General features: G+C 46.4%; 2 protein-coding genes and 1 pseudogene across 2 annotated transcripts; 1 reads left to right on the top strand and 2 right to left on the bottom strand.

Annotated features, from left to right (window-relative positions):
• Nucleotides 1–13,060: 13,060 nt before the first annotated feature.
• Nucleotides 13,061–14,490, bottom strand: LOC125536047 (peroxidase 2). Its single transcript, XM_048699138.2, has 2 exons — nucleotides 14,121–14,490; nucleotides 13,061–14,015 (listed from the first exon to the last, which is right to left on the bottom strand). The coding sequence occupies exons 1-2, from the start codon at nucleotides 14,391–14,393 to the stop codon at nucleotides 13,260–13,262; spliced, it is 1,029 nt and encodes a 342-aa protein (XP_048555095.2). The 5' UTR covers nucleotides 14,394–14,490; the 3' UTR covers nucleotides 13,061–13,259.
• Nucleotides 14,491–26,680: 12,190 nt separating this feature from the next.
• Nucleotides 26,681–62,162, bottom strand: LOC125535243 (peroxidase 2-like; annotated as a pseudogene).
• LOC147984115 (protein FAR1-RELATED SEQUENCE 5-like) lies at nucleotides 28,513–31,400 on the top strand. The gene is made up of 5 exons (XM_087545655.1): nucleotides 28,513–28,656; nucleotides 28,731–28,796; nucleotides 28,889–29,014; nucleotides 29,099–30,729; nucleotides 31,370–31,400. Exons 1-5 carry the CDS (start codon nucleotides 28,513–28,515, stop codon nucleotides 31,398–31,400), a joined length of 1,998 nt encoding a protein of 665 aa, XP_087401781.1.
• Nucleotides 62,163–72,089: the final 9,927 nt, after the last annotated feature.

The following is a 72,089-nucleotide window of genomic DNA, read 5'->3' as shown; positions in this document are numbered from 1 at the left end:
TTTTGTGGGTGGGAAGTTCATAGTTTCTGTCGCTCATAGTTCAAAAAATCGCTTTTGAAAAAACAAAATACCTTGGGTGTCCAAGAAAAGCGAGTTGAACACATGAAAAAAATCAGTTGACAAGTGAACCGTGTGAATCCAGGGTTTTATAAAAAATGTTCCATTGTAAAACATTATCTAACTAAAGTGAACAGTAAAAAATATATGAGAAAAGGCAAAAATTGAACATCCGTTTCAAAAAATAGAAGTTCAAAATTAAAATAGCGGAGAAGTTCTTTGTTAATTATAAAACTGGGATTTTCACCTTTAATAAAAAAATAAACCAAGAAGTTCAAATAAAAAAATCAAATTGTTTCAAAAATTATACAAAAAATGACACTTTCCCCATTTCAAGAAAAAAAACTAGAGGTTCAATATTTATTACATTATCAAGAAGGTCAAATTGAAAAAACCGAGCAGTTCAAAAAGTTTATAAAAACATATTTTACTTATTTTAAAAATAAGACCTAGAAGGTCAACTTTAAATAATTCAGTAGTTCGATATTTATTACATAACTAGGAGTTTTCCTGTTACTAATGAATAAAAACAAGAAGTCCAAACTTAAAAAAATATGAAGTTGTTTAATGTTCATATAAACTCGGATTTTCCCAAATGTTAAAGATTAAAACCAAGAAGTTCAATTTCGAAAAATGAGGTAGTTCAATGTATATAAAAACCTCAGGTTTTCAAGTTACTAAAGAATAAACCAAGAAGTTCGATTGAAAAAAGTGGACTAGTTTGATATTGATTTGAAAAATCGGATTTTTCTAATTACTAAAGAATAAAACTAACAAGTTCAATTTGAAATAATGAAGAAGTTGGATATTTCTAAAAAAATCCTCCAATTTTCACATTTCTAAAAAAACACAATGAAGTGCAAATAAAAAAAGTAGAGCGGTTCAATGTCTATAAAAAACGTAGATATTTTCGCGTAACCAAGATAAGTTCGGATTGATAACTGCCAGAAGTTCATGTACTAAACGCATTTTGTATTAAAAATAATAATAAGAAGAAAAGGTAGAAGTTCAGGTGCTCGGCTCAAGAAAGTTCAAAAATTATTGTGAGAAGTTCACCTTGTATTACCATGTTTGATTTTTTCCGTATAAAAATCGCATACAATTCTTTACTCAAAATATAAAAAGGTGAAGTTTAAATTGAAATAACAGAGAAGTTCAGAGTTTATTAATACCTAGGATTTACCTGTTCAAAAAATAAAAAACACAATGCCATTTTTTGCACTTTTAAAAACAACTCATAATCGGAAAAAAAATGGTTTCTAGAAGTTCAAGTGCTCGGCGAGGAAAAGTTCAAAAAAATCTTGTGAGAGAGGTTCACCGTGTATTTAGATGTCCAAAATACATTTAAAAATATGTTGTTTTTTTGTGTTTTAACATAATTCTCTCAAACCAGAGAGAAGTTCAAAGTGATAACAATCGGAAGTTCACGTACTACATGGTGTGTATTTCATATAACAAAAATACAATAAAGTGAAACAGAGTGAAGCTCAAACATACATGTCCTGGAAGTTCAACTACTACATGCAATGCATGAAACAACACATCAAAAAACAACACGTTAAAAATAGAGTGAAGTTCAAATAGACATGTCCTAGAAGTTCAACTACTTCACGCAGTGCAAAAAACAGCACGTCAAAAAACAACACGTCAAAAAATAGTGTAAAGTTCAAACAGACATGCCCGAGAAGTGCAATTACTTCACGCAGTGCATTTCCATTCGCGATGAAGGCAGAAATCAAGAACTCGTCATTTTCTAATTTACTTCAAAACGGTAAAAATATGATTTGTGTAAGTTCAAACAAAAATTATTGTGAGAGACGTTTGTACAAAAGGAATATTATTTATGTGACACTAACGAATGGATGAGAAAATTCCAAACAAAAATATGTCACAGAAGTTCAACGTGAAAACAGCAGGAAGTTCAACTACTACGCTGAATAAATTTTGGATGAAAAACTTTTAAAACAGTCGCGAGTATGAAAAGATGATCAACACGGGAAACTTGCGTGTTTACAGCAGCTTTCCATTGGTATATCACCTGCTCAATTCCGGTGAATGGATGGAGAGCTACTTGCAGTGGATGGAGATCTACGAGAAAAAAAACACGTGAAAACAGAGTGAAGTTCAAGCACACATGCTGAGAAGTTCAAGTTCTTCACGTGGTGCATATTTGAAGAATCTGGTTCACGATAAAGGCAAAATACATGATCTCGCCGTTTTCGAAATTACCTGAAAACGGCCAAGATTCAGAGAAAACCATCAACATGAAAAAGTTTCGAATTTTCCGTAGCTTTTCAACGATATATTATTTGCCCCATTCCAATAAAGTTTGTATAAATTATGGCAAAAATATGTTTTTAACCATTTTCAAAACTGACATAAAACCGTAATGAATTAGGAGAAACAATATATACAAAAACGTTTCGCATTTCTTCAAGCTTTCCAACGCCATATCATTTGCTGCATTTGGACGTACGGTTAAGAAATTAGCTCAAAAATACGAACTCAGTGGAACTTGTATCGTTTTCTAAATTACTTTTAAACCGCTCAAAATTAGAAAAAACTTTTAACATGAAAAAGTAGCGCATTTTCATAAGCTTTCCAAGGCCATATTATTTCCCTAAATTGGATTAGCCGTTTAGAAATGGCATCGAAAATACAAACCCGGGTGTTCCGTTTGCGAAATTCTATGATTTCCCGAATTACTCTTTAACCGTAGGGAATTAAAGAAAACTTTCAACATATGGAAGGAGCGGTTTTGTAGCAGCTTTCCAACGCCATATTATTTGCCTCATTCCGATAAACGGTTTAAAAATGCGATCGAAAATACGATTCATGTTTTTTGTATAAAGAAAAAATGGTTTTCAAAACTGCTCTTAAACCGCTTACATTTTGCCAAAAATTTGACTTGGGTCATGATACTGATGTCAATAGCTATCCAACGGTATATCGCAAGCCCCATTTGGACACCTTTTAGCTGAAGTTCAACCTAGTACTCGGGGAAGGTCAGGCGCGTTACTCGGGAAGTTCATGTTGTGATGAGAATAGTGTTTATATATATATATATATATATAGGGTTGCGCTATTCGTCACCCTGGGTGAGGAATAGTTATTCTTCACCCCCCTCTATTTTACCATCAATGCACCGTAATTTTACGTTCCGTAAGTTTTGTCTTATTTCCGACGCAAAAAGAGACCGTAAGAAAATATATAATCGCCGTAAAAAATATTTTATGTTATGTAAAATTACAAACGTAAAAACACAGTCTAAAATACACATAAACTGCAAATTTTCTTGTCTTATGACCTATATTTTATTTTCTTATGTCAAATTTTACGTAGTGAATCAATAGAAATGTAACTATTTGAATTCCAAACGTAATTTAATTATGAAATGATCGTAAGATTACATCGGGTGAAGAATAACTTATTCTGCACCCTGAATGATGAATAGTAACACATTACTATTCATCATTCAGGGTGCAGAATAAGTTATTCTTATCCTAGGAAATCTTACGATCACTTCCCAAATAAATTACGTTTGGAATATAAATAGTTACATGCATATTGATTCAATATGTAAAATATGGTATAAAAAACAAAAATATAGATTATAAGACCATAAAAATCACATTTTATGTATATTTTACACTATGTTTTTACATTCGTAATTTTACGTAACATAAAATATTTTTTACGGTGAGTACATACTTTCTTACGTTCTCTTTTTATGTATGAAATAAGACAAAATTTACGAAACGTCAAAATATGGTGTATTTATGTCAAAATAGAGAGGGGTGATATATAGAGAAGCACTATTCTGATCCTGGGATCAGAATAGTTATTCGGATCACAGCTCGCCCTATAAGGAGGCGCGTAGATCTTTCTGAACTCCACGAACTACCCCACCAGTCCCGGCTAAAAAAAACCCATCCACAAGGCCACAACCACGACCCCCACCACCTCCCCCCGATCCCATCGCCGCCGATCTCGCCATGGATCCACTCGCCCCGGCCTGGACTCTCCATCGCCGGAGCCCCACTCGCCGCGGGCCCCGCCAACCGCGCGAGCCGCCCCCCTTAGCCCGGCCGTCACTCTCCGACGTCGACCCAGACGCATCTCCTGCCCCCTCGATCCATCCCCTTCCCCCTGACTCCCTCCCCTCCATAGCACCGCCGACCTCCCTCCACTGCGCCGCCAGGCTTCCTCCACTGTGCCACCGGCCTGCCTCCACCACGCCCCCAGCTTCCCCGAGCCAAACGCGGCACCCACCACCACCAGGCGACCCCGTCGCCGCTCCTCCCTCAGCCGGTGACACCGCCGCCGCCCATCCCCAAGCAGGCGCCTCCACGTCCGGCCCGGCCCTAGCCACAGACGCGCTGCAACCCCGACCCCAACCGGCGACACACCACACCCCGCCTCCAACAGATCGGGAGACCTCGCCGCACCACCTCCCGGAGCACGTCGGGGGTCATCGGATCTGGCAAGATCCTTCACCGCCCTTTACTCGCCGGTGACCACTTTCCATTTTTTGGAATTGAAGTTCAGGTACAACAGAGGAAGAAAACTTCAGATAGCTCTTGCATATAAATTCAGAAGAATGTTGTTCATACAGTGATTGACTTTCCATTATAAATGTACGTACATGTTTATGCCTACGCACCACCGCTGCCTGCAACCCTCCTGACACAGCCGCTCAAATTTCCCATCGCTGGCGGTCGCAGCGTCAATTGCGGCTGGATGGAGATGCAAAAATGGTCGTACGCACTAAAACAAATCCTCCTGACAGTCCGTCAGTAGCATAGGGTAATTCAGTTACTTGTTCTTGCAGATGCTAGAGTAATTTCCTTCAGTCCACACTGAGCAGAGGTCATGGCATCTATTTCTTATTTTTTCTGTATGAAAAATTATGAAAAGGAAGGAATGGTCTGGCTGGATGAGCAGTCCTAGTTGAGTTCTCCCTACGGATACTTAGAATTATATTTCCAAATATTAAGTTCCCTTTGATATTTGATTAGTACTCCACCTTACAAGCAAGGATGCTCTAAAAATCGAACACATGATGCTTGATACACCGCGACTCAAGTTCTTTGTTATTTCCTGTTGAAGGTCAGCAGCAGGGCACAAGGCACATCAGGACGGTTGCCCGGACCTGGCCTGTATCCATTCTGCCTCTGTCAGAACTGTGACGGCCATGCGTCCGTCGAGCGTCGACTTTGTCTCTCCGTGAGCACCTCTTCCACACAATCAACCGCAGATACACGGATACACATGTACTCGTATACTTGTACTTCATAGCTTCTGACCTCTCTGAATTTGTGTGCATGTTTTTGGTGCATGTCATTGCATAGCTCCACCACTGAATTTGGAATTTCAGTCAATGCTTAAACTTGATAAAAAAGAGCAAGAAACAATGACAAATGATGTGTGTTTTTCAGGGAAGTGAGCTGAGAATTTAGATGTTCCTTTCACAATATTGAGGGCATCGATCAAGCTAGTATATGGTCGTTAAAAACTAGTATGATTTTATGTATTTATGGTTGTAGGAAAGATGGTTTCTACGTCAAAAGTATGTGGTAGTTGTGTGTGTGTGTGCCCGCGCGCGTGTTTCTGTGTGTGGTTGTGTGATGGGTGTGTCCTTCTATTTTATTCATATGTAAAAAGGAAAAAAAGGTCTCATATATGAGATAAGCAATTAGTTAAAAAAAATTATCCATGAAAATTCTCATATTCTTAAAATAAAGACCAAGAAGTTCAACTAAAAAAAGAAGAATTTGATGTCTATTTAAAAATTGTGATTTTTCACGCGTCAAAAAGATTTTCAACCAAGAAGTTCAAAATATAATAATCAAGGAGTTCAATGTTTATAGAAAAATTGAACGACCTAGCTTCTTAAAAAGCAGGAACTTCAAATTAAAAATAGCAAAACAAGAAGTCCAAATTAACAAGATGGAGCTATTCAATGATTATAGGAAACTTGGATTTTTCTTGTTATTAAAGAATGGAAACAAGAAGTTCAAAAATTTAAATAACGTAGTAGTTTGATCTATAAAAAATAGAAAAATCCAAATCTGCTAACGGGAAGATCATAAGAAGTTCAAACAGAAAAATACAGAAGTTCAAAAGATAACAATGCACTTTGAAGTGAATATTTCACCGTTTCTAAAATAAAAAAAACAAGAAGTTCAAATTCTAAAAATAGAGCCGTTCAAAAATCATAAAAAGGATTTTCATCGTTTCTAAATAAAAAATGGCACTTCGTTATTTATGAACAAGCCCTCCCACCCCCGTTGTGGCCATGCTTGACCCACGGCTTCTGGCCATCATCGCGGTCAATCCTATGCCTTTAATATTTCTTCAAGACACGCATTTTGAAAAAATGGAACCTGAAGATACTGGTTCTTCCGTCGGCCGAGCGGTGGATGCAACACACTCCATCACTGTCAAAAAATGGGTGCTCCCAGATACATAAATTTTCTCTTGCGTACGTGTGTTTCTCTCGGGCAGAAAGAGAGAAGTTCATCCTAGCTACTGGGGGTCGTTCAATGTGTATACTAAAAGAAGGGGGGAACAACATGTGAGCATCAGTGTGTGGGTGTTGTTCTATTATGTCTCTCTCTGTGTGTGTGTGTGTGTGTGTAACTTTTGCACAAAAATAAACTCTAGAAGTTCACAAAACCCCGAAAAGCCTACAAGTTAAAAGACAAAACAATAGACAATTTTTTCCGTCTCTGAAACTAAACCAAGAAGTTCAAATTTAAGATACATAGCAGGGTCAATGTTTATAAGAAAATTAGAATTTTTTATATCTAAAGAAAAGCAATAAGTTCAAAATAACATAACACATGACTTTGATGCTTATGTTTTTTATAAAAAGAACATTGTTTTACGGTTTCAAAAAATGGAAAAATAAAGTATTTCAAATAAACCAAGAAGTTCAAATTATAAAAAACAAGTTCAATATTTATAAAAAACATAGGTTTCCTTTGTTAGTAAAGAATAAAATTAAAGAAGTTCAAATTAAAATAAAAAGAGTAGTTTGATGTTTACAGAAAACTCAAATTCTTTCCATTTCTAGGAAAAAAAGTATGAGGTTCAATTTAAAAAAAGTGTTTGATGTTTATTTGAAAACATATATTTTATAAGAATAAGATTAAGAAGTTCAATTCGAAATAACATAGAAGTTCGAAGAATATAAAAAACTCAGATTTGTTGCAAAAAGTTTACGTGCACCCCCGTGCATGGTTCATAATTTATATCGCGGCATGTCCGACCTCCAATTACATGTTTTAAAAATGACAAAAAATGACGTCGGACCTTCAATTGTTTGTAATTCGACGTACACACAAAAATGTGACAGAAGTTCGTAGTGAAAACAACGAGAAGTTCAAATACTGCAAGCAATGCATTTCAGGTGAGAATAGAAGTATTGAAAAATAAAGGCTTAAAATTTTTGTTGAAAGAAGTTCAAGTGCTCTGTCCGGGGAAGTTTAAAAATTCTTGCGAGAGAGGTTCACCATGTATTTCCATGCTTTAATCAAAATATAAAAAGGTGAAGTTCAAATTGAAATAACACAGAAGTTCGGAGTTTATTAAAACCTAGGATTTACCTGTTCAAAAAATAAAAAAACACAACGCCATTTTTTGCATTTTTAAAAACAACTCATAAACGAAAAAATGGTTGGTAGAAGTTCAAGTGCTCGGCGAAGAAAAGTTCAAAAAATTCTTGTGAGAGAGGTTCATCGTGTACTTAGATGTCCAAAATACGTAAAAAAATATGTTGTTTTTTGGGTTTTAAAATAATTCTCTCAAACTAGAGAAAAGTTCAAAATGATAATAACCAGAAGTTCACGTACTGCATGGTGTGTGTTTCATATAATAAAAATACAATAAAGTAAAACAGAGTGAAGTTCAAACAGACATGCCCCAGAAGTTCAACTACTTCACACAATGCAAAAAACAACACGTCAAAAACAGAGTGAGGTTCAAACAGACATGCCCGTGAAGTTCAACTACTTCACGCAGTGCATTTCGTTTGCGATGAACGCAGAAATCATGATCTCGCCATTTTCTAATTTACCTAAAAACTACAGGAATATCATTTGTATAAGTTTCAAGTCCTCGGTCGAAGAAAGTTAAAAAAATTATTGTGAGAGGGGTTTGTATAAAAGGAATATCATTTGTGTAACACTGACGATGGATGAGAAAATTACAAACGAAAATACGTCACAGAAGTTCAACTGAAAACAGCAGGAAGTTCAATTACTACAATGGATGAATTTCAGATAAAAAACTTTTAAAATTGTCGCGAATATGAAAAAACGATCAACACGGGAAAGTTAAGTGCTTACAGCAGCTTTCCACTGGTATATCACTTGCTCAATTTCGGTGAGTGGATCGAGAGTTACGAGCAGTGGATGGAGACCTACGAGCAAAAAAATCGCGTGAAAAACAGAATGAAGTTCAGGTACACGCGCCGAGAAGTTCAGGTTCTTCACGCGGTGCATTTTCGAAGAATCTGTTTCGCGATATAGGCAGAACACATGATCCCGCCGTTTTTGAAATTACTTGAAAACGGCTAGGAATCAGAGAAAACGATCAACATGAAAAAGTTTCACATTTTCCATAGCTTTTTAGCGGTATATTATTTGCCCCATTCCGATAAAGTTTGTAGAAATTACGGCGAAAATACGTTTTTCACCATTTTTGAAACGGACTTAAAACCGTAAAGAATTGGGTGAAACAATACATACCAAAAAGTTTTGCACTTGTTCATGCTTTCCAACGCCATATCATTTGCTGCATTCGGACAAACGGTTAAAAAATTAGCTCGAAAATACGAACTCGGTAGGACTTGGACCATTTTCTAAATTACTCTTAAACCATTCAAAATTAGAAAAAAAACTTTCAAGATGAAAAAGTAGCGCATTTTCATAAGCATTTTCATAAGATGAAAAAGTAGCGCATTTTCTAAATTACTCTTAAACCATTCAAAATTAGAAAAAAAAACTTTCAAGATGAAAAAGTAGTGTTTATGTATATATATATATATATATATATATATATATATATATACATATATAGGTAAATTATCTGGGGCACCTAGGTGCCTGGGCACCTAGACCCGTTATGGCAAGTCATATTTGTTCATTTATGTGTACAATCTACGATATAATGACTTTCCATGTTTTGTTTGCATGTATCCAATCATTAATCGTCGATGATTTACTGTTGGTTCCCTAAAAATTTACCTTTCCAAACTAAAACCGCATAGTATTTTTCTATAATAGTGCACTCTATTATACGTTCATTACAAATATTTTGCTCATACCTCCATTGACTTCTAGAAAAAAGATGGTGCGTATATGTATACCCATGACATTTCTGGTTATTCATGCATCCTTTATGTTTCTAACATTTTGACCATAGCTGCATTCCAAGATACCCAAGAGTATGTATATACCAAATGAAACAAAAGGGTATGTATATACCCTCTAATTTTTTAAGGTATTATGTATGGTAAAATAATACGATCTTGACATACCTAAACCCGTGCTCACTTTTTACTTTGTGATCTTAATACCTAAACAAAATAATACCCACTATATATATACCTAATGAAACAAAAGGGTATGTATCTTAATTATTTTTTACTTTGTGATGTGCATACCGCAGATGAATATATTATTTCATGATATTGTGAGACAATCGTGACATACCTAAACCTGTGCTCACTTTTTTCCATTAATTTATTAACCAGTGGCTATCATAGAAGGCAACGGGTATGAAAAATTAATTAATTGTTACTCTCTCACGAAAGACACAATTAATGGCATGCACCCGTTACTAGATTTGACCCTTTCCATAGCATCACGCATGCAGCAATGTTTGGAAGGTAAACAATTAACATGCATCGTTTTTTCCGAATCTCATCAGTGCATGTACGTGAGCATACAATGCATGGAAAGTCTTTTTGTTTCCATTAGAGGTGTGCATGCAATCATCACAACAGCAGATCAAGATATGATCCAACGGTATCTAGTCAAGGTGCCTGGGCACCTAGGTGTCCCAAATTGCTATATATGCATAACGTGTATAATCTGTAGTATCGTAAAATACCAGCAAACGAAAAGAAATTAAATAGAAAACACAAAATTAAATGAAAAAGAAATCATAAACCCCAAACCCCCAACCTTTTAATATCGGTTGGTGTCACCAACCGGTACTAAAGGGCTCCCTGCCCCGGAGCTGGCTCGTGCCACGTGGTTGCCCTTTAGCACCGGTTCGTGCTGAACCGGTACTAAGGGGGGGGGGGGGCTTTAGTGCCCACACTTTAGTGTCGGTTACCGAACCGGCACTAAAGGGCCTTACGAACCGGTGCTATTGCCCGGTTCTGCACTAGTGAAAATTCATGAAAAGTTCGACATACTTTATTAAACAAAAGCGTACATGATACATTTTAACTTAGCAAAAGTTCATATTTCAAATCTTCACCGACCGTGGAGGCATCCGTGTTCCACGTCCTTTTCTTCCCCATGTTCGGTTAGAACAAGACATGGGACATGGGACACGGACCTGCCCACGCCCGTCTCCAATGTCCAAGTCTTCCTCGCCAGAGTCCGCTACCTGGCTGTGGACATCACCGGTCGAGGTGAGGTCGACGATCAACGTGGATAGCCTAGCCTCATGGTCGTTACAGTTCGGAGCGAACCGCGCGAGCAATGCCGAGCTATTGACGTCGGCAACAACTTTCCTGTCTGTGACCGCCTGCGCCACCTCCGCGTTCGCCTTTGCCTTGATCTCCACCAGCAGGGCATCGTACTCTTCCTCCATGACTCGCCACCTCCATCACTTGTGGCGGCTGTCTGCGGGCGCTACACAAGGATTTGTACATCAACCGCTCATCACGAAGGTCGGATTCTCCATGGCCATGCCCATGATGGCATCCTCACTTGCCAGCTCGCAGCGGATCTATCCCTCTATGAGCCGGTGCTGCTCGAGGAGGCGCAGGTTTTACCTATGCTCCTCCTATAACATCCGAAACGCGGAAATTGACTGACAGCGCTGGTTGCGTCAGGTGCTCCTCCGCCATGATGACCTTGTAGTGCACTTGCGCCATGGTGAAGCCGGCAACCTGCGCGGGCGCGGGCTCATTGTAGGACGCCTACTCCATCGTCCAGCCGTCATCCTATGCGCTCTTCTCCGGCGAGCTCGCAGGCAGTTTGGCCTCTATCCATCGCGCACAATGGGCCTGCCAGCCGGCCGCAAGGCTAGTCAACTCGATCTTCTGCTCTGTCAAGAGCTTGTCCAACAATGCACTAGAGCTCGATGGCATTTCGTCGGAGGTGCATGGAGGAGGAAGGGAAGCAGAGGCGGTGAGGTGGATTGTGTCATGCGCTGCCACATTTAAATATCGGGCACCAACCAGGCTAAGCAGCAAGCTATTTCAAAGCGGGCGCCGATGTCGGTTTCTCGGCCGCTGCACATGTTTAATGTCGGCAGACAGACGCCCAATCGGGTATTTTAGTGATAGGTTCTATAGGAACTGGACGATCCGACGGGTAGCTGGCTTAAATGCGGTAGAAGTGGTCCTGTCTGGTCCCGCCGCTCCGACATTGAACAAGCATGGAGACCAAGCCGACGTGGCGCGTGAGGTGCTCTTGGCCAATGCACTGCTTCAATGCCGGCTCCAGCAACCGGCCCTGTCCGCTCTAGGCCGGCATGAATGCGGGTCGGGGAGTGGAGGTATGATCGCGTGGGAGATGGTGCAAGCATGGGAGATTCTTTTGAGTGGGACTGCATTGTTGGACATGTACATGGAGGCCATCCGGACGCTGCAAACCTTCCTCTGGGGTGCAAGAATTCGGACACACGGACGCGTCCGTGAACAAATACGGGTTCAATTGGATAGTAAACTATGTCCGAACAACTGTTGGTCCAAACGACCGCGGGCTATTTGTGTGTTCGTGTTAGAGATGCCCTAAAGAAGGGAGGACAATGGGTGAGGAGCACGACAAATGTTCTTCCGTGGAAGAATGTTTCTTTGCACTATCTTGGAGACTAAAGTCAAGCAAGAACATGCACAAAGGGCATAATCTTACAGCTCGAATAGGTTGACACTGCGTGCGCTTATTCCCTGTGTACGTTAATGTTGGTGTCGGGTGGAGTCCATAGTAGATAATGCTATCTAGCACGTGCCGAAAGTCATCATGGTGCATCATTGATATTTGGTATTTTATTACTTTATTAGTGCAAACAGTTTTTTTTTTTTGCCGCTGTCCGCCAGAAACATGCACAATAGCCTTACAAACTAGCTGACCATGCCTTCTCGAGAAATATATATATATATATATATATATATATATATATATATGTATATGTATATATATGTATATATATATATATATGTATATATATATATATATATATATATATATATATATATATATATGAAAACAAAACTTAATCTAGACTGTTCGTTCAAATGATATAAATGTTTAAAAGTCAGAAGCCAAAAAACAAAGTACTTGCGTGCCCCAAATTCCCTCCCGGATTGCTAATGGTGCATGGGGGAAAGGAAAATCAAGAGTCACCATCCAATCGTCCATGCATGATGGTCCTGCACCAGATGACTTATGAAAGTGTTATAGACGCCGATAAGACAACGTATGCACAAGGCAAGTATGTTTCAACACAAAACCTAAAGGAAGCGAGAATGTGAGATGTAGATGGCCGAAAAGGCCGTCAACATTTTTTTTTACGGGAAGGCAGTCAACATGTTTGTTATGTTATGATACACCCCCCTTTCTGTTGTACGCATTAACCTCCTGACTCATGCCGCGCCGCGTGTTCGTGCTCATCAGAGGTTCCCTGTAATTGCTCTTACTACTATTTCTATCTATCAATGCAATGATACATAAGTCTTTTGCGTATTCACGAAAAAAACGTATTTGTTATGGGTTCGTTTCTTCAGCAAACTAAATATACTTTGACAGTCACATCCCATAATAAAGTACACCAAATATTTTCGATACAGATCAGATATGAGGCAAAATTGGACCAATAATACAAATTTTGGTAGCAAATAAACAGCAACGGAAATTAAGCTAACACATAGTACGAACAAAAGCACGAGCTTATTTCGATCAGTCTCCGGCTTCAGGAGTCAAGATGAAGTAGGGTTTTGTCTCATCAACAGGTGGCTAATTGACGAACCGGCACTGCTTTCTGATCTCCCCGTTGGCCTTGGTCTTCACCTCGGTGTTGCCCATCTTAACCATTGCGTCCGTGAACTTTCGCTCCCACTTCCCGGGGTTCTTGGCGTTGTGTTCCACAGCCTTGAGTGTCTGCGGCGACAGCAGCGCCGCGTCCGATTTGAACAACACTTTACGGTCAAGTACGTTCTGATAGTACTGTTTGTCCAGGTCACGGGGGGTAACGTCGTCCTGCACCACCACGGGGTCACCGCCGCGGCTGCACTTCTGCTGTAGCGAGCTAGCCAACACGGGTTCCATGGACGTGGGGTCCGAGGGGTCGGCTGGGAGGCGGTCAGCGAAGGACGAGCAGTGAGAGATCCCGACGGTGTGCGCGCCTGAGAGGGTGACCATGTCGTCGAGGTCGAGCCCCTTGGCTTTGAACATTGCCTCCAGCACCGTGACGTTGGCGAAGGGAGGGGGCAGGTCGCGGAGGGTCTCGTTGGCGAAAGACACACGCCCGTCGTACCGGCCAGCCGGCATTTTGATGTCTACCACGCCGTTGCTGAGGAAGAAGCTGGCGTCGCGTCCAGCGAAAGCGACGATGTCAGCGCACGAGACAACCCCACCGCACTCCTTCTCAAGCTTCGCCTTTGCGGCGTCGATCACCTCGAAGCCGCGGAGGCTGGGGAAGTTTGGAATGCCAAGCTTCTCCGGCTCCGGGTTGGCCGTCGTCGCGTCTAGGAGAACCGAGGCATCGCAACCCTATAACAAAAAGGACCTCTCGCCCGTTAGGACCTCACAAACACATATATCTTATACTGCACACGTATGGGCGTAGCATGAATTTTACCATAAGCTGACACGTACCCTGACGAAACAGTCGTGGAAGAAGAGCCGGATGAGACCGGCACCGATGCCGCGATTGTTGTCTGTGGCGTTCTTTACGGCCTCCCTCACAATTGCCTCCGCATTAGGGCAGGAATAGCTGTAGTAGTTCAGGGTGAGCGCCGGTGCCGTAGGTGGTGTCGGGCTTGGGATGGGCGGCATTGGGTTGGGATACCCATAGCTCGCTTGGCATGTATGCGCCATACAACCGAGCAATGCTACCACAACCAAGGCAGCAAGCTTATCATTATCCATGGTTGCAATGAGCTCTACAGCTAGCTAGAGCCTAGAGGCCGGCTTATATCTGGAGAGAGGACGAAGATGGATGCATGGGTGAAGGAAACTTGGTGTTGTGCAGGTCTATTTATAGCTGGATAGCTTAATCAAAGCTGATGAGCCTGTGTCCTCGACGAGCCAACCACCATGAGATGGATATTATGCATGCATGGAATTTTGATTAATCCTTTGAGCATGCATGTTAAGCTGTGGCGTTTAAGTCAACAGGGAACATGCATGGCGAGCATAACCTCACAGGTCACAGCTCGCACAGTTGACATTCCGTGCCCATTTCCCCGTTGATGTGGGTGTCGGGTGGCATCAAGTAGTTACGATAGGTTTTGATAATTGTTTCGTGTGCCTCATCCAAGGGAAGGATGCAATTCTGTTCTTTTGCTGGGGACAGAGACCGAGGGTAATGTCCTGCTTCTCTTGCGTGGTTCAGGAAATTGGTTTTCTGGTCGTTGGGTTAAATTTTTTGCCCCCGAATATAGTTGACAGTTTTGTCTCTAGTCTCAACTAGTTTATACAAGAATCAGTGAAAATCAGAATTTCTTGCATGTGAAAAACTAGTCTATACAAGAATCATGAAAATCAGAATTTCTTGCGTGTGACAAGTTGAGCCAAATACACCACCTTACTCAAAATTCTGTAGCCAAGAGACGTAATTTCGTGGGAATTTTTTACAAGCCTCCAAAGAAGAGCAAACACGAAAAATTCAAAACCAATTCCAAGTGAAGACAAGGCACACGGGTATGATCCAGGTATGAGATTTCAAGCAGTGAAGGTTTTACCCAGGTCCCCCCCCCCCCCCCCCCCGCCCCCTTATTACACACGCCTCTCCCGCGTCTAGCTCGTCGGCGCTGCTGGGTCCGGCTCCACCCATCCCCGCGCTTCGCGCCAGACGGCCGGCTGCGCCGCCCCCGCCTCCTCCACGAACCTGGGTGCTCTACCCCCTTGCCGGCTCCCCGCTTCATGCACCACTCCACCTCGCGCACACGGCTCCGGCCTCTCCGGCACCCGGGCCCGCCCGGCTCTGCCCGCGCCGTGGCCTGCTCCGGCCTCCCCAGCATCCGCCTCGCTGGCTCCAGGCCCTCGCGCGCCTGCCGGGTCGCCGCCCCGCGCTGGCCGGCTCGCGCGCAGGGCCGGCCCGCCGCCTGTCCACCCCGCGCCGCCCAGCCGTCCGGCTCGCAACGTCCGCGTGTGCCGGCTCCGCGCTCGGGCCGGCTCCCCTGCGCCTGCCGGCTGCTGCCACTTCCCTTCTGTTCTGGAAAGAGGAAACAAGTAAAAGAAAGACCCGGCTGGTGGGAAAGAAGAAGAGGCCGGCTACTACGGCCGGCTGAAAAAAGAGAAAGCCGCGTCCGGCTGGAAGAAAAGAGATGCCGGGTGCTAGAAGAAAGAAAAAGAGGTGGGCCGGCTGCCCAAAGAAAAGTCAAGCCGGCTGCCCAAGAAGCAAAAGAAAAAATGAAGGGTCCGACTTCCCACGTGGAGCCCGACAAAAAGAGAAGAGAAGAAAAGGGCCGACCGCCCGATGCCAAAAAAAAAAAAGAAATGTGCGTCCGACTGCTAGATGTGCGTCCGACAGCTGGCTGCCTGGCCGGCTGCAAAGAGCCCGACTGCAGTCAGGGTCCGCCCGCCCAGCCGACTGAAGTAGAAAAAGGAGAAGACAAAGTAGTTGCCGGGAGACCCGGTCCGACTGCTCATCAGTCGGCCCGAATCTCGGGGGCTACACCCGGCGGGTGAGCTGACGCGCCCCCGCGAAGAAGAAGACAAAGTAGTTGCCGGGAGATCCGACCCGACTGCTCAGTAGTCGGCCCGAATCTCGGGGGCTACAGCCAGCGGGTGCGCTGACGCGCCCCCGCAAGGATTGCAGACAAGAGAATAGTTTTGTCCGGCTGTCAGCAGTCGGTGGAAGAGAAAAAGAAGAAAATGGGCGCTGCAAGACGCCTCGCCATCTGGCCGGTCGAGCCTGACCGGCCCGGACTCCCCTTTGAGCACCTGGAGGCTCGAAGGTTGCACCCAGCGGGTGCGCCGGCGCGCTCCGCGAGCGCCGAGCCGCGCCGGCTGTTTTCAGCAAACTCCGCCTCGGTTACACGAAAACCAATGTGAGCTCCTCACCCGCATATTTTTGCACCACGCAAGCATGGATAACCCCGAGCGATGCTCGTGGAACTATCTCCACATTTCATTACAGTTGCATCACTGTTCACCCCAGCGCCAGCCAGAGTTGGCCCGGGGGCTAGCCGCTTGGCCTGAGATGTTAGTTCTCGCAGACGGCTTAGTAACGTGCGCGGTACCAAAGGGCCACTCTTAGTCACAGACCGCAGAGCGGTTGTCCGGCTAGCAAGAGTAAACGCTGGAGGCCACCCACGCAAAAAACGTCCAGGAAGAAAAACGGTTCGGGCGACCCGGCCATTTGCTTTACAAGTATCTTCTCGGTCGAATCTGCTTCTAGACTCTGAGTACTGTACACTCCACTTCGCGGCCCACTCTCAGCCACAGACCGCAAAGCGGCTGTCCGTCAAGCGAGAGCACAAGCCAAAGAGCGGAGGGAACACGAAAAAGATTAAGGGGGCTCGGACGAAACCGAGTCGGCACCCTCCGCATAAAACTTGCAATGCTAAAAATATTCATTTGATATATCTGCGTGGACTAACTTTGTCTTTTGCATGATCATTTCCGCGAACACCCGCCAAAAAACCTCCACCCAACTTTGCCAAGTTGCTCGGAGGCTTGGGGGCTACTGCCGGAGTAATTGGCCATGGATACCCCGAAGACGGCGAGACAATAAATCAAGACATCAGCGCTAGCAAAGCCCCTCAGTCCGACTGCCCGACCGCTCCTGCCGGCTCCCCGTCCGACTGCTTTGCCCGGCCGGCTGCGAGCTGCCGACAGCGCCAACCAGCCGGCTGCCGACTTCAGCCTGACCCGACAGAGACAAGACACCGACACGATGGCCATACCGCGGACAAGACGACTGTACCCGAACACTGCTGAGCAATAGTGATACACTGTAGCAGGTGTAAGATGTCACATCGTTGTCTCCCAAATAGTGAAGTTGGTCACGTGGGCCATCCCTTGTCCCCTGGGCTCCCCTTTATAAGGAGCACCAGGGGAGGCTCACACACACGTATGGCCATAGGGCCTCACACATGCTAGGAAGCTAATTAGCTATCCATCCATCCATCCAGGATGAACACACTCCACGCATACATGCTAACTAGAAAGCTAGCTAGCGCGCGCACACACACACACCCATTCATCCATTCACCCACGGCCAAGCACACACTTGTGCTCATATGCATATACGAGGCCAGATGCCTATGGCACTGACCTCAGATACAGCTCCAGGAGCAACTCTGTACCGGATATACATACCACATATACTCAGACATGCAGGAGTAGAGGTATTATCTCTCCAGAGAGCCCCGAACCTGGGTAAACTAGCGCGTGCTACTCGCATAGCCGTCCCTGGATATTCCGGCAGCAGTCTTGCCCTCACACAAAGCCACCTTGTGGCATCTGTTGTCTTGCACCCCCTGTGAGAATACCACGACAACCCCCCTAGGAGCATGCGCGTAGTACTTTGTTTCCATAGCTAATAGACTTTTACAATAAGTATGTGAGTTCTTTATGACTAATGTTGAGTCCATGGATTATACGCACTCTCACCCTTTCACCATTGCTAGCCTCTCTAGTACCGTGCAACTTTCGCCGGTACCATAAACCCACCATATACCTTCCTCAAAACAGCCACCATACCTACCTATTATGACATTTCCATAGCCATTCCGAGATATATTTCCATGCAACTTTCCACCGTTTCATTTATTATGACACGCTTCATCATTGTCATATTGCTTTGCATGATCATGTAGTTGACATTGTATTTGTGGAAAAGCCACCGATCATAATTCTTTTATACATGTCATTCTTGATTCATTGCACATCCCGGTACACTGCCGGAGGCATTCATATAGAGTCATATTTTGTTCTAAGTATCGAGTTGTAATTCTTGAGTTGTAAGTAAATAAAAGTGTGATGATATTTATTATTAGAGCATTGTCCCATGTGAGGAAATAAAAAAGAGAAATGCCAAAAAAAGAGAAGGCTAAAAAAACAAAAAAATGAGAGAAAAAGAGAGAAGGGGCAATGCTACTATCCTTTTACCACACTTGTGCTTCAAAGTAGCACCATGATCTTCATGATAGAGAGTCTCCTATGTTGTCACTTTCATATACTAGTGGGATTTTTTCATTATAGAACTTGGCTTGTATATTCCAATGATGGGCTTCTCAAAGTGCCCTAGGTCTTCGTGAGCAAGCAAGTTGGATGCACACCCACTTAGTTTCCTTCTGAGCTTTCATACACTTATAGCTCTAGTGCATCCGTTGCATGGCAATCCCTACTCACTAACATTGATATCTATTGATGGGCATCTCCATAGCCCGTTGATATGCCTAGTTGATGTGAGACTATCTCCTTCTTTTTGTCTTCTCCACAACCACCTTCTATTCCACCTATAGTGCTATGTCCATGACTCACGCTCATGTATTGCGTGAAAGTTGAAAAGGTTTGAGAACATCAAAAGTGTGAAACAATTGCTTGGCTTGTCATCAGGGTTGTGCATGATCTGAATATTTTGTGTGATAAAGATGGAGGATAGCCAGACTATATGATTTTGTAGGGATGAACTTTCTTTGGCCATGTTATTTTGAGAAGACATGATTACTTTGTTAGTATGCTTGAAGTATTATTATTTTTATGTCAATATTAAACTTCTTGAATCTTTTGGATCTGAACATTCATGCCACAATAAAGAAAATTACATTGATAATTATGTTAGGTAGCATTCCACATCAAAAATTCTGTTTTTATCATTTACCTACTCGAGGACCAGCAGGAATTAAGCTTGGGGATGCTTGATACGTCTCCAACGTATCTATAATTTTTAATTTTTCCATCCTATTATATTATCCATCTAGGATGTTTTATATGCATTTATATGCTATTTTATATGATTTTTGGGACTAACCTATTAACCTAGAGCCCAGTGCCAGTTTCTGTTTTCCTAGTTTTTGAGTTTTACAAAAAAGGAATACCAAACGGAGTCCAGTTGACGTGCGAAGAAGCCCCCTGAGTAAAATAGTTGGGCCAGAAGAGTCCCGAGCCATCCACGAGGGTGGAGGGCACGCTCTACCCACCTTGGCGCGCCCCCTGCCTCATGGATGACTCAGAGGCCCCCCTGCGTGAGACCGACGCCAAAAATTCATATAAATACAGGAACCCCCGAAAAGAAACCTAGATCGGGAGTTCCGCCGCCGCAAGCCTCTGTAGCCACCAAAAACCAATCGGGACCCTGTTTCGGCACCCTGCTGGAGGGGGATCCATCACCGGTGGCCATCTTCATCATCCCGGCGCACTCCATGGCGAGGAGGGAGTAGTTCACCCTCGGTGCTAAGGGTATGTACCAGTAGCTATGTGTTTGATCTCTCTTTCTCTCTCGTGTTCTTGATATGGCACGATCTTGATGTATCGCGAGCTTTGCTATTATAGTTGGATCTTATGATGTTTCTCCTCCTCTATCTCCTTGTGATGAATTGAGTTTTTCCTTTGAAGTTATCTTATCAGAATGAGTCTTTAAGGATTTGAGAACACTTGATGTATGTCTTGCATGTGCTTATCTGTGGTGACAATGGGATATTCATGTGATCCACTTGATGTATGTTTTGGTGATCAACTTGCAAGTTCTGTGACCTTGTGAACTTATGCATAGGGGTTGGCACACGTTTTCATCTTGACTCTCCGGTAGAAACTTTGGGGCATCCTTTGAAGTTTTTTGTGTTGGTTGAATAGATGAATATGAGATTGTGTGATGCATATCGTATAATCATACCTGCGGATACTTGTGGTGACATTGGAGTATCTAGGTGACATTAGGGTTTTGGTTGATTTGTGCCTTAAGGTGTTATTTTACTACGAACTCTAGGGCTGTTTGTGACACTTATAGGAATAGCCCCATGGATTGAGTGGAAAGAATAACTTTGAGGTGGTTTCGTATCCTACAATAATCTCTTCGTTTGTTCTCCGATATTAGTGACTTTGGAGTGACTCGTTGTTGCATGTTGAGGGATTGTTATATGATCCAATTATGTTATTATTGTTGAGAGAACTTGCACTAGTGAAAGTATGAACCCTGGGCCTTGTTTCAATGCATTGCAATACCATTTTCACTCACTTTTATCATTAGTTACTTTGCTGTTTTTATATTTTCAGATTACAAAAACATATATCTACCGTCCATATTGCACTTGTATCACCATCTCCTCGCCGAACTAGTGCACCTATACAATTTACCATTGTATTGGGTGTGTTGGGGACACAATAGACTCTTTGTTATTTGGTTGTAGGATTGTTTGAGAGAGACCATCTTCATCCTACGCCTTCCATGGATTGATAAACCTTAGGTAATCCATTTGAGGGAATTTTGCTACTGTCCTACAAACCTATGCACTTGGAGGCCCAACAACATCTACAAGAAGAAGGTTGTGTAGTAGACATCACCCATGCTCGAACTTGTTAAACACATCTCGTGTTAGGAATGTGCAGCAGACATGGCAAGGCTGCACGAAGGCGGGCGATGGCGGTGCACGATATGGTGAGCTTGAGTGTGCGGGTAATCTGGACGGGGCTGAGCACATCGGGTTGGCGGTGGGGCATGGCAGGGTTTGGTGGGGGTGGGGATAAACATAAGAAGCGAGATCGATGTCGCCCATCTCGTTGAGCGTTTGTCAGAGCTCCTACAAGAGAGAATTTTGCGCCTACCTCCGCAACCTGATCTTCGAAGACCTACACCGCCTGCGCCGCTATCTCCTTGCCTTCTGCTGGTCGGCATCGACTCTAGGAGGGCGACAAGGAGCGAGTGGGGAGGATCGGGGCTCAAATCTGGGAGGGGAGGGATGGGGTGCGGGGCTATCAGCTTCGGGAGAGAAGGGGAAATCTTGGACTGGCGGCGTTTGTTCTGAGTGAGAGACTGGGAGGGGGTGGGGATCTAAATGCGCACGGCCACCTCTTTTCACTCCTCACCGGGCCTAGCCATGTGGGCCGACTCGACATGACATGGCACGACACAGACACAAAAGGCCTTGCGATGGCACAACCCGTTTTGGCCTTTTTATAAAAGCATCATACCGGCTCAAAGGCCTCAACTCAAGGATCGACCTGTAATGCGAGCGAAAGGCTGGCCCGCCCCGACACTGATCAGAGCCTGCCCAAGTTGTTTTTGGCCTTGTGGATGGTTTTGGCCTTATAGGCCTTTTGTTTTTAGGTTAACTAGCACATATGCCCGTGCGTTACAAGGGAGAATTGTTAGATGTCCCTCATTTCATATAATCTTCTTTTCGTGCCACTCCACATCACTATGACGAATGTAGCAGATAATGTTACCCTCATCCCTAGCGATAGTATGAAAGCAGTGCTCGCCTGAGTTTCACTAAAAGAAAAGAAATAAGAATGGATGCAAACTTTGTTAAACTTGCCAAACTTGTGCTATTTTTTTTCTTTGAGAAAGTTAATGTTACTTGTCTGCGGTATCCGAAAAACTACAACTCTTATGACAAGAAGATATAGAAAAAGATTGATTAGTATGAAGGAACCTCTATTAAACATGGAGAGCCGGTAATTATTTTACTTCCTTTCCACAACTTTACCTTACTCGATCAACTGGCATAAATATAGATAAATAGGACGTGTGTATGAAAATACAGAAAATGTTGAAGGTAAGATTTTGACAACCAACTAACAATATTAGAGATGTAACCAATAGGTTAACTGAAATTTGCGGGCCCAGCTATATTGTGAATTTTCAGCAAAATGTATAGTTTATTGCCTGAAAGCTACATTTTGTTGTGTTCGCATATGAATTTTCAACTGTCAAGATGCATAACAATTTTTTTGTGAGAATCAGCCAGTACTACGTACATGAAACTCTCACCTTGAACATAACTTGATGGCACTGTTGCATGCCATATCCTGAGTTCGGTAACAACAAACATAATGGAGACACATGGTTTCAAAATCTCACCTTTACAAAATCATTCGGAAAAAATAGAAGCTTATATCTGACAGTATGCTTGACACACCGGTTTTTGATATGGTTCAAGTAGATGGTAGCACCAGGACGTGCAAAGGCATTAATGTGAAACATGAAAAAGCATGATTATCTGTCCCCGTTCGTTTGTACTATTAATTTCTCACCTTTTCACCATTCTTCTAGTACAAAGCAACACACAGCTTGCTGACGCGTGTCCAAAAAAAACACTTTAAAATATGATTGTGTCCATGTTGTCATCTTTGGTTAGAACTTTATAAGATCCTTAGCATCAGGTCTAGCTTGCTGACAGTAAAAGGAATTATTTAACAACAGAAATGAAACATTGATGTTAGTGTTTGAGAATTCATATCCATGCCAATTTGACAAAATGATTTGAAGAAGTTCCTTTCATGTGAACAAAACCCTGAAGAATCTGAACATGAACAACCTGATACAGTACCATAAGTGAAGCGAGAACAAAAGGATTCACAAAAAGCATACTTTCCTGTATATACTCTTTTGCAGGTTACAAAAATCAGAATATACTTTGATGTTGTAGGATCAGGATCTTCAAACTATTACTACGTTTGTTTATGTGCAGTACTGCTACCCTTGCTTATCTACAGTACCGCTAGCCTTGCTTAGCTGCATTTCTAATAGCAAGATATATTGTCATTATTGATCAGTCAATCATATATGGACGTTATAACCAATTGAACAGTGTTAGTAAACTATACTGGATTCCTTTTAACTGCTAGTGCCATGCTTCCTCGAAGCGCCTACGGCCCCTCAAATATCAAATGATTGGTATGTGTTGCATGTTGGATGCAACAATCTGTGCGAAATCAACACTATCGGAGGTAAACACTCCATTAACATTTAAATCCAAATTAGGGAAAAATGAATCAGTAAACCAAAAGAGGGGTGAGTGCATCAAGAAGGGAGAAGAAGCAAATGGTCTCGGATCAATGGAGTCGGAGACAATGAAGCAAACTTTTTCCAAAATGGATTCATCACAAAATCTTTGTACCATCTGTGTACCTGGAATTCGCCAAAAATTCTCTGTACTTTTTTCTTTCAAATTTAGTTCATTACACAACACTTGCACTACATTTGTATCATGCTCGGGGTTACAGATAAGTATTTGCATCAAGTCAGTACATCTTTTTGGATGCTTATAGTACTGCTAATATGTAGCCCACACCCGAGAGGACCAGATCAAAGGATTAACTTGGTTTCAAACATATTGGACATCACCAAAGAACATTCAATCTGTAAGGGTTCATAACAAAAGTTCAAGTTGCATAATTACTTTCCCTCCTAATTAAATTATCTAGCAATACAGATGGAATTAACTTATTCAGTACCCAATGGAATGTGAACACAACCTTAAAAAATGAGAAATTGATTTCACCACAAAGAGATGTGGATGGAGAATTCCATCGATGGAAGTTGGACCAGATGAGTGGATCGAGTTCTTCATATGCATCGGTTAGCAAATCACCAGCACAGTACACATGTCCTGAACCTCCAAGGGAAAGCAACAGTCCGCACATGGCACTGCCAAAGACGATTAGGGCGAACAGCAACTGGGATCTCATCACGTGGTGGGGCATACTTGCAGCTGTAGACATGTAGTGCAGCAACACCCGCAGCACACACACATGCACACAGGTCAGGTCTGAAGATGGGGGAGCAGCTGGCCCCCCACACGCATGGAACTCTTCTCCTCGGCAAGCCCGTTCGTTGCTTGGAAGGCAGAGGGGTGGCGGCTGGGAAGGGATGCGTCGCGAGCAGAACGGCAAATGCGCAGGTGGGTGTCGAGGCGGTGCAATCGAGGTCGGCAGCATGCTGAGCACCACGGCGCCCACCACATCCGTCATCTCCCCATGATCCTCTCCAAACTCCCGAACCCCATTGTCCGGGCCACCGCCGGCGCCGCCGTCTCCACCTGATCCACTCCAAGTCCCAAACCTCACTATCCCAGTCATCGTGGTGCTAGTGTTCCTCCTAATCGTAGCAATCGGCAATGCCTGAAGGCGGCTTGAACTAATCCTTGCCGGTGGGTTTGTGGCGTCATGTAGACCTGCCTGTGTAATTTGTCTGCTCTATCGCCACTAATGTCGGCACAAGTGCAGAAACGCGACGCCGTCGATCACGTCCCTGAGATCCCAGTGCCCATGGAGCCGCCTAGGGCAAGACTGTGTTAGCCATAGCGACATGCGAGAGGTGAGGCGGCAGGGGCTTTGGGTCAGGTCTAGAAAAGGAGAGGGTGGCGGTCGGTGTGGTCGCCGGCATCGATTTGATTTCCATTGAAGGCGGGCGGAGCGACCGCACGGAGTTGAGCAGCCAGCGATTTTGGGGATCCTTTGTTTTTCTCTCGCTGAGATTATTACCCAGTGACATATTGTTCTCTTTTTTTGACAAATTGTTCTCATTCTTTTTGACGTGATGACGAATTGTTCTGTTTTCTAAGAGAAAAATTGGTCTGGGCAAGCGAGAGAACTACGACGGGCGAGTAAAAAAACCAATCGTTTTTGTTCTCACTTATGGATGGTATTGGTGGGTAATTTTCATCAACTCTAGACATAGTTTAAATCTCAACCGTCAATTTTTTAAAATTAACGGATATAAAGGTGATGGATGAAGAACTATGAAATCTTCCGTCCTTTAATATTAGGTAAAAAAATGTACAAAAAGCACTAAAATGCCCAGAATAATAACCCTAAAAATGCCAAAAGAGCGCTAAAAGACCAAAATAACTCTAAACAGCGCTAAAAGGGCCGACTTAGGTCACGTGCCATGGCGGCCTGTGAATAATGGGCCATGTCGGGCCGACCTTAAGGTTTGGCTTTGATGACCAACCTTCTTCCATGGGTGGCGAAGGTCGGCCTGGCCCTTTTATTTGCTTGTCGTGCCGGGCTAAAAACCTATGCCCGTGGGACGGCCTTAAAAGCGCGGCCCATATGGCCCGCTTTACTCCTCACTGCTGGTCCAATTCTGAAATATGGCGCAGGCCACCGAAATGTAGAGCACGCCGACAATCAAACATGCGTCGAGAGCATTTACTTGTGGTGTTCTCACAAGTGATGGTTCTTGGGCGGATGAGGATCTGTGGCATGCAGGTCTCACGGCACCTAGTCTCCCCGCGTGATTTATTTTTGGCTTCCAGTTTTCAAAAATTTATATCTTTCCAACGATAAGTCAAAATTAATTCTGTTTTTATATTCATGTTTCTCATGACGAGGCCTTTCAAATAAGATCCTGAATACATTTTGATGAATTTTCAAAATTAGTGTTAAATTTCAGCTCTTGAAACTTAGTAAGAGAGACCGATAAAATCATGATTTTATGCCTACAACTGTAATAAAAAATATATTAAAATTTTATCTCCAAAACTTGGTAAGAACAAGCAAGAGAATCACAAGTTTCTGATTCAAAATCGTAAGTTTCAACGACTGAAACTAAAAATGTATTATGCCCTTGTGCGGGGTTCAACTACTCCGCGAATCGCGAGGCAATCGAGCAGCCCGACAGGGCTTGGCAGGTGCGTGCTCCTGCAAATTTCCGGGTCTTGTGATCATTTCCTTCTTTTTTTCACATAAAATTTACCTTTCCTTGGATTGTTCCGTGCATGGCTTTTTTCCCCCTTGAGGAGATCATTGTACGTAAAGATCACGGCTTTAGGTAAAAGTCTTGATTTTAGTAGTGTAATAAAGTATACCAATAAGATTGTCAAAAAATAAATAAAATACGCCAATAATACCAATAAAAACGTTACAACAAGAATGAACGAAAATAAATTGGGTAAAGTAAGTGCCTATAAAACAAAAGACAATGTAATTATAATCTCTTTAATTAATCAAGTGCACAGAAAATGTCGGTACATGTAATGCAAAAATAGTCATAGTTATTTTTGCTAAAAATAACCGTATCTGAAATTAAACAGCAACGATAACTCGAAAATGGCACATACAGAAACCATTAGCATATTCTCATGAGTCTCCAGCGTGGAGAATCAAGATAAGATATGCCCATTAGCATATTCTCATGAGTCTCCAGCGTGGAGAATCAAGATAAGATATGCCCATTAGCATATTCTCATGAGTCTCCAGCGTGGAGAATCGAGATAAGATATGCGTCAATTCTTGTGATATTTTCAACCACCACTTAGCTAGTTCACAAACCGGCACTGCTTTCTGATCTCCCCGTTGGCCCTGGTCTTGACTTCGATACTGCCCATCCTCACCATGGCCGCCTTGAACTTTTGCTCCCACCGCCCAGGGATCCAGGCGTTGAGGAGCACTTATGCCCCAGTCTCCGACGAACGGAGTGCGGCGTCCGACTTGAACAATACTTTTTTATCGAGCACGTTCCTGTAATACTGGTTGTCTAGGTCCCCAGGGGTCCTCAAGTCCTGCACCACCACGGGGTCACCAGTGCGGTTGCATTTTACCTGCACAGATGCAGCGAGCGTGGCGTCCATGGCCGAGGGGTCCGAGAGGTTGGGCGGGAGGCGGTCCGAGAAGGACGAGCAGTGGGAGATCCCGACGCTGTGTGCGCCGGAGAGGGTGACCATCTCGTCGACGGTGAGCCCTTTGGAGGCGAACATGTCCTTGAGCATCTGGAGGGTGGCGAAGGGCGGAGGCAGGTTGGAGAGGGTCTCGCTGGCGAGGGACACGTTCCCGTCGTAGCGGCCGGCTGGCATGTCGAAGTACGCCTTCCCGTTGCTGAGGAAGAAAGTGGCGTCGCGGCCAGCGAAAGCGACGATGTCCGCACACGAGACGACTCCGGGGCAGGCCTCCTCGAGCGCCGCCTTTGCCGCGTCGATCACCTCGAAGCCGCGCAGGCTCGGGAAGTTGGGGATGCCGAGCTTCTCTGGCTGAGCGTTGGCCGGCGTCGGGTCGAGGAGGACCGATGCGTCGCACCCCTGCACAACAAAAGAACTATGCTCGTCACGTCCGGTGACATCACAATCACATAGTTATATGTATATAAGAGTGCGTACGTAGCGACAGTTTTGCATGTTTACATACCCTGACGAAGTACATTGTTATATGTATATAAGAGTGCGTACGTAGCGACAGTTTTGCATGTTTACATACCCTGACGAAGCAGTCGTGGAAGAAGAGGCGGATGAGCCCGGCGCCGATGCCACGGTTGGCGTACACCGCCTTCCTCACGAGCCCTGCTCCAGTGCTCCCCCCTAACCTAATTTTGAAGGGGTATTTTTGTCCCCGCGATTTTGTTTTTTTCCTGGCTCGCCGCAGCCTAAATTCAAGCCCTGTCTAGCCCTGTATAATCCAGACCGTATACGTACAATACCCTGGTCCGAAAAAAAACATCACACGACCTCACGTCCATGTAAGACCTGCCGAATCCAATCATTCACGCGAGCAGCTCCATCAATCTCGCGAGCATTGACGCAGCTCCATAAGTCACGTAGTAGATCTCCACCGGCGGCTATCTCGTCGCCGGCGATCTCGTCGGACAGCGGGCGCGACAACGTCGTGAATCTCCAACGATCGCGCACAGGTACCGCATCCCGCGCCCCCCCTCTAGTCTTGCTCGCGGCAACATCGAACGAACTGCCGCCGCGCCAATGGCAGTGGTTAACCTAGCGGAGCGGGTAACCTAGCTACCCGGCGGCGCATGCGATCGTGGATCTTGTTCCGGTAGTGCTGCTCCTCGTGATCTGGGTTCACGTAGCGTCGGTTGCCGTCGGCTGTGCGCACCACCAGTATCGTTATTTGATGTGGTGGCTAACCTAGGTATCCGGCGGCAGAGGTAATCACAGATCTAGCTAGGTTTTGAGATCGTGCAGTTCCTCGCGATTGAAAGTGATCACGACAGGTGCCGTGGCCATCTTCCTTGATAAGTTTGGCAGATCCGAACGACCTCGGTTGCGGTTGTTTACATAACATCCGTGATCGTGTGCTATGTGTTTTATATTTCATCATTGATAATGTTTGCACATGTGATGATACATAATATTGGTTGTAGGAAATGGCGGACGAGGAGTTAACTGATATCATGGTAGACATGGAGTTTGGAGAACTGATGGAAGACTGGATAGAAGATTGGTCAAATGATGAAAATTCAGATCGTGAAGATCGGTCAGAGAATGGGAACGAATGGGACGATCTTAATGTGAGTGGCATTGTCATGTTGTAATTTTTTGGTGGCATCCGACAACATTAAATCTTTGTGTTGAAAATTTATAGATCGATGAGCTTGATGATGATCAGGAAAACAACTCGGAGCTCTCGAATGAAGATTACATTAGTCAGGTACGTAAGTGAAAATTTTTGTTGGCATGCAAATTGAATTTCTTCTGGAATATTATATGATAAGTAATTATGTATTTGTGTTGTATTTTCAGTTCATTTCCGAATGTCATAATGCGTACGACTATTACGGTGAATCCGGCGCGGAGACAGGCCTTAACGACGAATCATTAGATGCACCTGGTTCTGGGGAGTCCGAGTCTTCGGTCATCATGAGTGAGGTATGTGTGTAATCAATGTTCTATGGAAGTAAGTAATGTTAAACCATAGAAATCTGTTTTCATGGCTGTGGTTTGATTGTGTAGGTGACACAAGATGCTGGTGCAAAGAATGTCCAAGATACTGCCAGTGCAGATGATAAGAGGGATATGTTCATGCAGATAATGGAAATGACCTTTACGTCTCACGATGCTGCGTATGATTTCTACAACAGCTATGCTAGAGATAATGGTTTCAGCATTAGAAAGAATAAGGTCAGGTATAGCAAAACAGAGTCACGTCATATGCGTTATAGGCGGTTTGTTTGTTCAAGACAAGGGAAACGTGACAGCAAGTTGCTAACCGAGGAAGGACACAGCCGTAGGCTCAGAGCCGAGACACGCTGCTTTTGCGAAGCGCACCTGACCGTCAAGCTTGACCAAAAGCGTGGGGTTTGGTATGTTGAAAGTTTTGAGGACAAGCATAGCCATATGTTGGCAGGACCGGACGAGGTACCTTTTCTTTGGTCCCACAGAAAAATCAAAGAGTACCAGAAGCATGAGATAATGTCCATGGGAGCTGCAGGGATTAGAATTCACGACATGATGGATTGCTTCATCAGCAAGCATGTATGGTACGGCGGTGTTGGTTTTACCATGCGTGAAATATACAACCTTTGCGCCAAGGAGAAGAGGAAGCTGCTTTCAAAAGGTGATGCTGCCACAGCCATAGGCATCATGGCCAGTAGGAAACAGAGGGATCCTAGCTTCTTTTTCGAGTACAGGCTAGATAAGGAAGGACATTTGAATAGGATGTTCTGGTGCGACTCCCAGTCTCGTCATGACTATGAGGACTTCGGCGACGTGCTTGTATTTGACAGCACGTACAAGATGAACCGCTATGGTATGCCATTCATACCTTTTGTTTGTCTTAACAATCACCGGAAGACCACTTTTTTTGGTTGTGCCATAGTTTCGGACGAGACCGAGGAGACATACATGTGGCTTCTGCAGACTTTTTTGAGGTCCATGTGTCAAAAGATGCCTAAGAGTGTTATCACAGACGCCGACGCTGCGATGATCAAGGCAATTCGCGATGTCTTGCCAGACGTGTGGCACCGTATATGTACGTGGCACATAGAGAAAAATATGAAGATTCACCTTAGTCACAAGTCCTTGAAGGAGTTCCGAACTCTTCTGTACTACAGCACGTCCACGGCAACGTTTGAGGAGAGATGGCACGCATTTTCCAAAAAATGGCAGTTGAAAAAAACTGTAACATGGTTGAGGCGGATGTATAAGAAGAGGAGACTGTGGGCCACGGCATATCTAACAGAGGGGTTTTGGCTTGGCATGAAAAGCAACCAGCGGAGTGAAAGCCTGAACTCATGCCTTCACCTCCACCTAGACGGTGAAATGACCCTGGTGGATATAATTTTGCACTATGAGAACGCCGTTGTGCGTATCCATGAAAACGAGGCGCGAGATGACTGCACGGCCTCACAGAGTTTACCGGTGCCAGTTACTAGCTTGAGGGAACTTGAGATAGTTGCTTCTCACGTCTTCACTCCAGCAAACTTCTATATGTTGCAGCATGATCTTAGAAAAATTGACGGCATGGAGATTGTAGAAATTAAGCTGGGAGATGGATCACAGCAGTACATCGTGGCCTGGAAGAATAACCGGAAGCGCCGTTTTTGGGTGGAGTATATACCAGTAAATTCCGCAGAAACTATAAGGTGCAGCTGCAGAAGAATGATTCGAAAGGGTCTACCTTGCAAGCACATATTGAAGCACTTGAACATATCTTAAATACCAAAGTGTTTAGTTCTTATTCGGTTCACGAAAGAAGCAAGGTTGGGACTAACCGCGAGGCGCACAAGTGATTTGTTGGGATTTGGTTGGACTGGGGCCGGGGAAAGAATGAAATATAGCCAGGTCAGTGTGTTAGCGTCTGAAGCTATGCATGCGGCATGCAAACACCCTGCTTTGTGGGATCAGTTACAGGAGAGTTTGAAGGCTGTGATAGCTAAGAGTCATGAGTATGATCTGCTACAGGAAAATTTATTGAAGCAAACAAATGACGTCAGTAAGTGTGAAGTTGAATATGTGGACGATGGTGAAGGCAACATGATTGAGGTTAAAGATCCTATGAAAGTGTCAAGCAAAGGTGCAACAAAGGCAGATGAGAGCCGCCCTGTCTCGAAAAATGGTAGACCACTCTCTTTTGATGAGTCGAAAACCCGGTGCGGCGCTTGCAAATTGGTAGGACACACTAGACGTAGCAAGAAATGCAAACTAAATCAGAAGTAAGTGTTTGTATGCATTGCGGATTATTAAAGTTTGTATCATTCATTAACTTAGCTTGTCTTCTATCAGGTGCAGAAAAGTGGAGAAGGAACAAGAGTAGAACACTTGCTTCAATTATTTACTGTGTTAATCGGCCGGCTCATACTTTGGCTAAGGTAGCTGTAGGCGCTTGTGTTTCTTTGTTTTGCAGGCTTTGGCCCCCTGATTGTATCCTTAGTGTATTAGCAGACGAGATCCCAGTCTTTGTTTAAATAAAGTAAGATGTTTCCCTGTAAAAAAATCAAAAAAATTCTTTACTGTGTAATGACCGGGGTGGGAGGTAGAAAGAATATTATTGTACATTTCCCCTGCCCACGTCCTAAATGCCATTAAATAAGTAACTATACCACTCTCCCCCCACCACACACTCACCCACCTCCCACGGGCGCCGGTTCGAACTCCCCTCTTATCCCCACCTACAGTAGATTGAGAATACCCTCGCTGGCGACCGCTGCAGCCGCCTCCATGGAGAGAAGCCTCGGCTGGCAGAGAGCGATGATGGACCTCGCCGGCGATGACGAGGGGTGGCGCGCGTAGTTGACGGAGGTGTGCGGCTGGTTCCCCAGCACGGAGATGTTGGTCAACCACGCGCGTGGCCTCGTCAAAGTCCTCACCGACGCCGAGAGGAAGCGCGCCTTCCCCTACGGCCGCGGCGTCCCGCCGGCTGTCCTACTCGTGTGGGCAATGCGAGAGGCCACGCTGAGCGACTCCCCTATTCAGCGCCAAGGTGGTGGATGTACCGCTCCACCACCATGACGCTGCGGCCAGATTCAGCACGCGTCGCGTCAAGGGCGGACCGCATCGACGTCGAGCTCGCTGTCCCTACGCCCGTCAGCCCGGACTACCAGGTCCGCCATGTGTCGAAGCCAGTGCTGCCGTTGGGCTCTGACGTCGTGGAGGACGACGTGGAGGAGGTACTGGTCATCCCTGATGACCATGAGGAGGGCGAGGAGGACGCTATGAAGATGGTAGTGCCGGTCGCCGTCGAGGGTGGCAAGACAATGCCCATCGATGTCGAGCTCCTTCCCCCCTCCCTGACATAGTGAAGGTGGAAGAAGAGGAGGTGGCTCAGGATCAGGTGGCGCAGCTGTCCAACACAACGGTGGTCAAGAAGAAGGCTTCTCCGTGTGTGGTGCGCTGCTCACGCCGCCTCAAATTTCTGAAGAAGTGAAGATGGGCACATTTGCTGAAGGAGGAGGAAGCTGCTGGTTATCTTAAGTTAGGTATGCTGTTATAAATTTCACCATATAAGTTAACATTATTTTGGGTTTGATGTTGGTTAGGTATGCTTTTATATGTAAGCATATAAGTTATGCAATCGGTACGGTTTGATCGGGTTCTTTGTGGCTGAAGAGCTGAATATCTACTGCTCACCCTAAGTGCCAAGTTCAGTTAAATTTCTGATTATTGAATATGTATTGTTGCTTTGCTTCAGTGTTGCATGGAAGCTGCTAGATGTTGCTCCTATGTTGCAACAAGACAATGAACTAGTCTGCTACATAAATCAGTAGTGTTGCTAGGTGATGTGCCCATGTGCATCACATACCAAATATAGAACATGCCAAAAGTGCATTGTCTGTCAAATACAGGACATGCCAAAAGTGCATTGTCTGCCAAATATAGAACATGCCAAAAGTGCACTATCTACCAATCATGATGGCCCCATGTTATTTATGCTGCAATCTCTGTTACACTTTGCCCATAAACTGAATAGCAAATAATTCAGCATCATTTCATCATGTCAATTACAATGATGTCAATAACTTTGTGAACAATCTACTTGCTAACTATGACAGCAATCATAATGGCAAGCAGGCCAAGATACAGAAGACCTCCAAATCCTAAAATCCTATCCCTATAGAGCAATATCTCCTTGTGCATCTTAACCATTGCCCTCTTTTCTTTCTCATTCCTTTTAATTTCAACTTCATATTATGTAATCTTAGTCTCCAGTTTCTTGTTCTTCATGGCAAGATACTTAATGACTGACTTTGCTTTGCTATCCCACTCCCCATCAACCAATTCAACATACTCAGAAGTGATATCATCCTAAATAAATCATGAGCAATTCAAGTCATTTTATAACTGAACTTGTCGCTGCAAGCGTTAAACACTGAACTTTTTTGCAGCTTGACCGCAATAGCAGTACTAGTTTGAAGATCATGCTCAGTAGACTAACCTGAAACACACGTCCCCCGAGTGCCCTGCCAAAATTGTCTGCATCTATGCAGACATGGCCACTAGGAGTTTCCTGATGACCACATAGATGGAGCTTGTCATGGCCACAGGTGATGAATTATGGGCGATAATGATGGGATGTAAAGAACAATGGTAAAGAACTTACCTTCTTGCCACCAAAGTGTAGCACTGAAGAAACCCTAGCCGTGGGTTCTCCCGGCCCGCCGCCGCCCACGAAACCCCCGTCCCCTGTTCCACTAGATCCTCCGCCACTGCCTCCTTGCCACTGAATCCGGCCCACCTGCTTGCAGGACCTAGGGTTCGACCTAACTTGCGGTCGCCACCTCTCTTCTCGCCGCAGCCACCGCCGCCGGACGCCCAGCTCGCTGTCATGCTTTCGCCGTTGAGATTTGGAGGCGCAAATAGAGAGGGAGGGCTAGGGATTTGGAAAGGTAAACGAGAAAAGGGGAAAGATCGATGTGAACCTGGCAAAATGGGCTGGTGTAGCGCTGCCGGGAAGATAGCCCGCCTGTGGGGCCCCTCACGTGGTTAGATGGGTCGTGCCTGGCATTATGGTGAGTACAGAAAAAGTTAATTATACATATAATAAAAAACGACGGGTTTGTAAAACAAACTAGAAAAACATGATTCCTGATAACACGCGATAGAGCCAACGAGCTGACATGACTAATTTTGATGAGTGTAATATTACATTATGGCTCGATATATTTGCTTATCTACCATGACTACTTTTCATAATAATGTGATGAGGGGGAATTACTAGGAGATTATGCAAGATGATGACATGCAGATAGCTAAGGCAGAATGCTAAGCTTGGTAGAGTTTTAAAAAAAGTTAAGATTGTGAAAATTTTAATATGAAGCTTACGAGAGCAGTTGAAGAGAAAAATAGACTATTATAAAAAATTGGAGAAGGAGAAAAATATTAAGCAAGAACACTTGATAAGTGAAGCCGTGAAAAATAAAATTATAAAAAATTGGAGAAGGAGAAAAATATTAAGCAAGAATAATTGATAAGTGAAGCCAAAACTTTATTGGTACGACCAAATTGTCTTCTCCGGGCGAATTTTATGACCGAATTGTCTTGTACGAGCGAATTGTCTGACAGACACATACACATGCATGTGCCCTGTTTATTACATAAAAATGATAGAACCCCTAAGATAATCATGCCGTCGAAACCTTCGACCGGACTAAATCCAAACCACTAAAACTTCAATCTTGCATGCCGCATGAATTCTTCAGGCGCGCCTTTTGCTTGCGATTTCGCGAATTTTGTTCTTCACACACTCCTTCGAGTTTGAAGGTGACATAATCAACTCTGCGACGAAACGTCTTCTCCTTGCATCAACGGTGGCCTGCAAAAATGACATAAAGGTTACATGAACCGAAGTTGCTACACCACCATAGTAGCTAGTCTACAAACGAAAATAACAGCATACATGTGTAAATTTGCGGGTGATTTTTCCCCCGTCCCAATGTTCTAGACATTCTGTGCCAAAAAGGCCACAAGAGTTCCTGGTACATATGCAAACATTAGCGGTGGGCAATACAAACATGTGTGTTGTTGTTTGATTGTGCATGATGTCCTATTAACTCACCCATCCTCTTGCTGGGGTATGTCATACTCCTTGATAGGCCACTTACTTAAGTCCGGATATTTCCCTGGTGTAATAAGATTTTCCTGACGCATATCTGTGCTATAGCCATTCGCTATAAAGAGGATAGTGTTAAAGAACAATCATAAACAATATGTAAGAGCAATGGTACAAATGTTGGTTACATTACCAGTGCTTTAACAGTCCTCTCAGTCAGGTCCAGAGGATAGAGCGAATCGAGAGCTTGAAATTCTTTCTTGATCATGTGCATGACCACGGTCATCCAGTGGCTATTGTCGATATTCAACGCGATATACGTCTACAGTGCAAAAAACCATTACGGATCAAAAGAAATACTTGATGAACTATCCTGTAGTGATGAATCACAAACATTACGTACCTCATCACACACAGTATACTCTTTCGTGACTCTATTAACTGCCCCAACTTTGGTCAGAGCACTATCCATGTTGCAGCTCGATGGCAATGGATCGTCATGTGCGATAGCACGATCTACAAGGAATTTGGACCTCCACGCTGGACAAAGGTAACAATCATGACCAACACGCAGCTCCAAATGTCCCATATAAGCATCAATAACCTGCATAGAATATCTACGCATTACATGTTGAGAGTTGAGACATAGATTTTTGAGCATTTTAAAAACAGGACATGCAAGTAGTACTTACATCGTCCGACAGCCATCTATGAGCTAGTACCGGTAGAATCCTTTCGGAAGTCAGAGTTATGCCATGGCCTTCACTATAGTAATTTTTTTTGTTCTTGTTCTTCTCAGTGCTAGCAGCTAACTCGACAAATGAAACAGTTGCATCAATTATTTCCGGCATCAACTCGTCTGCCACAACCTCCGGCACATTATTGTTCGAAAATAGAGCTGCATGAAATAATATGAACGTCAACAATGGTGATCATATGCATTTGTAGTAAATAAAAAAAATTAAGAATGTTAGTTATGATACCTCTAGTAGCAGTACTAGTACTAGAGGTTCTCTGACCACGGCTGGTACGCCTGCCGGGCTTGTCAAGTGCGTAGGGGGATTCAAATTTCTTGGGAACGGTCCGCTTCCGCTTACCGAACATAACCTCCTCATCCTTATCGATTGTTGCACCCTTTTTTCCATTCGCCTTAGCCATGAACTTGCTGACAGAAGATGGACAAATGTCTATGTCCGATGAAGGTGCTAGAGTAGAAGTACCAACCACCCAAGGGTTTTCCGGTGTACCCCCACATACATCATTACGCTTAACAGGTGAAGCTTCCTTGTGTCCATTTAGCTTCGGTGGGGTTTTCTGTTTCGCAAACTAAATCGTGTGAACATTTCTGGACGAAAAAAATTAAACGAGAAAATTATAGACAACGAGATAAATACATAGTACCTCAGGTACGGTTTTATGGTCGGGAAGCACTATATCAGGCTGCGTCATGTCAATGATCGGCTGTCCATCACTGTCCATGTCTTCCTTGTACACAAATTCCTTCTTTTCATATGGACCATTCTCGAACGAATCCACTTCGTCCGGATCATTCTCCGCGGATCGCACGGCAGCAGCCGGCTTGTACATGACACCTTCTTTGTTCAACTTCTCCAACAACCTCTGCAATAGAAATATAAACTTAATAATGGTAGGATGGTTTAAAACAGCAAACATACTATAAACTATAAAGTTTGGGTGTGATACCTCACCAACTTGATCAGGGATTTGCCTCATCTCGGTGTGTATGAAGTCCATGCACCGCTTCATTAGAAGCTCCATCAAATCTTCCGACAATGCGGCTGTCGTCGACTTCTTTACGTTTCCAGTTGCAGGCTTGGTTTTTGGCTTCATGGTAGGCGCATTATTTGGGATGTTGGGCTCCTGAGCCCTATACTCCTGGGTGATATTATTTTCGATCTGCATGCGATATTGAAGTACATGTGATGAATAAAAAATAAATAGTATTAAGTTACAAAACATTTAAGAAAGACGAAGCACAATGACTTACCCTTACGTTACCACGGCCGCGCCCATTATCATAGTCGAACTCTCCTAGTGGCTGCACCTTCTGTCCAGTTCCTCATAAGAGGTTGTATGGACAAGTTGGGATTATAGGCGCATTCGCCTTCGACCGGTTGCACCTTCTCCCAGTACAAGTACTACAAAAAAATATAAGGATTTAGAGTTAGTAAAATACATCACATAAAATTGCAATGATATGATAATTGACATTATGCAACAGGTCTGATATGTGTACCTGCAAGAGAGCCAAATTGCCTTTCGGCCATTGGCGGAGGTGTTTGCCTTTCTTCACTATGCGGAGGCAATCAAGGAGAACACGCATGGTGAAGGCATTCCAGTTAATCTTTGAAATACGTTTCACATCGTAGACCAAAGCGTAGTACTGCTTTGGCACAATCTTGCTCGACATGGGAGCAATAATTGTTCCTAACAAGACCAGCACTACTTTGCGAAGGAAATCATCGTCGGTGGCTTTACTTTTAATTATGTCCTCAATGAGATTATCTATCACTATGTTTTCTGATGTCTTACTGAGAAATTGTGACGGCACCTGCTCCTTCATGTCCTCGCCTTCTTCAGTCAGAATGTCCGAAGCGGACAGTCCTTGGTTCTCAAGGTTAAAGATGCACTCGACGTCGACCGCACCGAGAGTCACCTCCCCAACCTGCTCTTGTATAATGAATCTGCCCGTGCTGGCCTGAAAATTCTCAATCATATACCTAATTAGCAGGGTACGCATCTTAATAGATGGTATTTGCAGCATGCTGCGCAATGATGTATCAGCCACTGTAGCGCGTTGACCGCTCGATAGATCTGCAACAAGCTTGCACCATTTCTCAACTGCGCATACTATTTCTCCATTCAGCTCGTCCATCCTGTTGAAAGAAAATATATAACTTCGTGACATTAGCTAACACTAAAGCAAAAATAACAATAGGCATGCAAAAATATAAAACTTTCTGGCAGTAGCTAACACTAATGCAAAAATAACACTAATGGAAATACAAAACTATCACCATGTATACTGCAACATGCAGCCAAGTGTGTGCTGACATGAGGCAATAAAAAAATAACTACAATTGGTAATTGAATTTACTTACATCTGATCAAGTTCTTTGAGTATCATATAAATTATATAATCAATAAATTTAATATGGTAAACTGTTACTTATTCGTCTGGTTGTCTTACTAACAGGGTGACAAATTGTTCAGCTATAAATAAACTAGAGTCTATAGCAATGGTACCTATTTGAGGTTCATCAACATCTAATGTTAATAACTCTTTAATGTTCTATGTGCACAACAATATAATTGGATCGTGTGAGAAAAATATAATTGGATCTTGTGACAAAAAATGTATTGCATCATGCTTCTCGAGAAACAACATCTTATTCTACCATGCTATGAAAGAACCAAAGAATGTTTTCATCTACGCCATCTGGTCAGAACGCATCTAGTCGAGTTCATACTAGTGGACAATATGTGGTAAACCTAAGTCCATCAAAGCAACGAGACGGAGGAAGTAGCTTGCTATGAAGGCGCGAGGGAAGGAGGACAATTTACTTGATCGGTCGACAGAGATGAAAGAAGTCGGCGATGCGTTCTCGACGTAGTTCGTCGAGGTCGGCCTGCACGTGCGGACGACCTTGATCTTCTCGGGGTTTTTGTGGCGTGTGGGATGCGGCGGACGGAGCTGTCGACGCCTCGCCGGCAGGAGTCGATCTAGTCGACGACATGTGCGAGGAGGAGGAGATTATATAGGAGGTCGATGCCTAGGTCGTCGTAACTTCCCTGTGGCCAATCTCACGATCTATATTTTCCTCCGTTGAAGCGAGGCTAAACGTGCTCCTCAATCGTAGGGATTAGGAACATATGGATTAGCACGATCCCAGAATTGTGTAACAGAACGGCAAATACTCCTGTGATCGACGTGCGTGTGATCGACGTGCATGGAAAGCGCAGCATTGTGGGCTCCACAATATGGATCCGACACTTATTTGCGGTCTGGGCCGGCCCACCTACCTGCATTGTTTCTTCCCTCAAAATAAATATCATTGGTTCATCCCTAAAAAAACTCTTTGTGACACTTATTAGTTATTGTATACTTGTATATGTTCAACAATATTTATAGTATCTCTATCATTTCTACAATATTATACATGCATCGAGTGTCGGAAATAAACGATACTTGTCATGCATGCATGCCATGGTCATCATAGGTTACGGATTAAGTTTGGGATCATTTCGTGAGATCGTAGCTTACGCATAAACCACTTTCAGACCTGCCCTCCGGCAGACCCGAATGGTCCTGCTTGTACATGGTGCATGTGGAAGCATGCATGAGATGACCCCAACTTTTGGGAGCATGTGGGCTTGGCCAATGTGGTCCCCCAGGCAAGGTGTGCACGAATTCGGACACAAAACGCATGTTGCGTCACGTGGGGGTAGTGTTGTAGGGTTTTGTTGCCAGAAAACCCAAGAAATTGCATCGAGTGTCGCAAATGAACGATACTTGTCACGCATGCAAGCCATGGTCATCGTAGGGTATGCATGAAGTTTGGGATCATTTGGTGGGACCGTCAAGGAAAACCAATTTCAGACCTGACCTCCGGCAGACCCGAATGGTCCTGCTTGTACATGGTGCATGTGGAAGCATGCATGAGATGACCCCAACTTTTGGGAGCTTGTGGGCTTGGCCAATGTGGTTCCCCAGGCAAGGTGTGCACGAATTCGGACACAAAACGCATGTTGCGTCACGTGAGGGTAGTGTTGTATGGTTTTGTCGTCGGAAAACCCTAGAAAATGCATCAAGTGTACGATACTTGTCATGCATGCATGCCATGGTCATCGTAGGGTATGCATGAAGTTTGGGACCATTTGGTGGGACCGTCAAGGAAAACCAATTTCAGACCTGATCTCCGGCAGACCCGAATGGTCCTGCATGTACATAGTGCATGTGGGGGCATGCATGAGATGACCCCAACTTTTGGGAGCATGTGAGCATGAGGAATTGAAATAATGAAGAAGTGCAATAGAACATAACATATTATCTTACATTTTGGAAATATTTCGAATATAAAGAAGAGAACAAATATTAGAATGAAGAAGTGAAATAAAACAGAACATTTTATCTTACAAATTAAAAATATTTCAAAAATAATAAAGATAAGAAATATTAGAATTAACAATTAAAATAAAACACACCATTTTTGTTTATATTTCGTAAATATTATCAATATACAAAAGAGAACGAACAAATGAAATAAAACACAACAGAATTTGGCTTATTTTTTAAATTTTAGTAAACACTTTTAGAAATAATATAGAAAAAAGAGATTTGATTTTAAATATTAGAAATATAAACAAGAAAAGAAACAAAGAAAATATAAAACATTGGGTAAGGCTGCCCTGGGCCAGCCCGCCCGAATTGGGCCCAAGGCGGAGCCGCGCAGGGCACATCGCAGCGCACAACCGTTGGGTGGTGGGAGTTTAGTCTCACCTCGCCAAGCGAGGGAGCGCCGCACCGGTTTATATACCCGGCTGCGACTCCCCTCACAAGCTCCTATCAGTTGCAGGCAGTACATTGCCTAACTCTCGTCCCCTCTGCCCCGTGGGGCCTACTAGCAGCAGAGATATTCTGCACCACGGGCCCATGCACCGCAGGGTTCCTAGTCGTATGCAGGCCGTGGAGTATGAATTCTCCTGCTCTGGTAGGTGGGCACTTTTTTTGGCATATTGCCATGTGTATTGATATTCAAATCACACACTAAATTATACACATGCTCACTTGCATTCAATACACAATTTTTTGTGTGCATACATGGCAAGTTAATGTTTTGACCTTCAAGTCATCTAATAAATTTTACACATGCTCACTTACATGTAATACACATGGATATTAATTGGATTTCAACAAAAATGAGGCCGTGGTGTATGAATTCTACTACCACATGCATGCCATGGTCATGGTACGGTGTGCGAAAAGTTTAGGATCTTTTGGTGGGACCGTCAAGGAAAACCTCTTCCAAACTTGCCCTCCGGCAGACCCGAATGGTCTGGCTTGTACATGGTGCATGTGGGGGCATGCATGAGATGACCCCAACTTTTAGGAGCATGTGAGCATGGCCAATGTGCCCCCCAGGCAGGGTGTGCACGAGTTCGGACACAAAACACACGTTGCGTCACGCCGCGACAGTGTTCTAGGGTTTTATCACCGCAAAATGCCTACAAGATGCATAGAGTGTCGGAAATGAACGGTAGTTGCGCGGCATGCTTGCTATGGTCATCGTAGGGTGTGCATAAAAGTTTGGTATCAATTGATGAGACCGAGAAGAAGAACCTGCTTGTAGTACATGGTGCAAGTGGAGGCATACATGTGATTGTCCCAACTATATTTGATTTAATAATATTTCAAGTATGAAACAGAAAATAAAATTTATAATTAGGAAAGACAACCATGAAAAGTGAAATATGAGAGAACAATATATCATACATTATTTAAATTTATAACTATCAGAACAAAGAAAAGAGGAGAATATAGAAAACAAAAGAAAAAATTTGAATGAATAAGTGCAATAAAAGACAACACATTATCTTACATTTTGGAAATATTTCAAATATAAAGAAGAGAACAAATATTAGAATGAAGAAGTGAAATAAAACATAACATTTTATCTTACAAACTAAAAATATTTAAAAAATAATAAAGATAAGAAATATTGGAATGAAGAATTGAATTAAAACACAACATTTTAGTTCATATTTCGTAAATATTATCAATATACAAAAGAGTATGAACAAATGAAATAAAACACAACAGAATTTGGCATATTTTTTAAATTTTAGTAAACACTGTTAGAAATAATATAGAAAAAAAGAGACTTGATTTTAAATATTAGAAATATAAACAAGAAAAGAAACAAAGAAAATATAAAACGTATCAGCGAGCGGAGTAAGGCTGCCCTGGGCTAGCCCGCCCGAATTGGGCCCAAGGCGGAGCCGCGTAGGGCACATCGCAGCGCATAGCCGTTGGGTGGTGGGAGTTTAGTCCCACCTCGCCAAGCGAGAGAGCGCCGCACCGGTTTATATACCCTGTTGCGATTCCCCTCCCAAGCTCCTATCAATTGCAGGCAGTACATTGCCTAACTCTTGTCCCCTCTGCCCCGTGGGGCCTACTAGCAGCAGAGATATTCTGCACCACGGGCCTGCATCCTGGCCCATGCACAACAGGGTTCCTAGTCGTATGCAGGCCGTGGAGTATGAATTCTTCTACTCTGGTAGGTGGGCAATTTTTTTGGCATATTGCCATTGTGTATTGATTCAATACACATATTTTTTTTGCATATATGACAAGTTAATGTTTTGACCTTCATGTCATCTAATAATTTTTTTTGAAATTGTTTGAATTTTTTATTAATTTATAATGCCTTCTAGACTAACTCGTCAAAACATCGGTCTATACCTCAGGGGGGCATTGTAAAATATTCTTTTTCCAAATTTTATTTCATAGCCATGATTGGCACATGTGGGTCACCATGTTCAAGAAAGTTTGTGTGATTTGGAGATGGTGGGAAAAATCACAATTTTTCAAAAACTGGCTTAAGTTAGACCAAATGGCCCTTCCGGAATGCGGTCATTTTTTCGACCACCTCCAAATGACCTCAACTTTGGCACACATGATCTATTGCACAAACAAAGGTGGGTTTCAAAAGTTTTATATTTTTTTGAATTTTTTATTAATTTATAATGCCCTCTAGACTGACTGGTCAAAACATTGGTCTATACCTCAGGGGGGCATTGTAAAATATTCTTTTTCCAAATTTTCTTTCATGGCCATGATTGGCACATGTGGGTCACCATGTTCAAGAAAGTTTGTGTGATTTGGAGGTGGTGGGAAAAATCACATTTTTTCAAAAACTCGCTTAAGTAAATGGCCCCTCCGAAATGCGGTCATTTTTTGACCACCTCCAAATGACCTCAACTTTGGCACACATGATCTATTGCACAAACAATGGTGGGTTTCAAAGGTTTTATATTTTTTTGAATTTTTTATTAATTTATAATGCCCTCTAGACTGACTGGTCAAAACATCGGTCTATACCTCAAGGGGCATTGTAAAATATTCTTTTCCAAATTTTCTTTCATAGCCATGATTGGCACATGTGGGTCACCATGTTCAAGAAAGTTTGTGTGATTTGGAGGTGGTGGGAAAAATCACATTTTTTCAAAAACTGACTTAAGTTAGACCAAATGGCCCCTCCGGAATGCGGTCATTTTTTCGACCACCTCCAAATGACCTCAACTTTGGCACACATGATCTATTGCAAAAACAAAGGTGGGTTTCCAAGATTTTATATTTTTTTGAATTTTTCATTAACTTATAATGCCCTCTAGACTGACTGGTCAAAACATCGGTCTATACCTCACGGGGGCATTGTAAAAGATTCTTTTTACAGATTTTATTTCATAGCCATGCTTGGCACATGTGGGTCACCATGTTCAAGAAAGTTTGTGTGATTTGGAGGTGGTGGGAAAAATCACATTTTTTCAAAAACTGGCTTAAGTTAGACCAAATGGCCCCTCCGGAATGCGGTCATTTTTTTGACCACCTCCAAATGACTTCAACTTTGGCACACATGATCTATTGCACAAACAAAGGTGGGTTTCCAAGGTTTTATATTTTTTTGAATTTTTCATTAATTTATAATGCCCTCTAGACTGACTGGTCAAAACATCGGTCTATACCTCAGGGGGGCATTGTAAAATATTCTTTTTCCAAATTTTATTTCATAGGCATGATTGGAAAATGTGGGTCACCATGTTCAAGAAAGTTTGTGTGATTTGGAGGTGGTGGGAACAATCACAATTTTTCAAAAACTGGCTTAAGTTAGACCAAATGGCCCCTCCGGAATTCGGTCATTTTTTCGACCACCTCCAAATGACCACAACTTTGGCACACATGATCTATTGCACAAACAAAGGTGGTTTTTCAAGGTTTTTTATTTTTTTGAATTTTTTATTAATTTATAATGCCCTCTAGACTGACTGGTCAAAACATCGGTCTATACCTCAGGGGGGCATTGTAAATATTCTTTTTCCAAATTTTCTTTCATAGCCATGATTGGCACATGTGGGTCAGCATGTTCAAGAAAGTTTGTGTGATTTGGAGGTGGTGGGAAAAATCACATTTTTTCAAGAACTCGCTTAAGTTAGACCAAATGGCCCCTCCGGAATGCGGTCATTTTTTCGACCACCTCCAAATGACCTCAACTTTGGCACACATGATATATTGCACAAACAAAGGTGGGTTTCCAAGGTTTTATATTTTTTTTGAATTTTTCATTAATTTATAATGCCCTCTAGACTAACTGGTCAACACATCGGTCTATAACTCAGGGGGGCATTGTAAAATATTCTTTTTCCAAATTTTCTTTCATAGCCATGATTGGCACATGTGGGTCACAATGTTCAAGAAAGTTTGTGTGATTTGGAGGTGGTGGGAAAAATCTCATTTTTCAAAAGCTGGCTTAAGTTAGACCAAATGGCCCCTCCGGAATGCGGTCATTTTTCCAACCACCTCCAAATGAGATCAACTTTGGCACACATGATCTAATGCACAAACAAAGGTGGGTTTCCAAGGTTTTATATTTTGTTGAATTTTTTATTAATTTATAATGCCCTCTAGACTGATTGGTCAAAACATTGGTCTATACCTCACGGGGGCATTGTAAAATATTCTTTTTCCAAATTTTCTTTCATGGCCATGATTGGCACATGTGGGTCACCATGTTCAAGAAAGTTTGTGTGATTTGGAGGTGGTGGGAAAAATCACATTTTTTCAAAAACTCGCTTAAGTAAATGGCCCCTCCGGAATGCGGTTATTTTTTCGACCACCTCCAAATGACCTCAAATTTGGCACACATGATCTATTGCACAAACAATGGTGGGTTTCAAAGGTTTTATATTTTTTTGAATTTTTTATTAATTTATAATGCCCTCTAGACTGACTGGTCAAAACATCGGTCTATACCTGAGGGGGGCATTCTAAAACATTCTTTTTCCAAATTTTCTTTCATAGCCATGATTGGCACATGTGGGTCACCATGTTAAAGAAAGTTTGTGTGATTTGGAGGTGGTGGGAAAAATCACATTTTTCAAAAAATGGCTTAAGTGACCAAATGGCCCCTCCGGAATGCGGCCATTTTTCGACCACCTCCAAATGACCTCAAATTTGGCACACATGATCTATAGCATAAACAATGGTGGGTTTCCAAGGTTTTATTTTTTTTGAATTTTTCATTAATTTATAATGCCCTCTAGACTGACTGGTCAAAATATCGGTTTATACATCAGGGGGGCATTGTAAAATATTCTTCTTCCAAATTCTTTCATATCCATGATTGGCACATGTGGGTCACCATGTTCAAGAAAGTTTGTGTGATTTGGAGGTGGTGGGACAAATCACATTTTTTCAAAAACTGGCTTAAGTTAGGACCAAATGGCCCCTCCGGAATGCGGTCATTTTTTCGACCACCTCCAAATGACCTCAACTTTGGCACACATGATATATTGCACACACAATGGTGGGTTTCAAAGGTTTTATATTTTTTTGAATTTTTTATTAATTTATAATGCTGTCGGTGTACTAGAGTAGGGGAACCCTAGTATCCCGAACTTGTGCACGGGCAGTCGCAGCATCCCGCGACAAGGCTTGCCGGGTGACCGCCAAGATCCTCCGTGGTTCCTTTGGAGCCATTCAAGGACAAAGTATCCAAGCCAAGGATACAAGACGCCGGCAAGAGGAGCTTGCCGGGAAGGCCAACCAAGGCATCTCAAGGAACTTGCCGCGACACGCCACGCGTCCCGACAAGGCCCGGTGAGCGACAAGCTCCCGGACACGACAAGACAACGACCGCGGCAAGGCGCTTGCCGCGGCAAGCCACCACTCTGTGCCCGCGCTCCAGCACATCCACCAACGTGTCGCTCTGGGACCCTTCCAGGCATACGTGGCAGGAGGCTGTGCAGCCAGCGGTGCGCGGTGGCAAGCGGCACTGACAAGATTGCCATCGTGGCAAGCGGTGGCGTCCCTGACGGTCCCTTTTGCACTATTTAGGCGACGCAGACGGGCATTTAATGCCCTGGTCCCCTGCCGTCAGGGTTAGGTATGATACACTGTAGCAGGTAGCTGTACCAACCGCAACACCTTTCCATTTTTACCCTTGTCTACGTTGCCACCTGTCGGTGAACCCTTGAGCATATAAAAGGAGGCCCATGCGCAACGTGGAGGAGGAGGAGGGAGAGGAAGGGAACACTCACGCTCGGTCTCGTTAGCTGCTGGGGTGTACTATAGCACTCCGCGCTCGCGAGCAAGAACTCAATACAAACCACAAAGCAGGAGTAGGGTTTTACGCATCCGTGCGGCCCGAACCTGGGTAAACTGCTCGTGTGCTTCGCCTCGATCCGCTCTTCATGTGACCCTCGCCCTCGCCGAACCGAAAGGGACTCGGTCCGCCGGTCCCATAGGTGCTCGTGGATTAGTCCCCCGACATCTTTGGCGCGCCAGGTAGGGGTCGTGGTGGTGTGAACTAGATCCGACGTTCACACGAGCTAGATCTTCATCATCTTCATCGACATGCCGCCGAAGAAGAAGGCTTCGGAGGCGGCTGCTCCGTCGGCGCCGAACCCACCACCGCCGGAGCAAACGGCTGATGGGGCAGACGCCGTCGGAAGAACGGGCGTCGACGAGGGAGCTCACGGTGCTGCCAGGTCCAAGGACAAGGCTGCGCTGCCCATCGGAGGCGTAGCCGGCTCCCACAACGACTGGGCGCACTCCAAGACCTCGGCGTCCGTACATGCACCGCGCCCATCTCAGGAGGCGCGGGACCGGCAGCGTCATGGTACTCACGGTACCATGCGTTTGCTGGACCAAGATCGAGCTGGTGGATCTCGGAGTGCTCAAGACCAGCATGCATGCCAACATGCTGGCACGAGCGAGGCACGGTCGCCAGGACGGGATATTTCTCCTTCTAACATAGTTAGAAGTCCGAGCATATCCCGCTCCTCGCACCGTTCGCCACCGCCACCCGCCACTACAGCAGAAGCTTTGGCGCGAGCTCAACTGCTCCTGGACTACCCTCCAACGGCAGACAAGATCGACGACTGGAGGGCCACCATTCAGAGTCTCATCGGCTTTGCCAACGGCGACACTCAACGGCAGCCGAGCACGTCGCAGCCGCGGCAAGTCAACCAAGCACGAGCCGGTGGCGACAAGACCGGTGGGGGTGCAACCACTGTGCACTCTCCGCCCCGAAGGCCAAGATCGCCGACTCGCCGGATCCACCTCGACAGCGATTCCACCGCGTCATCAGATCCACGAGCTCGTCGCGATCAGCGCCAAGTTCTTCACGAACGACAGCAAGAAGACGCTCGTACTCGCATCGAGCGCCGAAGAGAAGCGCGACATCAATCGGACCAGCGCGCTGGGCCCTCTGTCAACATGCATGCGCCAGGGGAACGAGGCGACTTGCCGTACGCGGAAGGTTGCCCTGCGTTTACTCGTGAGCTGCGGCAAGTCCAGTGGCCCAGCACGAAGAATTTCAAGCCAGACATACCAGAGAAGTACGACGGCAAGTCGCATCCGTCGGAGTTCCTCAGCATCTACACCATCGCGGTGCAGGCTGCCGGGGGGCAGGACGACAAGATCCTTGCCAACTACTTCCCGCTGGTGCTCAAGCCCAACGTCAGGTCCTGGCTCATGCACTTGCCGGACAACTCCATATCCTCCTGGGCAGACCTATGCCATCAGTTTGTCGGCGCCTTTACAGGCGGCCACAAACCTCATGGCCAAGAGAGTGACCTTCATCTACTCGCCCAGAAGGAAGGAGAGCCCCTGCGCAAGTACATTCAGAGATTCAGCCGTGTACAGCACAACATCCCAGATGTCCACCCTGCCGCGGTCATCAGCGCGTTCCATCAGAACGTGCGTAACCGCAGGATGCGGGAGGAGATGGCGATGTGCAAGATCAGAGACGTCAGTGAGCTGTATGCCCTGGCCGACAAGTGTGCACGTGCTGAGGAAGGGAGGAAACTCCCCAAAGAGAATATAGGAGCAGGAGGATCTGACAGCGAGGATGCTACCCCGGCAAAGAAAAACCGGCGGCGGAACAACAGGAAGAAGAAAGGCAAAGATGTGCTAGTCATTGAGCAGTCCGGCAACGAAGGTGGCGCCAAGAAAGCCAAAGCTGGTAGCTCCGGCAAGGAGATTGCCGCATGCACCAACTGCCAGACTGTGGCGGTCGCCGACAAGCAGGACGGCACCGACAAGCAGTACTGCAAGATCCAGAGCTGCAAGAAGGTCGAGCAGCTTGTCCAGCAGCAAAAGGCTGAATACGAGCGACGCGACAAGGAGAGGGCCCAAGGAGGCACTGGAGAATCCGGCAAGAAGCGCGCCGGCAGGGGAGGACGCCGCGGCAAGGCCAAGCAGCGGCAAGGAGACAGACCTCCCCGCGGCCGCGACAAGGATGAAGATGACGACGACGAAGACATGGATGGTGTCGAGACTAGTGAGCAGGAGTTCCAGAAAGCCACAGAGGTCTTGTGAGTTGATGGCGGTGCTTCTCTGCATACTTCGCACCGCCAACTCAAGCAGTGGGTGCGGGAAGTCAACGTGGCGGAACCACCTGTCGAGTCATGCAAGCTTCTGAAATGGTCCAGCACGCCTATCATCTTTGATATTGAGGACAACCCTGATCGCACAACTACAGTCAGGTGCTTGCCGATGTTGGTTTCACCAACTATCCGCAACCTCAAGGTCACTAAGATGCTAGTTGATGGCGGGGCCGGCTTGAACCTGATCTCCTCCGTTGTACTCCAGAAACTCCAGATCCCTGACAGCGAGCTTGAAGAGACCGGCACATTCCAAGGAATCAACCCGGGAAGGAGCAAGCCGAAGGGGAAGGTCACGTTGCCAGTAACATTTGGCAGCGAGGTGAACTTCAGGACTGAGAGGGTCACTTTTGACGTTGCCGATTTTCCATTGCCTTACAATGGGATACTCGGCCGTCCAGCACTCGCCAAGTTCATGGAAGCCTCTCACTACGCATACAACATGCTGAAGATGCCAGGCCCGATAAGCGTCATCTCTGTCCCTGGCGACATGAAGGATGCTCTTATCTGCGCCGACAAGATCTACCGGGAAGCGGCAGCCGCAACAGATCGCAAGTCACCTGCCGTTGAAGCTCCCGGGGGGAATAAGAAGAAGACCAAGCCCGGCAAGAGTTCTGATGCCCACTCCGGCAAGCGCACCTCTTCGGAGTGCTGCGCTGCCGCCGAGGACGCACCATCGAGCTCCACCGGCAAATGTAAGAAGACAATGGCAGCTCCACCAGAGACCAAGAAGGTGTCCGCCAAGGAGGACGGCACTGGTGGTACCTTCACCATCAGTGCCACTCTCGACCCTAAATAGGAAAGCGCGCTCATTGCTTTCCCGCGGGCGAACGTCGACGTGTTTGCGTGGCAACCGTCTGACATCCCCGGTGTACCCAGGAAAGTAATTGAGCACCATCTTGCCGTTTGTCCTCATGCGCGGCCCGTCAAGCAGAAGGTCAGGAAGCAAGCAGTGGAGCGCCAAGACTTCATCGCAGAAGAGATCAAGAAGTTGGAAGCAGCAGGCCTTGTCAAAGGAGTGCTCCATCCTACGTGGTTGGCCAATCCTGTAGTCGTGCGCAAGGCGAATGGGAAATGGAGACTTTGTATCGACTTTACCGATGTTAACAAAGCTTGTCCCAAAGACCCATTTCCTTTGCTGCGCATTGACCAGATTGTTGACTCCATGGCCGGATGTGACTTGCTTTCATTTCTTGACGCATACTCAGGATACCATCAGATCTTCATGGCAGAAGAGGATGAGGAGAAGACCGCATTCATCACTCCATGTGGCACGTACTGTTTCATACGGATGCCTTTTGGTTTAAAAAATGCTGGTTCAACATTTGCAAGGGTAGTCCATGTCGCTCTTGAGCCACAAATACACAGAAATGTGGAAGCCTACATGGATGACATAGTGGTCAAGAGCAAGGACAAGGCAACTCTGATTCAAGATTTAGACGAGACCTTTGCAAATCTGCGCAAGATCAGCCTCAAGCTCAACCCCGAGAAGTGTGTGTTTGGAGTCCCCTCCGGCAAGCTTCTCGGGTTCTTCGTGTCTCAGCGGGGAATCGAAGCCAATCCCGACAAGATCAAGGCCATTAAGCAGATTGAAGCACCAAAGCGCGTCAAGGATGTACAAAGACTTGCCGGTTGCGTGGCTGCTCTCAGCAGGTTTATCTCTAGGTCTGCTGAGCGCGCCCTGCCGTTTTTCAAAATATTGAAAAAGGCAGGTCCAATGAAATGGACTCTGGAAGCGGAGGCTGCGCTGCAAGACTTGAAGAGATACCTGTCCTCCACTCCAACACTTGTCGCACCTAAGCCAAAAGAGAAGTTGCTGCTGTATATAGCGGCAACCAATCAAGTGGTTAGTGCTGCGTTAGTAGCAGAGAGGGAGGCAGATGACGAGCCAGCAACCACGGCAGGCGCATCCAGCGACAAGCAGGGGGCTTCCCCGACAAGCTCTGGTCCCGACATGGATGGATCTGCGTAGACGCGCGAGGAGATACAGAAGAGAATGGTACAGCGCCCAGTTTACTTTGTTAGTTCCCTTCTGCAGGGGGCTAGGTCAAGGTACTCTAGCGTGCAGAAATTGCTTTTCGGACTTCTCATGGCCTCGAGAAAGCTGCGCCATTACTTCCAAGCACATGAGATCACAGTTGTCACTCGTTTTCCGCTAAAGAGGATACTACAGAATCCAGAAGCGACAGGCAGGATTGTTGAGTGGGCACTGGAACTGTCAAGCTTTGGCCTCAAGTTTGAGAGTACTTCAACTATCCAAAGCAGAGCATTGGCAGAATTGATAGCAGAATGGACGCCAACACCAGATGAAGAAATTCCAGAAACGAGCATCCCCGTCGAGGAAGCAAGCAAAGAGTGGCTGATGTACTTCGATGGTGCCTTTTCGCTGCAAGGCGCCGGCGCTGGCGTGCTGCTTGTCGCACCCACCGGAGAGCACCTCAAGTATGTAGTCCAGATGCACTTTCCCAAGGATCAAGCAACAAACAATACTGCAGAGTATGAAGGCTTGCTTGCCGGTCTCAGGATCGTGGCAGACCTTGGGATCAAGAAGCTCATTGTCAGGGGTGACTCGTAGCATGTCGTCCGCCAAGTGAACAAGAGCTATCAGAGTCCGTTGATGGAAGCCTACGTCGACGAAGTGAGAAAGCTAGAAGAGAACCTTGACGGCCTACAGATGGAGCATGTTCCAAGAGCTCAGAACACCATTGCCGATGGCCTATCAAAGTGCGCCGCACTTAAGTTACCTGTGGAACCAGGGATCTTTGTGCTCAAGCTGACTCAACCGTCTGTAACGCCATCAACTAGACAGAGCAAGAGGAGGAAGTTGATTTCTGGTGACTATTTTCCGGCAGAGCTTCCCGAAGCCGCTGCCAAGAAGGTCCCCAAGATCAACGCCAAGAGCACTGAGGAGCAGTCTGCTCCGGCAAGCCCTAGGGTTTGTTCCGTTGAAGCAGAAGCTCCCGACAAGTTTTGCTCCGGCAAGCTTGCCGGGGAACGTCAAGCTCCGGCAGAGCCGCAGGTTCTCGCCGTAGAAGCGGATGTTCCCGCAGCAGCAGATTTGCCTTTAGTCCTTGTTGTCGAGCCACAAGCTCCAGCATGGACACAGCAGATTGTCCATTTCCTTCAGACAGGAGAACTTCCCGAAGAGCAAGAAGAAGCGGAAAGAGTAGCCCGGCAGTCAAGTATGTACTAGTTTGTCGACAACACACTGTACAAAAGAAGACTCAACGGTGTGAATTTGAAGTGTATTCACCGGGAAGACGGACAAAAGCTGTTGGCAGAGATACATGGAGGCATATGTGGTCACCACATTGGCGCAAGAGCACTTGCCGGCAAAGCATTCCGGCAAGGTTTCTTTTGGCCAATAGCCCTCCAGGATGCAACTGCACAAGTAACCAAGTGTGAAGCGTGCCAGTTCCATTCCAAGCAGATACACCAACCAGCTCAAGCTCTCCAGACGATCCCTTTATCCTGGCCATTTTGGGTCTGGGGGCTCGACATCCTCGGCCCCTTTCCCCGAGCAGTCGGGGGCTTTGAGAACTTGTACGTTGCAACCGACAAGTTCACAAAGTGGCCGGAAGTGGAAGCAGTGAGGAAGGTGACAGCACAGTCAGCAGTCAAGTTCTTCAGGTCGATTGTTTGCCGCTTTGGGATCCCTAACAGGATAATCACCGACAACGGTACGCAATTCACGAGCCGCACCTTCATGCAGTACGTCCAAGATCTTGGCGCCAAGGTCTACTTCGCTTCTGTTGCTCACCCGAGAAGCAACGGTCAAGCGGAGAGGGCAAATGCTGAAGTGCTGCGTGGGCTCAAGACCAAGACTTTCGACAGGCTGCACAAGTGCGGAAGAAACTGGATCGAGGAGCTGCCGGTGGTTCTTTGGTCGATCAGGACGACGCCAAATCGAGCCACTGGCCAGACACCTTTCGCTCTAGTCTATGGAGCAGAGGCAGTTCTCCCCATCGAACTCATATACTGGTCACCTCGAGTGCTCGCTTATGATGAGCTTGAGCAAGAGCAGCTGTGACAAGATGACGCGCTACTCCTTGAGGAAGACCGTCTTCAGGCTGCTGTATGAGCTGCTCGCTACCAGCAAGCTTTGCGCCGCTACCATAGCCGCAAAGTTAATGCCAGAAGTCTCGAGGAAGGCGACCTTGTTCTTCGGCGTGTTCAGTCCGCCAAGAATTCCAACAAGTTGACGGCGAAGTGGGAAGGCCCTTACCGGGTGAAACGAGTCACTAGGCCTGGCGCTGTCCGCCTTGAGACCGAAGATAGCATTCCGGTGAGAAATTCCTGGAACATTGAGCATCTTCGTAAGTTTTACCCATAAGGCGCGGTTGCCGGAACCTGTTCCGGCAACCACCTTTTGTACAAGTCTTGCCGCTGTTGCATGTAATCCTTTGTACAAAGCCGGGCGCAGACCCCGTGCATAAGTAAAGCTCATATGCTCCGCACATCTTGTCAATTTCATGCTTTCTATTTTTTGCATATGTGATCTAACACTTTGTGCAGCACCTACTCCCCGGTAAGCAATAACGAGCCGTAAGGCTCCATATCTTTATTTTCTCCTCTTTCTTTTTTCTCAAGGAAAGGAAGGTTCCCTCGCCCACAAGTTTGCCGGGGGGGAAAGGAGAAGATAATGGTATGGACCAGGCGTCGTTCAAGAAAGTTTCGCCTTACCGGGAAGCAAACAACAGAAAAGCTAAGTTGCCAAAGTTTGAGCAATCAGATTTTTAAATTTTTTAAGTTATCTCCCTTGAACGACCGCACTTTGTATGGAAAACCTGTGCGCGGAGGAACCAACTCGTAGCTAGTTGCGCCCTTACTTTGTTTCGAGTCTGCTCAACAACTTAAGTGAGCTGCGACTAGTTGCGACAAGGTTTCTTGTCGGTAGCAGCACCGCCAGCAGGCTGCTGACGTCCCGCACTCAGCGCTCGCGGCTAAGGTGCCTGCACCGGCAAGTTCCCTAAAAGCGTAGGGCAAAAACATACAAAGGGAGGAATCAAGTAAAGGGAATAACATTGCAATCATTACCCGGAATAGAGTTATATTACAAGGTAGCTTGTCGCGGCTCTAACAGATTGTTCTCATAACATGACCAGCAGCGACAAGAAAAGAAGAAAATGGACGGCCTAGTCTACGTGATCGCCCTCAATCCTCTTGATTCCGCTCACCTTGTCCACAATGGGTGCGACAAGGGTCTTGAGCGCCTCCAGATCAGCATCCGGCGGCAGGGTCTTGAGGACGTTGGTGAGGTTGAGGCCCGGGTTGCGGAAGGCCACCTTCACCAACACCTTTTGAAGAGCTCCCGCGCAGATCTTGCGCGACTCGTCGGCCAGCTGCTTTGGGATCTTCTCCCGGAGCCGCTGGAGGGCCGTCGCCACGCCTTTGAAGGACAAGGTGAGCTTGGCGCTGGGTTGGAGGTTCTCATCAGAGGGATGCCCGAGATCCTCCACCCCCAGCTGCGCCAGCTCCCTGTCGATATCTGCGGCAGCATTCACGAGACCCTCCGTCCAGTGCTCCACATTCTCCCTAAAGCATTCTGGCCGGCGGCAGCACTCGCCAGCAGCGCCTTGTCGGCCTTGATCTCCTCCTTCAAGGCCACCTCCTGCTCCCTGGCGCCGTCCAGCGTCTTGGTCAAAGTGGTCAGTTTCAACTCAAGATCCGCGTTGGAGTCCTTGGCGGCGCTAAGCTCTTTGCCCTTCTCGGCGAGACGAACCTGCAGCTCTGAGTTGCTGTGGGCGTCCTTCTCCCGCTCACGCTTGAGCGCGGCAAGTTCTTCACCACTCGCCTTGAGATCGGCCTCCAGCTGCGTCACCTTCGTCTCCAGCTCCTTCTTGGCGGCCTCGGTAACTGCGGCAGCATCCTCTGCTTGCTTAAGGGCTCCGCCGAATTTTTGCTCACGCGCGGCAAGCTCCTCCTCGTGGCTGTCGAGGTTAACTTTCCGCTGCACTAGCTTGCCCTCCTGCGCAGACAGCTTCTCAGCGGCAAGCCGCTGTTGCTCTTCAACTTCGGCCTTCTCGAGGAAGAAGGCCTTCTGCTCTTCGGCAAGTTGCTCCCGCTCCTCTGCCAGGGACCGGAGAGCTTCCTGGTTGAGACCCCGGAGCTCCTCCGCGCGCTTCTCGATGTCCGCTCCCACCTTCGCGACAAGCGCCTCGCGGGATTCCAGCTTGGCTTGCCGCGCGCGGTAGAGCGACAACAGCTTCCGCAGCAGCCGCTCCTCCTCAGGCTCGCCGCTGCTGCTGCTCGGCGCATCAACTAGCGTCAGCCCAGCGGAGGCAAGCACCTCTCCATCAAAGCTCTCTCCCTCGACCGGCGCCCTGGAGCTTGACGCCCAGGGGAGGTTGATGAAGACGCCATCGCCGGCCTTCAAGTAGACGCCTGGCTGGGGCTCTTCGGAGCCTGGCGCTGCGGCAGCGGCGGACGGGTCGGCGATCGACGTAGCGCCTGGCGCTCCTGCGGCCTCAGGGCCATCAGTGCGATCGCCAGACCCCTCGCCAGCTGCTGCGGCGGCAGCTTTGGCGGCCTCGTCGCTGGCGGGATCATCAGCGCCGGCTGCTTCTTCAGTGGCAGCGGCGTCGTCGGCAGCAACCTCGGTCTCCATCGGCTCCGCAGCAGATGGGCCTGATGGCCAGAAAAGTGAGAAAAGTCAAGCAAATACCCAAAAAGAAGAAGAACCCAAGGGAAGCTTTGAAGAGAAGATTACCTGTACTGGGTTCGGCAGTCGTAGTCTCCGCCGCCGGGGGGACGCTGGTGCTGTCCCTTGCCGGAGAACTCTCCCTTGCCGGAGGACTCTCCCTTGGCATTTCGGGGGCGGCCTCCGGGCGCTCCTGGTGGGGCTGCTCTGCTCCTACACAAACCAACAGTCAGATGTCAGCAAAGAAAGAGTATCCATGCGCGCCTAATAGCGGAAAGCGAACCATATACTTACGCTGGGGCTGCTCTGGAGAACAGTTGCCGGGTCCGGCAAGGTTGTCTCGGACGCACCCCCTGCTGTCGCGGTGGGTTCGTCCTCGATGACAATCACCGGGACCTTGGCTCTCTTCGCTGCTCTCTGGGCCAGAGTCCTAAAAAGGAATAAGTTCAGGGTAAAGCAAATGAGATACAGGACAAAATAGCAAGAATTGAAGAACTACAAGTACAACAAGAGAATCTTACTCTTCCTCTTCCTCGTCGGAGCTGAACGCGGAGAAGTCGAAGTCCGGCTCACGTCTGGCGCGAGGAGGCGGAGGAGTAGTTTCCCTTGGCCGCTTGGCGGGAACAGTGGCGGTGGTCTGAGACGACCCCGCTACGGCTGCCGCCGCGGCGTGAGAAGCGGCAGGAGCAGAAGCGGTGGTCCGGGTGGACCCCGCTCCAGTTGTCGCAGCAGCGTGAGGTGCTCCCGCGGCAACAGTGCTTGCTGCGGTGGAGCGTGTCGCGCGGCGCGATGACTGTTGACTCGACCGCCACCCCGCTACGTCCCCGGCCTTGCGGAGACGCCTTCTTGGTGGGGATGGAGGCTCTGCTTGCGGCGAGCTGCCTGAAGATGAGGAGGAAGAGGAGTTGATCTCCAGCGAGCCGCTCGTATCCTCGGCGGGCTCGCTTGACTCGACGTCATGCCCGGCAAGCTCTTTCTCGCCGACGAGCTCCTCTCGCTCGGCACGGCTTGCCGCCTCTGCTGCCTCTGCCTCCTCCACGGTGAATCCAAATTCGCCCGCGGCTGCGGCTGCCGCCACCTCTTCCAGCCTAGTGGTGATGCGTGTCATCTCCGCATCGGTGGTGTCGCGGGTGAGGCTATTCTTTTCGTCGGAGCGGACCGGCACTTCTACCAAGCCGTCAAAGAACTCCTGCACGACGTCGTCTGCAGGCTCTTGCCAAGTTGGGACAATTCCATACGAATCGCACAGCGGCATCATTGCACGGATGCGGTCGAGCGCGGAGTTGTTGCACAGCGGAACAACACCCTTCGGAAACCTGAACACTTCGAGATGTTGAGGGTCGTACTTGAACAGCTCCTGGAGCATCGCGTTAAGCTCCAGAACAGTGAATTTGAAGTTGAGGCCCGGACGCAGCCTCATGATATCCGCCGCATTCTTGAATTCCCAGGCGGGTCTCCTCCGTTCCTGCAGGGGGGCGATGCGGTGGCGAAGAAAATCTGCGCCAACAGCGTCTACAGTGAGCCCGGCAAGCCTGAGGCGTTGGATCCGGGTGACGGCAATCTTCAGCCTATCGTCTTCCGGGGCCACGTCACTCCAATCGCTGCCGCGTGCTACTGGGGCTTGGCGCCGAGCGGTAAACGGCTGCGGGTTCTCCTCGACGATCCAGCACCAGTCTACTCTCCATTCCTCCCACTTGCCGCGGAACTCTCCCTCCAGATAAGTGTCCTTCTTGCTGGCCCTCGAGATCCAGGCGATTCCGCCGGATAAAGGCTCTCCTCTCTCTACTCGGGGCATAAAGAAGTGGCGAAAAAGGGCTACATTGGGATAGACTCCGACAAAGTTTTCGCAGAGATGTCGAAAACTGCCATGGTCAGAACAACATTGGGGGTGAAGTCAAGGAGGCGAAACCCGTAGGTGTTCATAATATCGCAGAAAAACTCAGAGAAAGGCGGGCACAGCCCGCAGTAGAAGAACAAGGCGAAGAAAGGATATCCATTTGGAGCCATTTTCCAAGCGGCGGCTGGAAGTACCTTCGTGCGCGGATGCGCTCGCGTCTCCGTCGACCAGAAGAGGTAGTAATTCTCCCTCAGCTCCCTCGCGGCGAGCTTGGGGGGGAAGATTGCCCGCTCCTTTCGCAGCGCCGCAAGCCGCTGCGCCTCGGTCGACTTCACAACCTTCCCTTTGTCGGCTCTCGGAGCCATGGCGGAAGTGGTGGAGGAGGTCGACGGCGTTGGTGGTGCTGGTGGCGATGGGGGGCGGGGCGCTGCTCTCTTTCAGCTTTGGGAAGACGAGGGAGCGGCGGAGGTTTCCGAGATTGGAGTAGCAACCGGCGAATGGGCGAACTACCCCTGTTTCCCATGCTGATAAAGAGGGAGGGGCGGACGTTCCACCTTTCCGAATAAAGAAACCACCCACGATCTCTCCCACGACGCCGCATTCAACGCGTGCTGTTCGGGGAGGGCGCGGTGGATACGGGGAGAGATACGGCGTAACCCAGGCCGCGCGTGCCCGTGCCCTGTTTTGGGCCTGGACCAACAGCGCTCGGCACCGTGTATGGCCCAGGCCCGGGGGCTCCTGTCGGTGTACTAGAGTAGGGGTACCCTAGTATCCGAACTTGTGCACGGGCAGTCGCAGCATCCCGTGGCAAGGCTTGCCGGGTGACCGCCAAGGTCCTCCGTGGTTCCTTTGGAGCCATTCAAGGACAAAGTATCCAAGCCAAGGAGACAAGACCCCGACAAGAGGAGCTTGCCGGGAAGGCCAACCAAGGCATCTCAAGGAACTTGCCGCGACGCGCCACGCGTCCCGGCAAGGCCCGGTGAGCGACAAGCTCCTGGACGCGACAAGAAAACGACCGCGGCAAGGCGCTTGCCGCGGCAAGCCACCACTCTGTGCCCGCGCTCCAGCACATCCACCAACGTGTCGCTCTGGGACCCTTCCAGGTGTACGTGGCGGGAGGCTGTGCAGCCAGCGGTGCGCGGTGGCAAGCGGCACTGACAAGATTGCCATCATGGCGAGCGGTGGCGTCCCTGACGGTCCCTTTTGCACTATTTAGGTGACGCAGACGGGCATTTAATGCCCTGGTCCCCTGCCGTCAAGGTTAGGTATGATACACTGTAGCAGGTAGCTGTACCAACTGCAACACCTTTCCATTTTTACCCTTGTCTACGTTGCCACCTCTCGGTGACCCCTTGAGCATATAAAAGGAGGCCCATGCGCAACGTGGAGGAGGAGGAGGGAGAGGAAGGGAACACTCACGCTCGGTCTTGTTAGCTGCTGGGGTGTACTGTAGCACTCCGCGCTCCCGAGCAAGAACTCAATACAAACCACAAAGCAGGAGTAGGGATTTACGCATCCGTGCGGCCCGAACCTGGGTAAACTGCTCGTGTGCTTCGCCTCAATCCGCTCTTCGTGCGACCCTTGCCCCCGCCGAACTGAAAGGGACTCGGTCCGCCGGTCCCATAGGTGCTCGTGGATTAGTCCCCCGACAAATGCCCTCTAGACTGACTGGTCAAAACATCGGTCTATACCTCAGGGGGCATTGTAAAATATTCTTTTTCCAAATTTTCTTTCATAGCCATGATTGGCGCATGTGGGTCACCATGTTCAAGAAAGTTTTTGTGATTTGGAGGTGGTGGGGAAAATCACATTTTTTCAAAAACTGGCTTAAGTTAGACCAAATGGCCCCTCCGGAATGCGGTCATTTTTTCGACCACCTCCAAATGACATCAACTTTGGCACACATGATCTATTGCACAAACAAAGGTGGGTTTCCAAGGTTTTATATTTTTTTGAATTTTTTATTAATTTATAATGCCCCATATACTGACTGGTCAAAACATCGGTCTATACCTCAGGGGGCATTGTAAAATATTATTTCTATATTTTTAAAGTTTTTTGAATTTATAATGTCCTCTTATATTTGTTACTTTTTTAATGCCCTCTTATTGTTTTTGAATTTTTTATTTATAAAGCTAGGTTTCCAAGATGGCTAGGATGGCCCATGCTTTTCCTTTTGTTTATTTTTTTCCTTTTCCTTCACTGTACATAAAAATTACCTGAGCACTCCAAAAATAAGTGACATTTTCAAAATAAGTGGTATTTTTATCAAACACATCTTTTTGATTATATATATTTTCTTTTCTTATAAATAAGTGACATTTTCAAAATTCTAATAAGTAGGGTAATATAACTTTATTACAAAAGAAAGTAGATCTTATTTCAAATTCCTTTTTTTGCACACATTATTTTTAACTAGTATTACATTACTCTTCTAAATTTACATTTAATTTCTTCACACTTTGATGACGAAATATTTGCTCTCTAATTGCAACATAGGTTCAAGTGATGGAATATTTGATCTTTTTGCTTATTCAAATTATGCAATCAAGGAATGTGTGAGGATGAGCAATTATCAGTAACTTTACTAAACCCCATGTACTATAATTCATGACAGCCATTTTGGAACATTGCCACATTCAATATTTGGTATAATTGGCACATGGGCATAGCATGTTGCACTTGCCCACAGCATAGACAAGTGTTGCAGCATGTCTCAAGCAACACTGAAGCGCCATTTGTGATCATTGCACCATCGAAACAACAACTAAACATGAAGGAAGCATTCACCACAAATAAAGATAAGGCCACACATATATAGATAGCATTCTAATAGGTAGCAGGCAGTTCACAACAGATCCAGTTCAAACACACAATACATTACATTACATTACATTAATATAGCAAGTTTTCTAGTAGTTCAGACCCAGATGCAGCTTTCCAAAAGTAAAACATCATCAAATATACTGATGATGAGTACGGCTTCCAGCTTCCGATGATCAGCATGATGTACGACTAGAGGTCAGGGTTTCTTAGGACCTTCAGGAGGGCAGAATGCTGACCAATGATCCTGTAGTCATGACTGGAGATCGATGTAGCCCGGCAATGTTCCATCAGATGCTCCAATAACCCAGACCTGGGCTTGGGCTTGCTGCAGTAGGGGCACCGGTACTTTTCATTCCTCCAGTTGTAGTACTTAGCAGGTCCTTGGGCCCTGATCTTCAACACCTCCTTCTCTTCAAAGGACTCGACGTTCCCCTCAACCACATCATCTCCAGATTCATACTGCACACATTAATGACTGACATTAATACATTATGCATTCAAAAACTATAAACACATAATACTAACTCAATGCAGAAAAAACATTTCAACTAGCCCTTACCTCGTACGGCTCATCTTCATCAGACTCATATGGGTAGAACCCAGTCTTGTCCCACTTCCTCTTGTTGCCCAGAAGATCCTCCTCCTGCTATATTGTCAAACAAGCACATCAATTACAATGAATTGAATTGAAGTTCAGATAATGTCATTACAAACAAAATTGTGAATGTGAACCACATTGGTATGTTGCAAGTGACCAAATGCTTTCCTTATAAATACAGAATCTAAGCAATCAATCAACAGACAAATGATGTCCTTCATAAATGCTAATGAAAATGCAAGCTGGATTCTTGATATTCCCTGGATTAACCCAACACTTTTCTTTTGAGGGAATTCCCCCCACACTACTTAATGAAAACATATAGTATATTTTGTTGCTAGGATCCTGCCTTGGAATGTTTACTTCACACTTTACATATAGTATATACTAATTACAGAAGCCAACTACAAATTTTAATATGCACAAATTACTGTTTTTGGAATAATGCAGCAAAGCTCCTACAAATATTAACATAATGCAGTATTCTCCACCTCGTGCGCCTCGCCAGAGCCCGCCCCCAACTTCTGCGCCTCGCCAGAGCCCGCATCCACCTTCTGCGCCTCGCCGGAGTTCGCCAGAGCGAGCTCATCTGGCTGGACCGCGCCGCTGCGGCCCGCCCCCACCTTCTCCAGATCTCCAGCGGAGGGAGCACCGCGCTGGACGCCGGCACGCCCCCTCACAAAGGTGCCCGCAGCGACCTGCCGCGCCTGCTCCACCAGATCTGCGCCCCAATCGGGGCGCTCGCCTCCTGCGTCCGCCATGGCGATGGAGAGGATGCGGTGAGGGAGACGAGGAGGTTGGAGAGGAGAGGGAGTGGGGAGTGGAGAGTGGAGAGAGGGAGACGATGCGGCGGGGGGAAATGGTGGGCGATGTGGCCGAATGTGGTTGCCGTCCACATTTATATGATGGGACAGTTTTGGCAACTACCCGTGACATGTGCTGCCCCACGCGCGGGCGGCTTCACGCGTGCATGAAAGGCCGCCGTATACAAACAAATACATATACGGACGGGCACACGTATACGGCCGGGCATACGATCTAACCGGACCCGTACGGGCCTCCCAGGGCTCCTCGACGGCTATACGCGGGGGCAACAAAGACGATTGTGCCCCTCATTATGAACCTTTTTGATTCATCCTGACCGTCGATGTGTTTTTCCACCCCGCGTTCAGCCCAGGGGGAGCACCGGAGCAGAAACGCTTCCTCACTGAATCCCTCACGATCTCTTCGGCTTTGTAGCAGGTCTTGTAGTAGTGTCCGTTTGCGAGCGCCAGCGCAGCAGGAGGGCTCGGGCTTGGGATAGGCGGGGTTGGGCTGGGTGGAGGTGGAGGGTAGCTGCTAGGCGTGCCCGGGCTGGGATACCCACCATACCCTGAAGCGTGGCACGTCCGCGCCACGTAGCCAATACAACGCTACCATAGCCAATGCGGCAAGCTTAGCCATCTTCGCTATGGCCGTACGTATCTGTGCTCCCTCTGTTACTTGTGTGTTTCCTCGAGAAATGGGAGGACGATGGGTGAAGGAAGCTTGCTGTTGCTCAGGTCTATTTATAAACCCACAATGCTGTGTTATGCAGTTTGAATTCGAACAGCGACAGCGACAAACTTGCTCGCATGGAATAATGAGTTCTTTACACTATCTTGGAGAGCAAAGTCAAGCGGGGACGTGGGGAGGGTAATCTCAGTACAGCTCGGACTGGTTGACATTGTCGTGTGCTAGTTCCCTTCGTTGATGTGGGTGTCGGCCGAGCAATGCTATACTCACGGGCTATGTTTCTACCATAGTTTTAAATAGCCGGCTATAGCTCCGCTATAACCCGCTATAGCCTTTTTAGCAAGGTGCCGCTAAATGGTCGCCTTCATAAATAGTTCGCTTTAGCCCGCTATAGTTTCGCTATAACTAATTTACAGGCCCGCCACTATTTTTTATAGCCCGCTATTTAAAACATTGGTTTTTACTGAATTCGCGGACTGTCCTAGTTGTGATATTTTGATTGGATAGAAATTAGGATGAGGAGCCCACCCCCACTGAAAATCAGGGGGGAGAAGATTAGTTAAGGAAAGAGCCCGTGAAAGGCCCGTAAAGGTCCGTGCGTTTAGAATTATCGGTGTCGGCCGGGTGGAATACATAGTAGTAGTAAGAGTACTACTAGATTACGTGCCAATAGGTTTTGATCATTGATGCTGTACCGTGTGCCGCAATGGAAGGGGTGATGGATGGACATTTGTTTCCTTGGGAGTTGGGACGAAGCTGCTGGCATGCATGGTTGTGTACTACTACTACACCGGTTTGCTGTTGGCATTGTCTGATAATTGTACCCATGTGTGTCCAGTGGATTGTGGTTTCCTGGGGTCGACAGACAGGCATCCATGTATATATCCATAGATTAAACAAAACCGGTTTACTTCGCTAGGATTTACTTAAACACTTTTGCTCTAGTACACCCCCTAAACATACTCTAGCTTCTAGCCTACTCGAACACCCTTTATTGAACATGATCTAGTTTCAAACATTTTTAAAATGACCCTACGGTATGTATTTGTGACAAGTTTGAACGATTTCGGACACCGTACGTAGTTTGCAACACGTCCGGCTATTTATCGGCCTTTTTTGACTAAGAAAACCCCAGAAAATATAAAATTTACCGATAACCAAAATAACTTGGCATAATGCCTTTAATTGGTAATATAAGCTCATCGAAAAAATTTAGGGTCATTTGACGTATGCCAGAAAAATATGCTCTCAAAGGGACCCTTCTGGCCTATCCGAAAACTCTCTGTTGAACATGGTCTATTTTTGGACATGCATGAAGCAACCTTAACTTTTTCCAGTAGGTGGGCATACCCATGGTAGGCATCCATGCTAGGTTTGAACGAATTTCTACACCGTATGCAAGTTGCGTCATGTCCGGCCATTTATCAGCCTTTTTGGGTTTTTTTGTTGCAGCCTGCATGTACGTAGCTGTACGCAACACACTGTGCCGTTCGTGGTTTTTGTCCCACCTCGTCTAGTTACACAGAAGGAGACAGGATGCTAAATCATTTTAGCATCTTATCAATATGTATTTTAGCATAGCCCTATCAGGCAATTCTATCTCCATAGATAATTATGACTGGACAAGTCCTGCCAAGTACACCTTACTTGAGTGCTCGGCCGCGACATGCGCCTCGCGGCCTGCCGCATCCTTGGCCAAGAAGTTGAGCCTAACGAGAGCCGCATCATAGGGCGACACCATGACCACAATTAATTCCCACTAACACCCTTCAGTAGTAACAAAAAAGTTGTGATAAACATAAGATGACATAAATTTCGAGCAACAAAGAACAACATAAGCTTAATGTCCAAGTCAAGTAATCCACATTTCTGCCACACTAGGGGTTGCTCGATCGGGTGAAAGAAGAGAGACATTCATAATGAAGGAAATATGCCCTAGAGGCAATAATAAAGTTGTTATATTTCCTTATATCATGATAAATGTTTATTATTCATGCTGGAATTGTATTAACCAGAAACTTGATACATGTGTGGATACATAGACAAAACACCATGTCCCTAGTAAGCCTTTACTAGATTAGCTTGTTAATCAAAGATGGTTAAGTTTCCTAACCATAGACATGTGTTGTCATTTGATGAACGTGATCACATCATTCGACCCATCCGTTAGCTTAGCATATTGATCGTTCAGTTTTATTGCTATTGCTTTCTTCATGTCAAATACATATTCCTTCGACTATGAGATTATGCAACCCCCGGATACCGCGGGAATACCTTGTGTGCTATCAAACGTCACAACGTAACTGGGTGATTATAAAGATGCTCTACAGGTATCTCCGAAGGTGCTTGTTGGGTTGGCATAGATCGAGATTAGGATTTGTCACTCCGAGTATCGGAGAGGTATCTCTGGGCCCTCTCGGTAATACACATCATAAGAAGCCTTGCAAGCAAAGTGACTAATAAGTTAGTTGCAGGATGATGTATTATGGAACGAGTAAAGATACTTCCGGTAACGAGATTGAACTAGGTATGAAGATACCAACTATGAAATCTCGGGCAAGTAATATATCGATGACAAAGGAAATAACATATGTTGTCATAACAGTTCGACCGATAAAGATCTTCGTAGAATATGTAGGAGCCAATATAAGCATATAGGTTCCGCTATTGGTTATTGACCGAAGAGGCGTCTCGGTCATGTCTACATAGTTCTCGAACCCGTAGGGTCCGCACGCTTAACATTCGATGACGATTTAGTATTGTATGAGTTATGTGATTTGGTGACCGAATGTTGTTCGGAGTCCCGGATGAGATCACGGACATCACGAGGAGTCTCGAAATGGTCGATAGGTAAAGATTGATATATAGGACGATGGTATTCGGACACCGAAGTGTTTCAGAGGGTATCGGGTACTTATCGGGTCACCGGAAGGTGTTTCTGGTACCTCCGACAATCATATGGGCCATATGGGCCTTGTGAAGGAACACACCAGCCCACAAGGGGCTGGTGCGCCCTATAAGGCTATAGGTGGAGGAGAAGAAAATGGGGGAAGGGAAAGGAAAGTGTGGATTACGACTCCCACTTCCTTCCCTCACCCCTCTCTTTCCTTCCCCTTCATGCATACATGAAAAGGGGGGCGCAGAGCAAGGCAGGGCCCCTAGGTTGCGGCGGCCAACCCTAGGGTGCCCCTGGCTGCCTCTCCCCCTCCCACCTATATATATGTGTGGGGAGGGGGCGTCTAGAACACACACCAACAATTGTTAGCCGTGTGTGGTGCCCCCCTCCACAGTTTACGCCTCCGGTCACACTAGTAGAAAAAGGGTCAAATGTGAAGCACATTAGTGCCGGTTTGAATTTGAGCCGGCACTAATGTGTTCATTAGTGCCGGTTCCAACGGCTAGGTGGGCGGACAACATTAGTATCGGTTCGTGGAGAACCTTTAGCACCGGTTCGTGCCACGAACCGGTACTAATGAGAGTGGTGGCAGGATGTTGTCAGAGTGGGGCCCCTCCAACACCTTTAGTACCGGTTCGTGCCACGAACCGGTACTAAAGGTCGTCCTATATAAACCCTTCGTCCACCAGCACTCTGTTCTTCCCCCTTTCCCCTCTCCCTCTCCTCTGTTCTTCCCTTCTTCCTCTCGAGTTCATCACAAAATTTTCCCCAAATTTTCAAGATTTGCAGGCCCCAGCCATTCAAATGTTCACAAAGGTTAGCAACTTTGTCCTTTCATCTCTCATTGCTAGATTAGCTCTTGCATTGGTTTATATAGTGATTAATTGTGGGTTTTAGTAATTTGGAAGGAATTATATGTGGTAGTATTTGATTTATATGCAAATTGAGGTCAAAATAACACTTAGTTTGCATATGTAGGTGTGGTTTACTTAGTGCCTTCTAAATCTCCGTCGTAACCAGCGTCGATCACCCGCACCGTCCCGTCGCCGGCACCACCTTGTGGTGAGCCTCTTGTTCATGAAATTTTATATAAAAAATTGATGTTTGTGTGATTTGGATATATAGTTACTCGTATAATTATCTTACCCGTATGTTGTTTGTTATACATAATGCCATGGTTTTGATATCCGTCCCCATCGGCCCTCGCCCTTGTTATGATTCGGATGTGGTATATTCTCTCTTAAAACTATTTGTTGCATTTCGTGTTTATGACAAATTATGCCCATCAAGCTGACATAGATATTTGTATGTAGGAGGTAGTTGAACCGGAAATTCCAACCGACCCTATTGTCGAGAGGTTAAATTTAGTTGAAAGAGAAAATGAGGATTTGCAAGAAAAATTGAAAAGAATTGAGGGGGAGAAGATGGAATTGGAGTTGCATGTTGCCAATGTCGTCGATGATCACAAGATTAAGATGGAGAAAATGCGCTTGAAGATTAGAAAGATTAGAAACTATGCCATTCATAGTGAGGCTTGGTATCATTATGCGGTTGGATCAATTGTTACCTTAGTTGCCATCTTGATCGCATTTGTTGTTGCATTTAAATTCTTTAGCTAGAGAGTTATTTGGTTGTTGCATTTAAGTGTTGTATGAACTTTATGTATTGTATTAATTTGGTGTTTTCAGTGCTGTGTATTGAAGATGAGCCGACAATGGATGTACGATGACCGATGCTCTCCTGAGTTCATTAATGGCGTGCATACTTTTCTGCTTGCAGCTGAGGCAAACAAGCGGGTGGATGGTTTTATGCCTTGTCCATGTGTTGGCTGTAAGAATGGTCACAATTACTCTATGTCAAGAACCATTCACGTCCACCTGTTTGAATCCGGTTTCATGCCCCACTATAATGTTTGGACCAAGCACGGAGAAAGAGGGGTTATGATGGAAGACAATGAAGAAGAAGAGGACGACGACAGCTATCCTGGCCATGGGTTCCCTGAATACGATGATACAACAATAAGGGAAGAAGCTGAGCCGGTAATGCGGGAAGAAGCTGAGCCGGCAATGCGGGAAGAAGCTGAAGAAGAGGCATCAGATGAGCCCGTTGATGATCTAGGTCGGGCCATTGCCGATGCAAAGAGAAACTGCGCAAGTGATTTGGAGAAGAAGAAGTTGCAGCGCATGTTAGAGGATCACAAAAAATTGTTGTACCCGAATTGCGTGGGTGACAAGAAAAAGCTGGGCACCACACTGGAATTGCTACAATGGAAGGCAGAGAATGGTGTATCTGACAAGGGATTTAGAAAGTTGCTGGTAATGATAAAGAATATGCTTCCAAAGGACAACGAATTGCCCGAGCGTACGTACGAAGCAAAGAAAGCTGTCTACCCTCTAGGGTTAGAGGTGCAGAAGATACATGCATGCCCTAATGATTGCATCCTCTACCGCGGTGAGTACGAGGATTTGAACGCTTGCCCGGTATGCGGTGCATTGCGCTATAAGATCAGCCGCGATGACCCTGGTGATGTCGAGGGCGAGCGCCCCAGGAAGAAGATTCCTGCCAAGGTGATGTGGTATGCTCCTATAATACCACGGTTGAAACATTTGTTCCAAAACAAAGAGCATGCCAAGGCGATGCGATGGCATAGAGAAGACTGTAAGAAAGACAGAAAGTTGAGAGTACCCGCTGACGGGTCGCAGTGGAGAAAAATCGAAAGAAAGTACGGGAAGGAGTTTGCAGATGACGCAAGGAACATATGGTTTGGTCTAAGTGCAGATGGCATTAATCCTTTTGTGGAGCAGAGCAGCAACCATAGCACCTGGCCTATGACTCTATGTTTGTATAACCTTCCTCCTTGGTTGTGCATGAAGCGGAAGTTCATTATGATGCCAGTACTCATCCAAGGCCCTAAGCAACCCGGCAACGACATTGATGTGTATCTAAGGCCATTAGTTGAAGAACTCTTACAACTGTGGAATGGAACAGGTGTACGTGCGTGGGATGAGCACATGGGGGAAGAATTTGACCTAAAGGCGTTGCTGTTCGTGACCATTAATAATTGGCCTGCTCTCAGTAACCTTTCAGGACAGACAAACAAACAAGGGATACCGTGCATGCACGCACTGTTTGGACGATACCGACTGAGGGAGTCCTGGATTAGCGGGTCTCCGGACAGCCGGACTATATCCTTTGGCCGGACTGTTAGACTATGAAGATACAAGATTGAAGACTTCGTCTCGTGTCCAGATGGGACTCTCCTTGGCGTGGAAGGCAAGCTAGGCAGTACGGATATGGATATCTCCTCCTTTGTAACCGACCTTGTGTAACCCTAACCCTCTCCGGTGTCTATATAAACTGGAGGGTTTTAGTACTTAGGACACAACAATAACATACAATCATACCATAGGCTAGCTTCTAGGGTTTAGCCTATCTGATCTCGTGGTAGATCTACTCTTGTACTACCCATATCATCAATATTAATCAAGCAGGACATAGGGTTTTACCTCCATCAAGAGGGCCCGAACCTGGGTAAAACATCGTGTTCCCTGCCTCCTGTTACCATCCGCCTTAGACGCCCAGTTCGGGACCCCCTACCCGAGATCCGCCGGTTTTGACACTGACATTGGTGCTTTCATTGAGAGTTCCTCCGTGTCGTCGCCGTTAGGCTTGATGGCTCCTTCTATCATCGTTAGCGATGCAGTCCAGGGTGAGACTTTTCTCCCCGGATAGATTTTTGTATTCGGCGGCTTTGCACTGCAGGCCAATTCGCTTGGCCATCTGGAGCAGATTGAAAGCTACGCCCCTGGCCATCAGGTGAGGTTTGGAAGCTTAAACTACACGGCCGATATCAACGAAGACTTGATCTTCGATGGATTCGAGCCTCTGCCTTGTGCGTCACGCGGTCATGATGAGTACGATTTAGCTCTACCATCCGACAGTGTTCAGGAGATCGCACCGGCAGCCGCTCCGACCCTCAAGTCGGAGCAATTTGCACCGTCCATGGACGGGTGGATGGACCCCGCCACGGAGGCCTTACCCTCATCGGCGATCGAACCGAACATCGACCTTACTCTGCACGAGAGCCGTGTTGACAAACTGCCGGATCTCTCTCCGGCCATGGACTCCGAACCGCCTGCGCCCGTTCCTAGCGAACCCGATTGGGCTCCGATCATGGAGTTTACCTCCGCGGATATTTTTCAGCACTCTCCCTTTGGCGACATACTGAACTTGTTAAGGTCTCTCTCCTTGTCAGGAGGATCCTGACTGAACTATGTCTGGCAGGACTGGGATGCGGACGACGAAGAAATTCGTGGCCCGCCCACCACCCACTTAGTAGCCATTATCGATGACTTAACTGACATGCTTGACTTTGACTCCGAAGACATCGACGGTATGGACGACGACGCGGGAGACGAAGATGAACCACTGCCCACAGGGCACTGGACAGCCACCTCATCATATGATATATACACGGTGGACACACCCAAAGAAGGCAATGGCGACGAGACAGCGGAGGATGACCCCTCCAAGAAGCAACCCAAGCGCCGACATCAGCGGCGCCGCTCCAAGTCCCGCCAAAGCAAAAGTGGTGATACCAGCATAGGAGATAATAACACTCCGGATAGTGCCGAAGATAACAACAATCCCCTCCAGCAAGATTTACAGCAGGAGGATGGAGGAGCCAGCCCTCCTGAGAGAGCGGCAGATGGAGAAGCGGAGGATGATAATTACATGCCCCCTCCGAAGACGAGGCAAGCCTCGGCGATGACGAATTCGCCGTGCCAGAGGATCCCGCCGAACAAGAGCGCTTCAAGCGCCGGCTTATAGCCACGGCAAATAGCCTTAAGAAAAAGCAGCAGCAGCTTCAAGCTGATCAAGATCTGCTAGCTGACAGATGGACTGAAGTCCTCGCGTTCGAGGAATATAAACCCGAGCGCCCCTCCAAGAGTTACCCAAAATGCAGGCTGCTACCCCGACTGGAGGAAGAAGCGTATGACGCGGCTGATCGGCCACCTCGTGGCCGCGATAGAGAGGCATTCCAGCCAAAAACTCAGCCTGCACCCCGACGCCATTCAAATAAAAAGGCATGGGGAAATACGCCAGACCTGTGAGATGTATTGGAGGAAAAAGCAAAACATGCAAGATCGATCTACGGATCACGAGGGCGCGCCACTATGCGAGACGATAAACTTCACGCCAGATACAATAAAAGTCAATCCGGCCAGGCTGAACACAGCGGGCAAGACCCATTCGAGCCACGTCGCGATATAGCCCAATACAGAGGCGCCGCACACCCCCTATGCTTCACAGCCGAAGTAATGGATCGCCAAATCCCAGAGGGTTTCAAACCTGTAAATATTGAATCATACGATGACACAACAGATCCTGCGGTATGGATCGAGGATTTCCTCCTCCACATCCACATGGCCCGCGGCGATGACTTACATGCCATCAAATACCTCCCACTAAAGCTCAAAGGACCAGCGCGGCATTGGCTTAACAGCTTGCCAGCAGAGTCCATTAACTGTTGGGAAGATCTAGAAGCCGCATTTCTCGACAACTTTCATGGCACTTATGTGCGACCACCAGACGCTGATGACTTGAGCCACATAATTTAGCAGCCAGAAGAATTGGCCAGTCAATTCTGCACACGGTTCCTAACAAAGAAAAATCAAATCGTCGACTGTCCGGATGCAGAGGCCTGGCAGCCTTCAAGCGTAACATCCACGACGAGTGGCTTGCCCGGCACCTTGGACAGGAAAAGCCCAAATCTATGGCAGCACTCACGATACTCATGACCCGCTTTTGTGTGGGAGAAGACAGCTGGCTGGCTCGCAGTAATAACATATCAAAGAACCATGGTACTTCGGATACCAAGGACGGCAATAGCAGGTCACGTCGCAACAAGCATAAGCGCCGCATTAACAGCGATAATACTGAAGATACGGCAGTCAATGCCGGATTCAAAGGCTCTAAACCCGGTCAGCGGAAAAAGCCATTTAAGAGAAGCACTCCGGGCCCGTCCAGTTTGGACCGCATACTCGATCGCTCGTGTCAAATACACGATACCCCTGACAAGCCAGCCAACCACACCAATAGGGATTGTTGGGTATTCAAGCAGGCTGGCAAGTTAATTGCCGAAAACAATGATAAGGGGCCAGATAGCGATGACGAGGAAGAGCCTCGGCAGCCGAACACCGGAGGACAGAAGAGGTTCCCCCCACAAATGCAGATGGTGAACATGATATACGCAACCCACATCCCCTAGAGGCAACGGAAGCGTGCGCTCAGGGACGTATATGCGTTGGAGCCAGTCGCCCCAAAGTTCAACCAATGGTCCTCCTGCCCGATCACCTCCGATCGCAGGGACCACCCCACTAGTATCCGTCATGGCGGATTCTCCGCACTGGTCTTAGACCCAATCATTGACGGATATCACCTCACTCGAGTCCTTATGGATGGCGGCAGCAGCCTGAACCTACTTTACCAGGACACAGTGCACAAAATGGGTATAGACTCCTCAAGGATCAAACCCACAAAAACGACCTTTAAAGGCGTCATTCCAGGTGTAGAGGCCCATTGCATAAGCTCAATTACACTGGAAGTGGTCTTCGGGTCCCCGGATAACTTCCGAAGCGAAGAATTAATCTTTGATATAGTCCCGTTCCGCAGTGGCTATCATGCACTGCTCGGGCGAACCGCATTTGTGAGATTCAATGCGGTACCGCATTATGCATACCTCAAGCTCAAAATGCCAGGACCTCGGGGGGGTCATCACAGTCAATGAAAACACATAGCGCTCTCTCCGTACGGAGGAGCACATTGCGGCCCTCGCAGCAGAAGCACAAAGCAGCCTCTCAAGGCAATCCACCAGTTCGGCGTTTCAAGACCCGGACACCTTCAAGCGCGCTCGGAGTAATCGGCAACTAGACCACTTGGCACGATCTGGGCTCGCGTAGCAATGCGTCCCCCACCCC

Source organism: Triticum urartu, chromosome 2A (assembly GCF_056163025.1).
Source record: "Triticum urartu cultivar PI428250 chromosome 2A, HENAU_Tu73, whole genome shotgun sequence".
NCBI classification, from domain to species: Eukaryota; Viridiplantae; Streptophyta; class Magnoliopsida; order Poales; family Poaceae; genus Triticum; species Triticum urartu.
Note: the sequence above shows the minus strand (reverse complement) of the source record. Positions and strands in the feature narration are given on the sequence as shown.

Coding starts and splice junctions, on each gene's coding strand:
- LOC125536047 (XM_048699138.2), bottom strand. CDS start 14,393: ATGGATAATGATAAGCTTGCTGCCTTGGTTGTGGTAGCATTGCTCGGT. Junction 14,016..14,120: donor TCCACGACTGTTTCGTCAGG/GTACGTGTCAGC, acceptor TTTTTGTTATAG/GGTTGCGATGCCTCGGTTCT.
- LOC147984115 (XM_087545655.1), top strand. CDS start 28,513: ATGGCGGACGAGGAGTTAACTGATATCATGGTAGACATGGAGTTTGGA. Junction 28,797..28,888: donor ATGAAGATTACATTAGTCAG/GTACGTAAGTGA, acceptor TTGTATTTTCAG/TTCATTTCCGAATGTCATAA. Junction 29,015..29,098: donor CTTCGGTCATCATGAGTGAG/GTATGTGTGTAA, acceptor TTGATTGTGTAG/GTGACACAAGATGCTGGTGC.